Source organism: Argentina anserina, chromosome 3, assembly GCF_933775445.1.
Source record: "Argentina anserina chromosome 3, drPotAnse1.1, whole genome shotgun sequence".
Taxonomy (NCBI): domain Eukaryota; kingdom Viridiplantae; phylum Streptophyta; class Magnoliopsida; order Rosales; family Rosaceae; genus Argentina; species Argentina anserina.
The window spans coordinates 6,411,500-6,467,939 of record NC_065874.1 but is presented as its reverse complement, the minus strand read 5'-3'; the positions used below and the strand labels follow the sequence as shown (position 1 = coordinate 6,467,939).

Genomic DNA, 56,440 nt, shown 5'->3' with positions numbered 1-56,440 from the left:
AGCTATGCATGGTCCCTTGGCTCGATAATTCCAACTACAGCAATATAATATAATACTGACCTGAGATTGTGCAGAAAACCATTGTTACAAGTCACCTCTATACTACATTGTTTAGTCTGTAATTTGACTAATTAACAGATTAAAGATATGCATGCATGATTGCTTAAACGAAGTGGCCTAGGCTACATTTGCAAGAAAGCGTGAACAAGAGAAGGAAAGTTGTGCATCAGCTCTCATTGGAATATTCTTGGAGCTGATTGACTTTTCTTGGCAGTTACGATTCTGCTGTAAATGCATATCAGTAGAGATAGCAATGTGATCACTACCGGTTGATACATTAATGCTGACTTGCTGAGAAAGAAAGTTTGCCATCGATCATAAGGCAAACAGGAAAAACATAAATTGAAGAAGATGATGAAGATTGGTAGTTGACTGGCTGTGAGAGAGTGAGAAATTCATAGCTTTCTCTCTCAGTACGTAATTACGTATATATATGAGAACGAATCGTTTCTCAGCCGACGCATGTAGCTAGCTAGCTAGCATATATGTATACCACTAATTGACCTCAATCATATATCTCAGATTCTCTAGAATACTAGAAACACAAACTAAAACAAACAATGTATTATGTATATCGATCGAAGAATACTGCTTTGGTCAGGTTTAAAATGTTGGAGGTACCTAAGAAAATTCCTAATTTGTTAGTACTTCGTACATACCAGGCCATGTACCGAACGATAGACGATTACGGGAATAATGCACAAATGCGAAGAGGCAGAAAGCCAGAAATACTTGAACTGAGATGAACCTTTTCAGAGCAATTCTTATTTTCTGAAACCGAACACGAAATGTTCATTCACTGCTATAGACATCATCCTTTACGGGATTAAAGACTTGACCTCGATCAACTAATGCCAGCTGTGTTTGTTTAATGTATAGTTTTTTTTGTTCATATATGGCGGCAAAGACATGTATATGTTTAGATTATAGTCTTTGTTTAATGTTTAGTTGCGATTAAGTAAACTATACATAAAGAAAAAAGACATTGATTAAGTTATCCATACCCAATACATTAATCGATCAGTACATGTTCTTCCTTGCAAGTTGTAAATCAGATCACTAAAGAACATGTCTACTAATATTCTTTATTCACCAATTTCTTACAAACAGAATTTATTTATTTCTTCATTATCTCAAATTCTCAATAGGGGATCTGGATATTCTGGGTGATGTTTGTATAGTGTGGAAGAAACGTAGATTGGTTTGTAGTCGTCGTTTCATGGACTCATGAGAGAAATACAGTACTACACGTTGCAATTAATTTTTGGATGCATGGTGGCAAATTTTATATACAAAATGAAGGTGAAATGTTAATGGGGAAGAAATAAGTGGAATGGGAGTTTGATGGGAGATGGGGCCGTGTGTAAGAAAGGGAGTAGAGGTAGTGTTGGCTTGGCAGAAGGGCATGGGAGTGCGAAGATGGCCGGTAAGAAGTTGGTGAAAATTGAATACGAAAATGGAATAATACGAAAATGGCCGGGGAGAATGGCATACGAAATTGAATACGAGCATACTATTATTTTGTTGTGAAACAAGTCAGTGGGGCACTCTGCGACTCTGCCCTCATACTTATTCATGCAATCCGGCACCCCGCCCTAATTGCTAAACTTTTTCAAAAGAGTTTGAGACTCAATTAGGAGGTTCAGCCCCATGACCCAGTATTATCAACAGTAGAAACATGACAATACAATTAGGCGGTCAATTAGGAGTTTAGGACATCCCGTTAAAATTGGACATCCCGTATGGCCCACAAAAGAATAACACGCATAAATCTAGAAATGTATTTAATAAAAAAAATCTTCAAAATCAGTACTATAACAAGGACTCTAATAGATGACATCCTGACATCAAATTAACATGGTTCCCAGCTGCTTGCATCTAGTTTCAATCCAATTTACACTTCTTTTGCATACAAAGAAAAAAGTTCAAAAAATCAATTAATAAACAGAGCATATGAATCCCTTTCCACCATTTTATAATCACACATAGTAACATTTCATCCAGTCTGATTTGACATGAATACAGAAACCTACATCAAGGTGCTGGAGGAGTAGAAGATGTGTGAGTACTCCCTGTATAACCCACTGTGGTTAAATATGTAGCCATGTCGTCTAATCTCCGTCCCTGGTCATCTAATTTCCGGCCCTGATCGTCTAATTTCTGGAATATGGTATCTCTAAGTAGAACTAGTTGCTCTAGGATTATGTCATGACCCTGATGAAGCCGGATAGCCTCCTCAATAGTGGGGGTTGGTGCAGCATTTGCCACACGATCTTTGCCATCGTGAACCAACTGCTGAGAATTCATAAAATTGTCGAAGTTCCACTGTGATCCGCATTTGGAGGCTACACTCTTCAAGTCCTCAGCTTTGAGGATCAAGGCTTCCACTTTCGTTTGACATCTGACATCTCTAGTTGAGATGAAGGCCATATTAGAAGAAGACACGTTATTGGGTGATGCCCAGCTCAGAAGTTGGTCTCCATAATAATCGCCTCTCTCAAGAACATACTCATTAGATGGCTTGGTGATATCTGACGAATTTGTTGTTGTGGCATTGCTGTTAGTCGTGTCAGTCACTATCACTTTGCCTCCTAGGATGAAGATCATGAAACCAAGTGGTTCTTCTGCTCTAACAACATAATCATCCATTAGGTAGACCTTTGGCTCCATATGTGTGCAGATGATTTCCAAAACGTACTCGTGCAATGTTTGAAGCATGGGCACCTAAAATGCGAAGCCTACAATTAGTATGTGAAATAACATTTTGCCAACAAAAACCAAATTGAAATCAATGAACTTAATTTTGGAAGTAATATATTGGACGAGTGGAATTATATATAATTAGTTGAAGAACATACTTCCTTTAGGGCATTCATGCCCAGATGCCGCTTTATGGATGGCTTCAAATTTTCTGGAAGAATACGGAATAGAAAATCCACATCCACATCCACATCCACATCCACATCCACACCAACACCATCCACACCAACATCATCAGCATGAGCATCAACATCAACATTCATGTTTCCTAGCGGGAGCACATTTTTGATGCCAACATCAACATCAGTGTTGACACCAACACCAAGATCATCAGCATTCATGAGCAGCAAATTTTTTATGCCAACATCAACATCAGCATCACCGTTTGTGTTTCCTAGCGGTAGCAATTTCATGACGTTTGCCTTCAGATCCTCAGGGAACCCATTTCTCAACAACCAATCCTGTAGATCAAAATTAAAATATATAGAATAAATTTATTCAAGTCCCGCTCCAACTCGCATAGCGAAGTTAATTATATAGTTCATTTTTTTTCGTTTTAAATTTTCGATCATAGTAGACTATATATAACACGATTATCTATATTAATTTTCAACTTGATCGTTAAAAGTATTGAAATTAGATTAAATCAACAAACGAACAAAAGACAATAAGTTTAATATAAAACATTCGTGTAAATTAGGATTTTAAAAACTTAAACGATAGTCAAATTAGATAAAACTTTGTAAAAATGATCATGCCGTATACACCTAACTATTTAATAATGTATCATGGAAAATAATATATTGATAGAAAAATGAGTTAAATAAGGAATTTTTTTATATAGAATTAAATAAGGAACTTTCTTATGTGATTCTAAAGCGAAATTCCACTTTTGAATAATCAAACTACATGCAGTAGATGAAACAAGCGAAATGATATACATGCATTAGACTTTTTATTACCTTCATTCCACGTTCAGTCATGCTAATTTGGTGGTCAAGAGCAGAAGGCAACGGTTGTGGATTTTCAAACTCATTGAGAATGTCGATCAACTCATCAGCAGTAAATTTGAAAGCTCTTATTTTCGTTGAACATTTAACATCAACTGATGCATCAGGAAGCTTACCGCGTTTGTCTTTCGATTTCTTATAGTTTGATATTGCCCAATGTAAAACTTCTTCTCCACAACAATCACGTCGACGCTTTGTTTTGACATCCTCAATTGTGCCATCTATAATCAAATACAAAGTACTAAGTTGTTTTCCTGCATTAGTGATGTAGCTGTCCTTCTCAAGGGTGGTACAATCGAGAGGGTCGTCATGAAAATTCTTCAAGTCTTGTTCATCCACATCTCGAAGAATAGATACCTGTATATATATATACATAACCAAATATAGATAAATTACATTCATATCAATTGAAACTTAGGATATATATCTTATATATATATATATATATATATATATATACAGTCCATATCCAGAGTGAAGCTTCACTATGAAATTACAAAGTGAAGTTTCAATTTTGCCACACTTTTCGATCAAATTTTTTCACCATAAGTAATTCAATATTTAGGTATGTTATTCAAGATCATCTCTACAAAATTTCATCCAATTCGGACATTGCTAAGATATTGAAATTAGATTAAATCAATGAACGAATTAAAGCTGTTCAACGTGAATCGTTCGTGTAGATCTCGATTTTGAAAGCTCAAACCATTGTTAAATTAGATGAAATTTTGTAGAAATGATCTTGAGTAACATACCTAAATATTGAATTACTTATGGTGAAAACATTTGACCGAAAAGTATGCCAAAATTAGAACTTCACTCTGAAATTACAGAGTGAAATTCTAATTTTAACACATTTTTCGATCAAATTTTGGGCTGAGTTTTGGGGTATGGTGTCTTTGGATCTGCTTGGGATTTGGGCCTTCAAGCTTCGGTCTTGGCTGTATTTATTTTATTATATTGGGCTCTATAATCTTATTTATGTTATAGGGTTTCTCAAATAAGTGTGCATCATGTAAAATGAGTAGTCATTGTGTGCATGCTTTTCTTATTTATCTGGATATTGTAGCGGAGGGATATGTAATGACTATTCTGACTTTTGTTTATATATTTTATAAACCAAGTGATTTCCTTCAAAACAAAAAATTCATCCTTAAAAAAAAGTAATAGATCTTCAAAATAAAAAATAAAAAAAGGTTGATGAACTTACCTTCTTTAATGCATGGACGCAAATAACATTGAGTGGATCTGTTGCGGATGGATGTCGCTTAAAACAACTGCGCATGAATTCAAGATCCACATCTTTATCAATCAACTCCACCACTTTAAGTTCTTTGATGTTTTTCCAGGCATTAGGAGTCTCTAAATCATTATCAGGGTAACCATGAGTTGACAACCACTTTTCTATATCCTTATACTTCGTATATAACCTCATTCTTCGTTTATCCTTAATCATCAAAGACTTTTCGGTTTCCGATTGTATATATGTCTGTTTCAACAAATAAAAAACATAACAATTATAAACGGATGATGAAATCTACTTTTGGACAAACACGTTTTACATAAATCAATAATGTCATGAATCACAGTGAGAAAGAGGACAACAATATCAGTAGATGCGAAAATAAAAAGAAATAAACAGTTTTTCTCATTTAACTTGTAAGAATAAAATGATAATTTTTTATATATAAAAAAGCAAGGTTCTAAAAAATGCTAGGCGTTAATCAGGCGGATAGCTAAAAACCAGCGCCCAGATGATTAATCGGGGATTAATCGGCCCAAAATTGAGACGGCCAAGGGTCTCCGGGCGCCTAGGCGGGGATTTTTAGAACATTGAAAAAAAGTGAGAATAAAATGACAACTTGTTAGCATAAAATGATCAACAACCTTCCACTATAAGTAAATCGTTATTGAAATTTCCATGAAAAACTTTACGTCTCAGCCTTCGGATTTATTTAAAGTACGTTGAATTAGTTTTATCATGTGCGCACTTCTATAGTATAACTCATCAGATATGCAGATCGCCGTTCTCTACTTTGGCTTCCAATTATGTTGTTGTCACATTGTTTTTTCTTAGACGGTTTCTTTTGAACAAATGTCCCCTTTTCCCTCTTTGTACTTTTAATTTCAAAAAAAAAATTAAAAAAAAAGAGACCGCCAGTGGGCTCCCTTAGATTTTTTTTTTATGATTTAAAAAAAATATAGTTGTTGTAAAGGGTATCAAGAGAAATGAGATTGTCACATTTCTATATGTTTCTTTCCTTGGGTGAGTGTGGCTCATCCAAAACTAAGGTGAGCGAGTATGAAGCTAGCACTCCCCTAACCAGTCTAATTCAAAGAAAATGTGAGCAAGCAATCCCATACATAAGTTCAAGCATTGCCTAAGCTAAATTTGTTGAGTTTTTTTTTTTTTTTTTTGCATTTGTAGTGCAATAGATAGCAAGCTAAGTATAAATATATAAAATAAAGGATAATATTTGTGTCCATACGCACACGTCCATGTCCTTTTTATTTTTATATTTTTGGTAGTGTGATTTTAAAATTTTAAGTGTTTAAAAGTTCATCTCTGTAAAGTATAAATTGAAATAAAAATCATTTACTAAGTTGAGTACATCAAACAAATGAACAATTATGGTTGAAAGTTAATAGTCTCATAATCAGCCGTCTATTTTATTTGCTACAATTGGCTAAACAAATTATATTTGTTTTGATTTTTTTTTTTTACAAATGTGATCTTTATTGATTAATAAAACTTTTGAATGATTTCAATTTTAGATTTACACTACAAAAAGTATAGAAATAAGAAAAGTTTAGATGCACACACCTACACTAGTATGGGCACAAGTATTTTCTTAAAATAAAAGGTAATAGTCGAGCCCTAAACCCAAAACATGGTAAAATCTATATAAATAAATAATGTTTGGACTAGAAGAGAGGATATTATATTAATTCATTATTTAATCAAAGTTATTAATTTATCAAACAGTCAATTATCAAAGTTAAACTGTAAGGATATAATCATTACCAACCTGTACATTTCCGATGAGAATTATAAATAGTAGTAACCCCATAGCACAAATAATTATTGCAAAGCAGTTTTCCCACATGTCGCTACTTGTTTCGAGATTGGTGCCAAAATTACTGCAAAATTCGATCACCCTTCATATAAACTATACAGTATATATTTTTCAGAAAACTATCCAGTAACTATTGTAAAAACATCATTGAACTAGCTATGTGACATTAATCAAGCAATCCAGAATTAGTGAAGTAGCATGTCTTTGACACGTAATGTATAACTTATGCCAATTTAGCCTATATAACTGTCTTTCAATAATTTCAGAATTGTCATGGCATTGTTTATATTCATTTAAAGAACAGTCATTCAAATAATTTTGAACTTGTCATTCGTTTATATTCACTTAATTGAGAAAATCACCTGTGTCTAAGGATAAGTTGGTAAAAATAACAAACAAAATTGACATTAATCCGTATAATTAAGGACGTGGGTGAACCCAAATTGTTTTGTAGTATATATCAATGTTCTCTAATTTTAGGATGTGAGTTTTTAGAAATAAAAATATATATTAAAATCTATACATTCAAATAAGATAAAAGCAAATCGACTCATGCGTGACCGTTCGTTAAGAGGCTACTATAGATATAACTAAAATACTAGATGCATAAATAAGTTAACCATAAGCCGATATTGATTGTTATCTATCAATGAACATTTGTGATTTGTCACATGATTATATGCGTACCTTAGATTTTTTAGGCTCCACCAGAAATAGTAAAAGAATTTTGCTGAAAAATCTGTATGTCCCATGTTACCAGATTTAAGAACATCACGGTACATTCCAAAATCAAAGGTAGTTGCATTCGAAGCATCTATAGGGCATGATTCACTTAGCATATATGAGCTATTTAATGAAGTATTGTGACCGCAATTATTCACAGACTTGCATCCGGCAATAGTTTGACATGCTTCGTCCCAGCATGATAACTTTAGTTGAATAGAAAAGAAATACCAAAACGCTCCAAGAACCTACAATGATACGAAAACAAAATCATCAACTTAAAAAAAGATATTGAAATGATGGCTTGATATCCCCTTATTAAATGGGAGGTCGTGAGTTCAACTCACCCGATATAAAAATATTTAAATACTTTTAAAAAGTTTTCACTAAGCTTTTATTTATTAATTTTAAACTTTTATTTATGTATTAGTTTACCCCTCTAAATATTATATGCAAAATCAGTCCACCATCAGTTTTAATCAGATTTAAAGGGGTGGTTGCAAAATTAAAAGTTTAAAGGGGTAAAACTGAAATTAATTTTTTAGTTTTAGAGTAAAAGAAATTCAAGGAGTAACAATATATTAAGTATTGACTATGAATCTATGATTAATTCAAATAATTCAATAATGGAGGAAAAAAGTGAATCCTAATGAAATTGAATATGGAAGCGACTTACATGGCTAGCAATGAAGTACAGGAGAAAGTAGCTTGCACCTTTGAACCATTTTCCAGCTGTATGCATCTTTCTAATGGATAGAATTATTTGGCAACTCCTTAGGAAATATTGGAAAACAAGAACCTTGTTCATAATCTGTGATCTATAAAAGCTTCCCAATTTGAAAAAGCCAGCTATTACTGCCAACTGAAAAAAAAAACAATTGGTGCAAAACGGGAAGAGAGTTCGTTAAATGGCTAAAATACTGATAATGAGAGTATAGAATATATTTTTCTGACCAAAAATGATTTTCTTTGCCTGTTAGTTTTTGCATGCTACATATATAGAATTAGTAAAAAGACAAAAATGTCGTAATTAAGTGATATGTGGCAAATTGGCATGATACACCAAAAGAGGAACCGGCTGGTTTTCTCTAATTACCTGTGGGAACGGTAGAATAGCAACAAAGTTGATTATGACAGAGAAAGATAACCCCGATATCTTCTTGGTCATCGCCTCTCGGACATGCTTCAGTTTCGACGAGTCAGACAACCGTTTTGGATCCAAATTCAGACCAGAGTCAGACCAGTTGGGGCATTTGTTCATGAGATCACAAATTAGACATGTAATATGGAATATGAAAGTGAGATCTGTTACTGATCTGAGGGCGAGTGCTACATTCCTTAACGGCATGTCCGTGCCAAGGCAGTTGTGTTCCTCATCGATGATCGGAATGTAAAGGAACAAAGAATCAAACGACACTGCTAGACATGATAGTATGAATATCCCTTTCCACCTTGATGCCATGAAAGCCAATGGATATAGTAGAATAACTACTATGCCCACAACTAGCAGTAGAAAAGATCCAACTACAGCAAGAGCGTATTTCACTGATTTCCCAACAAAGTTCTGTACTTTTTCCGGCAAAAGAAAAGCATATATCCCATATAGCACGGTAGAAACTAAAGCTACTACGCCCCCAATTACTAGCATTATAGAAAGTATAACTACGCGAATAGTGGATTTCACAAACCCAGAAACTGTTTCCCATACTTTCCTATAGCTAGATGGTATTGTAGCGGCTGGTCCAATCTTATCGTCGTGAAAACTGTTACTACCCTCATCATCTTGAACACTGATAACAAGAAGGAAAAAAAGATCAAGATGAAACCAACAATATATATAGAGCAAACGATTGAGAACTTGATTTATGATTTACTATAAACCAGGAGCAAATGCTCAGAAATTCATACAAGTGTAACAAATTAACCTTATTATGCTGCTTTCTGCTGGGAGCTCTCTGTTAGCCATGCTGATTGAGCAGTTGGCAACGTTCAGATAAAGTTCTAAACACTTGCTTGTATGCAGGTGATCAGTATGTACAGTGTAGGTTCAACCCCATCATATATATGGAAGGCACAGATCGATAAGTATAGTAATCTTTTTTTCCGTCAACTTGATGAGTTAATTTTAACCAACTATAATTTGGTTGCATGTGGTATAGAAGTCTTTGTTTTTAATAAAAGACCTCCTCGGACCCCCAACCACGGAGCAATTTCGATGGAGAGAATCCTACGTGTGAAAGAGGGGTGTGTAAAAAGGACTGAGATCCTCAACTAATATTGTTTAATAAATTAATCTGGACCATCTATTATTAATTGAATGGTCAGGATTTCTTTTACATTGTTTTGGTGATATTTTTGTGGTCCTCCTTTCCTTATATTTTTGTAAATTTGAGGAATCGTCGGAGAACAACGCGAGATGATAATAACGAGGATGATGAAAATATCACAAAAACAATGTGAAAGAAATCCTAGCCATGAATTGATAATAGATGGTCCAGATTAATTCAGTAGGCAATATATTAGGAGAGAGACACGATGAGAGGATCTCAGTCCGTGTAAAAACCCATGGGATCTATGGCCAAGTAAGCTTTCCCCCCATCCACCTTATTTGTTTCTCTGTTACTCACATGACACCCTCCACACTGTCCACAGCTGACGGTCAATGTCCATACTATGAGAAAAATTCTTAGGTGCAGACTCCCCTACAACGTGGCTATGGGACAACCCAATAAAAATGCAGCAATTTATTCCCAAATTCCTATTTTACCCCATTTATTTTCAACACAATACCCAAAACAGCCCTTTGCTATGCCCTTATTAGACAGCCTCATCGCCACGTGGTGCGTTCGCCCACACAAGAATCTCTCCCAACTCTGATTGAAGTTTGTGAGGAAACTGGAAACAAGTAGTATTCGGTGTATAATCTGTAGTGTGAATAATAAAAAAGAATGACTTTTATAAATGCATGATGATGATCAAAGAATATAAATCGTTTTTTTTTAATATATATGTATATACACATACACATTTAAGATTGCATCGTGCCTCATTATTTAGCACGCGGATCCGAAATGTCCACGGAGACCTGCAAACCCGATGGCTTCTATCCGGTCTGGCTCACGAGAAAGTCCGCCAAAACTCGCTTATGTGGGTAGAGGACCAGGTTTAGTTTAGAGATGTGAAACTTTGCCCGACCCACCAAAAGCCCGCCAAGAAATAAAATATTATACATGCATATAATATATCATATATTAAACATCAATTATGTCTTTTTTGATAATAATTTTATATATAATATTATCTATGTTAATAATACTAGATTTAAAATGTTATATTTTTTATATTATAACTTTATGCTATATTTAAAATAAAATTGTAGCATTATGAAGCAATTATATGAAATATATGAAGTAAACTTCACGGGATTCATCGACACGAGTTGATGTTATCGGTACTAATATTTAGGGACCATGTTAAAACTTCATCTAATTCGGATCTCGTGACCGTCCGAATTGTTGGTAAATGGAAAACACCACTAATATGCCCTAAGAGATGACCCATTACCATGTTGCGAACGTTGAAAGCCATTTACATATATGAAAATCATCTAATTTGTATCACCAATCGTGCGCAGTCCCACCGAGGAAACTCATTTGGCAAACCCCCAATCAATAGGGTTTTATTATGTCAAAATGAATTTTTTTGTTGACCATAGGTACTGACGGTCAAACTATGTCAAAAAGGACAAAATTTTTACGGGGTCTCTAAATATATATACCGATCACATCTACTGGTGTCGATCGACCGTATTTAGAACCGGAGTTGTCAATTGCCGAAGTGTCCACTAATGTATCATAACCTCTATACTAGGTTTAAAATAAAACTTTCGCATTATAAATTGACTATATGAAGAAACTTATCGGGATTAATCGACACATGCCGATGTGATCGGTACTTATATTTAGTGACCCTGAAAAAAATTCATCCAATTTAGACCTCGTTCGACCGTCAGAATTTCCAGTAAACCGAAAACACCATTAATATGCCATAAGGGAGGACCCATTACAAAAATGCGAACGCCGAAAGCTGTTTGACAAATCCCAAAGCCCTGGTCAATGGGTTTCAATATGTCAAAATGCCTCTTTTGGTTGACCGTATGTACGAACGGTCAAATAATGTCCAAAACAGACGAAAATTTTACGAGGTCGCTAAATACATATACCGATCACATCTGCTGGTGTCGATCGACCATATTTCGAACTGGAGTTGTCGATCGCCTAAGTGTCCACTAATGTATCATAACCTTTTTATTAGGTTTAGAATAAAACTATCGCATTATGAAGTGACTATATGAAGGAAACTTCTCGGGATCAATCAACACCAGCCGATGTGATCGGTATACATATTTATTGACTATGTAAAAATTTCATCCAATTCATATCTCATTTGACCGTCGGAATTTCCGGTAAACCAAAAACACCACTAATATGCCTAAGGGATGATCCATTACAAAGATGCAAACGCTGAAAGCCGTTTACATATCTGAAATCACCTAATTTTTGTACCTATCGTGCGCGGTCACACCGAGGAGACCTATTTGGAAAAGCTCGGTCAATAGGGGTTTTAATATGTCGAAACGGCTTGTTTTTTGTTGACCGTAGGAACGAACGGTCAAATCATGTCCAAAATGGACGAATTTTTTACGGGTTCCCTAAATATATATACCGATCACATTTACTGGTGTCGATCGACCATATTTTCGAAATGGAGTTGTCGATGGCCGAAGTGTCCACTAATATATTATAACCTTTATATTAGATTTAGCTATAACCACGAGCAAAACTGCATGTAAACAGTAAGTTCGTACAAGTTTGAGAGTACGTAGCTGGTGAGAGCTGTGACAAAGTATTTACTACACCTGAGAATCAAAGGTCACTGGGTGACTTGCAGGAACCAGGCAATGACAAATTGACAATGGAGTTCTGCTAATGCTCCCATCGAAAATCATATAGTAGCTCTTAAGTCTTAAGTCACAATTATCATTAGGACGATACCAGCCATTATTAGCCAAGGCTGTCCGATCAACGAGTTGCCCCAATGAGCACTCATCTTCGTCTGCAGCCTTCTTCTTTATTCCTTCTTTTCTTTTGGCAATTTTGTCTTCCAGCTGTATCGTTTGCTTTGCATCTTGGCTTTGATCACCGTTTCCTTTCAGACTCGAAAAAGAGAAGTAAAATGCTTTGGAGAGTGAGAAAATGAAATGCCAGCAGGCAAAGGGGCTCAGCCAACATGTGATTTCCATTTTCTAAGATTCAAGATAACTTAGCAGTTTCATTGACGAAATGTATATCGAGTTGCTAATTTGGTGAGCATGATACAAGAAATAGCAAAATTACATTGGCTGCACGTATTGCTTCTTGCACCCGTATTGGGGAATTCGTCTATGGTGCAGCGCTGCATACCATACATACCAAATTCAACAGTGGATAGAGGGTGTCTTAAAATACACGTGGGGTCCGTGTGATGTATGAATGGTGGATTAGAGACTGCACCATAGAATTTCCCCCGTGTTGGGTACCTTCTCTCCAAACGCCCTCATTTTCGAGCAATCTTGTTGGTGTAGACCAGAGATCAGTGGCAAAAGGCACAACACTCAACTGAGAAGGGCAAGGAAATAGGTACATTATCACATTAATCCAAAAGACACAACTCTCCAGTCTCAATTAATTATCACTCATAAACAAAGACCGATACATTATTCCATAGGCTGTATTAGACCAAACACAAGTAAATTGCTAACACAATACTATTGCACAACAGCTTCGCCTTTCCCCCAAGAAAAAAATGGAAACAGGCGCAGTTCTAAACCAATTTACACCTGGGGCTTGTCTGCTGCCTCAGCCTCCTGAGTAATGTACGCAGCACCAGTGGAGGAGGTATCGATGTCATTCAGACCCGACTCCTCGTTCTGCTCCCATGACCTCTCGTACTCAACTGAGGATATCATGGAAATAAATATTATTGTTAAACGATGGATAAGATTAGCAGTCTAATAAGAATCCTGGCAAGGAGTGAAAGAAAAAGAGTGTAAACATCACATAACGCAATTTAACCAGTGAAAGTAGGCAGGCCAGATGAATGCAAGAGGGGACTTACACAATAGCTGGTGGTCATCTTTCATATCATCAGTCACGGGTGCAATGAAAGAGTTGGCCAATGTGTCATCAAGAATCAAAGTAAAAGGCTCTTTTAAACTCAGAAGCTGCAGTCAATGGAAAGAGGTCATGAACAAACAAACAAAAAATTCACCTAAGGAACTAATTTATTGTTCTAACTTGTAACTTGTACATTTGTGTTTTTAATCCAAAGTATCATCTACTGTGAAAATAAATAGTCCACAACTTCATCGTTTAATAAAGTAACAGGCTATCCACTACCTTATTTAGACGTGTTGTAAAGTTTAACCATTTGCTTTTCTTGTTTTGATCATGACTATGTCCAAAAGAAAATACATGAAATGAAGCATACGATAGGACATACAACACATTCAAAACTAACACATACTTTCACACATTTTCGTGATCAACCCTTCAACAGTTGTGACAAGTCCTCCAAGGCTCCCACTACCCAGCTCCAAATCAAGCTCCGGAATTTTCACACCTGCAGTATCCGACTGGTCCAACATAAAGGTTTGTCAGACGACGGTTTAGAACTTTATACAAAGAATTAAACATCTCAAAGTAGATGATATCAGCCAAATTATCTTTCGTATTTTTATAATGAAATCTCCCCGATCTAATAACTGTTTCATCCTCAGATCATAAAGAAATCAACTATGCATGTCAATTTGCAGCATTATGATGTACAAGTTGCAGCTTCAAGAGGCAACCAAGGCAGACTACTGACTACTGGATTTCTGGTTTCCAAATGCCATCCTCCACTTTGGAAGTATATCAATTCTACATATGATTTGAGAGTTTTATCATCTACAAAAGCTCAAATGACATCATCTTTATGGTTTCCAACCCCTGTACCACTTAGAATCCAAGGTCTCATCCGTAAGTCTTGAATCTAATTATTTATCACCGAAACTGACCTCCATAAAGGTAGTTATGGAGGTATTGTAACTTTTGAACATGGCTATTATCCAACATAAAGTAATCTACATCCAAAACTTATGTACTAGAGAAAGCTCAGACCATGGAATTAAAAGAATGAAGGCAGAGAAAACCTCGTCAAGTTTAATCCTGTAACAACATTTTAATTACGGGCCTCTGACAATTGAATCAGAGAAAGTTAAAATGGCCCTAGAATCTGAAGAAGCAGGCCCTAAAATTCCATTATGCCAATTCATTTTCACCCCAACCAGCGCACATCTCACTGGTATATGAAAATAAGTGCAATGTTGATGAAATACAATAACAGTTACCATCGGAGAATGGGAAAGAGAAGAGAACAAGCAGATCAATACAAACCTCAGAACTCAGAATTGCGGTAACCACAAGCCTCACAAGTGGATGCCATGACAATTACTTGTTGGAAGTATGGGATGTCTGTACATTGTTAAGAAAAGTCTTGCAAACAACATAATTTAGAAACATATACATGTCCCAGCACCCAAAATTTATGTTAAACTCATCCGAATGGAGAGACTAGATCATAAAATAACGAACCCTTTTTCCAATCTAAAGGGTAAAAAGTCAAAGGATACTGGTGACAAACATTTGAGTCTCACACTTTGCAGTACAAGTTCCACACGTTGATTAGAAAGTCATCACCTGTTGACAAACAACGGAAATGTACCTTTGAGAAACTTCCAGATGGGCACATGCATATAGAATTGTAGAAGACTAGTGCAAAATCTTATTTACTAGCTGACATACCTCCTCTGGTGCAGAGTATCGAAACAAAGCTTCAGAAATTTCCTCAGTATTACTCTGAGAAATGGCTCGATGACCAGCTACTGCACCAATTGAACCGTGCGGCTCCTGGTCAGAAGCAATTGGATTCATTGTGTCTATATCATGAGCATGTTCTGTTTGTGATGCATAATTAACGGTAAGAAGTTATTGATTGTTATTTGTCAATAAACAGTTGTCACGTGATTACATATGCATAGCTTAAATGTTTGAGGCTCCACCAGAAATAGAAAAGGAATTTTGTTGAAAAATATGTATGTCCCATGTTCCCAGATTTAAGAACATCACGGTACATTCCAAAGTCAAAGGTAGTTGCATTTGAACTTTGAAGCGTCTATAGAGCATGATTCACTTAGATACGTGCTACTTAATGAAGTAGTATGACTGCAATCATACACAGACATGCATCCGGCAATAGTTTGACATGCTTCCTCCCAACATGATAATTTTAGTTGAATAGAAAAGAAATACCAAAAGCTCCAAGAACCTATAATGACACGAAAATAAATTCATCAACTTCTAAACGTTGTTAAAATATTAAAATGGTGGCATAGTCTCCCCTATTAAGTGGGAGGTCATGAGCTCGATTAGCAACATGCTCGTTATAATATTTTAATTAAAAAATATTTAATTTTAAGAAAATTGTCACTATATATTTATTTATGAATTATTTTCAGTTTACCTCTCTAAATTTTTAGATATAAAATAAGTCCATCATTTAAACCTTATTTTAATGGTTGTACTATTAACACACCTCAATATGCTACTAACACATGCCCCATGATGAGAGTTGGCTTTCAAGTAAATTTGAGGGGTGCATTTGTAAATTAAATTAAAATTTAGTGATAGAATAATGGAAAAGGTGTGTGAATAGAAATTCATGGTGTGTTAATAGCACAACTTTATTTTTAATCAGATTGTAATTTATACTTTAGAAAGACATTAGAGATTGACAAAATTCAAAAGTTTTCTCTGATTGTAATTAAAGAGGTGGTGTATGCAAAATCAAAAGTTTTATCTGATTGTAATTAAAGGGGTAAAACTGAAATGTATTCTTTATTTAGAGTAAAAGAAATTCAAGGAGTGACAATTAAGCATTGAGTATGATTAATTCAAATAATTCAATATAATGGAAGAAAAAAGTGAATTCTAATGAAATTTAAGAAGACTTACATGGCTAGCAATGAAGTACAGGAGAAAGTAGCCAGCACCTTTGAACCATTTTACAGCTGTATGCATCTTTTTAATGGATAGAATTATTTGGCAACTCCTTAGGAAATATTGGAAAACAAGAACCTTGTTCATAATCTGTGATCTATAAAAACTTCCCATTCTGACAAAGCCAGTTATTACTGCCAACTGCAAAAAATCAATTGGTGCAAAAAGAGAATAGAGTTGGTTAAATGGCTAAAATCTCAATATCAGTAGCAACAGGAGTATAAGATCTATATTTCTGACCAAAAATGGTTTTCTTTGCCTGTTAATTTTTGCATGCTACAACAACAACTAGAATAATTGGCTTCATAAAAAAAAACTAGAATAATTGGCTGAAGTAGACAAAATGTTGTAGTTAAAATGGCATGGTATACTTAAAGATGAAGTAGCTGGTTTTCTCGAATTACCTGTGGGAACGGTAGAATAGCAACAATGTTGATTATGACGGAGAAAGATAACCACGATATCTTCTTTGTCATCGCCTCTTGGACATTCTTCAGTCTCAAAGCCGAGGTAGACAACCGTGTTGGATCCCAATTCAGACCAGAATCAGACCAGCTGGGGCATTTGTTCATGAGACCACAGATTAGACATGTAATATGGAATATGAAAGTGAGGTCTGTAACTGATCTGAGGGCCAGTGCTACATTCCTTAACGGCATGTCCGTGCCAAGGCAGTTGTGTTCCTCATCGATGATCGGAATGTAAAGGAACAAAGAATCAAACGACACGGCTAGACATGATAGTATGAATATCCCTTTCCACCTTGATGCTATGAAAGCCAATGGCCAAAGTAGAATAACTATGACGCCCACAACTAACAGTAGAAAAGATCCAACTACAGCAAGAGCGTATCCCAGTGCTTCCTCAACAAAGTCCCGTACTTTTTCCGGCAATAGAAAAAACATATATACGTTTTAGCACGCCAGAAACTATCGCTACTACGCCCCCAACTAGCACTACAGAAATTATAACTACGCCAATAATGAATGCCACAACCCCATAAAGTGTTTTCCATACTTTCCTACACAGCATTGTAGTAACAGCAGGTCCAACCTTAGCGTCGTGAACTTTGATGCTACCCTCATCTCCGTGAACACTGATAGTACATTAGTACCCTCATCGTCATGAACACTGACAACAAGAAGGGAAAAAAAGATGATGAATCCATCAAACAGATTAAAAATATACAACAGACGATTGAGAACTTGATTTATGATTTACTTCAAAACCAGGAGCAAATGCTCAAAGATTCATACAAGTGTAACAAATTAACCTTATTATGCTGCTTTCTGCTGGGAACTCTTTGTCATCCATAACTGTATGGCAAAGTGGAAGATTGATTGAGCAGTTGGCAACGGTAAAGTTCTAAACACTTGCTTGTCTGCAGGTGATCAGTAAGTACAGTACAATGTAGGTTCAACCCCATCATATATAATGGAAGCCACATATCGATAAGTGTAGTAATCTTTTAAATTTTTCCTCAACTTGTAACTTGTAAGTAAATTAATCGATTACTATAACTTGGATGGATGTGGTCGAACAGTCTTTGTTTTTGGTAGAATCCCTCCTCGGACGCCCAACCTCGGTGCAATCTCGATGAAGAGAATCCCATGTGTGAGGGGGGTGTGTAAACAAATACACGTGACACCCTCCACTTATGGACAGTCCATGTCCATACTTGCACAACTCCCATCAAAGCCTACGAGAGTACGAGGAAACAAGTTGAGAGTATCCGGTATACGGTTTGGCTTACGGCTTCTAAATACGTAGGCGCACGCCGCGTATACAATTGTTTCTAGGAAACAAGAAGGTAAATTGTTCTCGTTGTCATTTAAAGAACTAGGATAAATCCTCTGATATAATTTGATGTCTCTTAATGGACGAAATATCACATTTGTGCTTACTGATGTCGATGAAGTTAATTACAAACTAAATAGTGAAACAAACCTTATAATGCTTTGCTTATCCATAACTGTATCGTTTGTAGTTCTGTACGTAAGACGAAGTTGATGGTTCTGCCAGTTAATTGGCAACGTTCAGGGTTTAGCTCTAAACACAAGCAAAACTGCAGGTGATCAGTAAGTTCTTAGAAGTTTTAACTTTTAAGGGTACGTGGCTAGAGAGAGCTGAGACAAATTATTTACCACACCTGAGAACCAAACGTAACTGGGTAACTCCCACGACCCAGGCAATTACAATGGACTTTTATACCAACTTTTAATTATTGTTAGAATATCGGTAGTAAAAGGTAGTAAAGGGCCAGGGCATAGGTACATTATGACATTAATCAAGCATAACTCTACAGTCTCAAAATTGATTATTACTCATAAAGAACGACCGATACATTATTCCATACTCCATATGCTGTCTTAAACCAGATACAAGTAAATTGCTAACACAATACTGTTGTGCAATAGCTTCACCTTTCCCCCGAGAAAAAAAAATGGAAAGAGGCGCAGTTCTAAATAAATTACAAATGGGTCTTGTCTGCTGCCCCAGCCTCCTGAATAATGTATGCAGCATCAGCGGAGGAGGTATCGATATCATTTAGACCCAAGTCCTCGTTCTGCTCCCATGACCTCTCGTACTCCTTAACTGAGGATATAGAGGGAATAAATATTATTGTTACACGATGGATAAGATTAGCAGTCTAATAAGGATCTTGGCAAGGAGTGAATAACTAGTAGTCTAATCAATCGAATGCAAGAAAAAGAGTGTAAACATCACATAACGTAATTTAACTAGTGAAAGCAGGCAGTCCAGATGACTGCAAGAGAGGACTTACACAATAGCTGGTGATCATCTTTCATATCATCAGTCACGGGTGCAATGAAAGAGTTGGCCAATGCATCATCAAGAATTAAAGTAAAAGGCTCTTCTAAACTCAGAAGCTGCATTTAACAGAAAGAGGTCATGAACAAACAACAAAAAATTCATCACCAAAGGAACTAATTTATTGTTCTAACTTGTAACTTGTACATTAGTGTTTTTAATCCAAATTATCATCTATTGTGACAATAACTAGTCCACAACTTCATCGTTTATTCAACATTAACTAAACAGGCTATCAACTACCTTATTTAGACGTGCTGTAAAGTTTAACCATTTGCTTTTCTTGTTTTGATCATGACTATCTCCAAAAGAAAATCCATGCACTCTCTCCAGACCTGCACAGCAGGAATAATTATGTATCATGCAAACTCATGACCAATCAATATAAGTTACATATCACTATCAAGTTCCAAATTTATAACCTACTTGATATAAATTAAGAAAGTAAAAATGAAGCATACGATAGGACTGTACACAAATTCAAAACTAACACGTACTTTCACAAATTTTCGTGATCAACCCTTCAACAGTTGTGACAAGTCCTCCAAGAGTCCCACTACCCAGCTCCAAATCAAGCTCCGGAATTTTCACACCTGCAGTATCCGACTGGTCCAACATAAACGTTTGTCAGACGACGGTATAGAACTTTATACAAAGAATTAAACAGCTCAGCTCAGAGTAGATGATATCAGCCAAATTATCCTTCGTATATTTATAATGAAGTCTCCCCTATCTAATAACTGTTTCACCCTCAAATCATAAAGAAATCAATTAAGCATGTCAACTGCAGCATTATGATCTCCAAGTTGCAGCTTCAAGAGGCAACTAAGGCAGACTACTGACTACTGGATTTCTGGTTTCCAAATGCCACCCTCTGCTTTGGAAGTATATCAATTCTACATAAAATTTGAGAGATTTATCATCTGCAAAAACTCAAAAAACATCCTCTTTATGGTTTTCAACCCCACTGTACCACTTAGAATCCAAGGTATCATCCGTAACTCTTGAATCTAATCTTGAATCATCGAAACTGACCTCCATAAAGGTAAAGAATCTCTCAATAATACAGCAGCCTGAAGTTTCAAACTCACAACAGGTATTGTAACTTTTGAACATGGCTATTATCCAGCATAAAGTAATCTACATCCAGAACATATGTACTACAGAAAGCTCGGACCATGAAATTTAAAGAATGAAGGCAGAGAGAACCCCATCAAGTTTAATCCTGTAATAACATTTTAATTACGAGCCTCTGACAATTGAATCAGAGATAGTTCAAATGGGCCTACAATCTTAAGAAGAAGGCCCAAAAATTCCATTATGCCAATTCATTTTCACCCCAACCAGAGGGTTCCACCCTAGAAAGCTGCAATGTCGGACACATCTCACTGGTATATGAAATAAATGTAATGTTGATAACAAACAATAAGAACAAAGCATATACCTTTATGACATCACGACTAAGATCCTTAACATTCTTTACGCAAAGAGTAATTTTCTTTCCTTTATCGGGAATTCTTCCACCAGGCTTCACCTGCACAAGAGAGCAACAATTACCATTGGAGCATGGGAAAGAGAAGAGAACAAGCAGATCAATACAAACCTCAGAATTGCGGTAACCACAAGCGTCACATGTGGATGCCATGACAATTACTTGTTGGAAGTATGGGATGTCTGTGCATTGTTAAGAAAAGTCTTGCGAATTACACAAAATAGAAACACATACACGTCACCACCCAAATATTTTAAACTCAACCGAATGGAGAAATTAGCTCATAAAATAACAAACTCTTTTCCCAATCTAAAGGGTCAAGAAAAAGGATACTGGTGACAAACATTCGAGTCTCACACTTTGCCGCACAAGTTCCGCACGTTGATGGGAAAGTCATCACCTGTTGACATACAACAGAAATGTACCTTTAAGAAATTTACAGATGGGCACATACCAAATCTTATTTACTAATTGAACGTACCTCCTCTGGTGCAGAGTATCGAAACAAAGCTTCAGAAATTTCCTCAGTATTACTCTGAGCAATGGCTCGATGACCAGCTACTGCACCAATTGAACCATGTGGTACTCTTTGCTCCTGGTCAGAACCAATTGGATTCGTTGCTTCTATATCATGAGCATGTCCTGTTTGTGATGAGTCAACAACATACCCTAGCACTGATTGTTGCTCCGGAGATCGCTCATAAAATTTGATACTTAGTGATGGATCAAGGGATGGAGCAAACCTGATCACATAAAAATTATATCCTCAGTCACAGGAAAGAGTCTTGACAATTAATGCTCCAAATTTATCAACAAGAGATAACTAGATGGCAACAAAACAGTGCAAATAGCAATTTAACATGTTGCATGCCGAGATAAGTCTCTACACTCTCTAAGCAAGAAAAAAGAAGGGAAGATAAGCTCATGGAGATGCAATATCTCAGACAGCACTAGTCGAAAACCATAATTTTGAAAAGTGATCCTGCTTAAACACACAACTAGGCTACCCTTTAAAGAACTTATCTTACAGCGAGACCAGTTGAAGATATAAAAAAATTGTAGAGAAGTACTACTATTACCCGAAAAAATTAAAGAATCTTACAGGTTCTCAATAAAGCTGTTTCCCGAAGGGTCATCTAAAACGAAAGTGAAAGATGAATCTGCCGTTGCGCATGCTCTCAGCTTTATTAAAAATTGGTCAATAGCTTCAGCGGTATGAGGATCCACTCTCTGGAAAAGCCAACAAGATATCATGTAACTATATAGTAAAATATAACCAAGCACTGAAGAATGAATGTAAGACTTGTTGATGAACCTTGCGTTCTCCTTGAAGGGCCTGCAGCTCATCCGCTGCTCGTAATAATATCCCTTCCACCTAAATAAATAATCACAAGAATGCAAGACATATAAGTAATGAAGGTGATTGGAGGGAGGGACTTCTAGGGAGAAGAAAAATAATAATATACAAAAGCTACACATTTACAAAAGTCTTCTCCAAAAGAATTTAACCTATCCATCTATATATCATCACCCAACCAGACCTAGCCGAAAACTGACTGCTTCCCAATATCATCAGTGTCACTTTTTACAATTGACATCCATTCTAGAAAAAAACTTTTACTAAAGACCATAACAATATGATGTATCACCTGCAGCAGTATCACTAGACTGGTAATATAAGAAATCCGTAGCAACTACAGAACTTAAGATGTCTATTAGATAATAAAGCAGCAAACTATAACCTCCTGGAGAAACAGAGGAAGTAAAAGAATACCGTAGACAACGAACCACTCTGAGACTCTGGAGGAATCTCAAAATCTAATTCAGGAATCTGCATTAAGAAAAACAGAAGAAATGAAAAACTCAATTCCATTGTAGAAGCAATTATTGCAGACAAGAGAGACAACAAAAATGATCTTATGATCCGTGTACACTACAAAAATGTACATCAACATTTGTACCATGTGTAAATACACATTTGTAATGTCAATTTAACATTGAAATTTAGAAAACTATTACTTCCCAAGCGCAAGATAAAACAGAAATTATGCACGAGACCATCAAGAACTAGAGATCCATTTCAAGTACCTTGATAGTAGCAAACTCAGATTTCACCACTTGTCTATTAAGCATCTGCATAAAAACAAAAGCTCATTAAGTGAATTACTCGACAACTTTGGGTAAACAACACACATAAGACACTACACAAGGCATCAAGCTATGCGCAGATATCATCAAATTCCAACTAAAACTCTTACAAAATAACTAGTGGGTAAGTACTTTATGACTAATTACTCACTAGTTATTAGCAGTTCCATTCCTACATTTAAATTTCAGTTCCAAAAATTCTTTACGTTGCGACATAAGAGTATAATGTCGGTAAATAACACTGAAGGGACTAACCTTGGGATCCCCGGAAGGCACCTCCAAGCGGTAGGTACATCCCTTGGGTTGAAGCTCACCAGCAAACTGAACCTCATTATTCCTAAAATCAACAAAAACAAAACTTTAAACCTCCACTCCACAAAACTAAACCAATCGAAGAAACAATCAAATATGTGAAGCACATAGTTCCACCTCTCATTGCAATGGGGACACTCGAAAGCCGAAAGCAAAATCTGTACTCAAAAACAAAGATTTATAGCCACAACAATGAGCAGAAGCTGAAGAAGACTGATGAAATCAAATAAAGGAATCACCTTTCTGAAGTTTGGGATTACAGTGAACAAGAAGCTGGTTGTGCCCTGCAAGATGTAGATATTAAAAATCGAAACTTTAATCAATCAGAATCAGAGAAAGAAAGAAAAGGAGTGATTTTGAGGGAGAGGGGAGAGCATACGTTTTCGCCGCAACGCATACAGAGGCTTTCGACTTTGTAGAGAGGGGCGTCGGAGGAGTCGTCGGCGGAGACGGCTTCGACGACGGAGCGGACGTCGACGATTTGGTCTTTGTTACCTGCTGCTGCTTCCATTTTGGTTGGTGTTCGAGTTTTGCAAGGTATGTTTTTGCGGCACTTGGTTTATAATGTTGAGTTGGGAAGGGACGAGATGTTTCTCCAAACAAAGGTTTAAGCTAGAACACAAGCAAAAATCTGGTTCGTCATCTTTTCTTAACTATTAAAAATAATTTATATATATGATTTACCGTGTATTTATATATGATTTTTTATAATTCAAGATGTTCATACTATGTGAATATGGTCCCATGCATCGAAAATTATCTGAATCAGAAGCGAATTAAATTATTTGATCTTCAATTCCCTGAAGAAAAAAAATTCATGTTTCAACGCTCTTAAAACATTAGTAACTTTTTTTATCGATTATAAGTTGAATGATTTTTTTTGTGTTTCCAGTGTGCTATGATATTGATTTCATAACGAATGTATTTGACATGTTTGATTGTTTGAGAAAGTGTATTTATAATTTTATATTGAAGAACATAAAAGAGAATTGAGGTCAGATATATTGATCATTGATACAAATACAATAGTGATAAATACAATTGAATTGCATGTCAAGACATGATAATAAGATTTCTTATTGCATTTGTTTACCTGAGATGTTTAGAGTTCACATAACAACCAGTTCCATAAGTGCTAACAAGAACCAAGTATTGAGAGTGTACTTAACTAATGATGGGGCACTTAGTTAAGTACAATCTCAACCAGTTCTATAAGTGCTAACAAGAACCAAGTATTTAGAGTTTATCACCATTAGTTGAGGCAGCCTCAAGTGTTTGAATTCGAAAACATCTCCTATTTAATATGTGACAAGTGAGTACACTCCATCTATGGTTGCAGGTTTCCAAGTCTAATACGCCCCATTCAAAAATTAGTATCCTCCAATGTCTTATAATCACTCTAACAACAAGTATAGAAAGGACAATGTTGAGCAGTCATTGATTAACACCAAGATAGAGATACATTTTTATATCAAAAGGTCACAATTCACAAAGCAACTATGTTTTAGTCATTTTGTGATTGAATCATACAGGTATGGCTTCAACAAAGGTCACATGCCAATTTGTTCCTCACTTACCAAAAAGTACACTATTTGTCTGTCCCTTCACCCGGCCGGCCACACCTTCACTCCTCCTCTCCACTCCCACCGCCATGAACTCCCTCCGCCTCCGATCAACCCCCTTAACCAAACGCCTTCCACTCCCTCCCTTACTCTCCCACTTCTCCACCACCTCCTGGTCCTCCTTCACTAAACCCAAAACCCCAAACACCCACACCATCTCCACCCCACGCTTTACTCCGCCCTCCACCAAGCCCACCTTCCCTCGCCCCTCCCAAGTCCCCTTCCAGCCCAAAGTCGCCAACTCCGTCCGCCTCACCGGCCACGTCACCTCCCCGCTTACTGCCCACACTGCCCCCGACGGCGCTTTCTTTGCCTCCACCGTTCTCTCCGCGTCTTCTTCGACCAGGTCTCTCCGGTAATAACGACTTTGAGCTTTTTGAAGAGTTGGGTTTGGTTTGTTTTAGTTAGAAGGGTTTAAAGTTCGTGGCTTTTTGTTGTTGGTGGTGGTGATAGGATTCCGATTATTTTCGAGGGGGATTTGGCTCATGTTGCGAGTTTGCATGTGAAAAGTGGGGACTATGTTTTTGTTTCCGGAGGTTTGAGGTCGGATTTGAATCATATTATGGCTGGTGAGGGTGAGGCTCGTTTACAGGTGAGTTGTTGCTGGACCCTTTTATATAAATGTGCGGAATTTTAGTGTGGTCTAGTGCGTTGGTTTGAAGTTTTAGTGATGATGTTGCTTACTGATTAGCGTTGAGTGGTTATGAGGTCTAGAGATTGTGATCATTTAGTTGAGAAGGTATGATATGATGAGAAGCATGGTAATGTTGGTGTTTTTATTGATAAAAGAGAAGCAACCTCGTTAGTTTATGAGGGTCGGAGGAGTAATTTAGCTGAATTGATTCGATGAAGCCATTTTCAGCGCTTCAGTTTTGCTGCTTTTGCATTGTTGGAACTTATAGGTCAATATTAGTTACACGTCACTTTAGCAACTCTGGTAGAATTTTTCTGAGTGTCTTCTGCACTTATCGTGTATGTATTATATCTAACATTTAAGGCCCAACCTTGTTAGGTTAAGGTGGATACGCTCAACTTTGTTGAGGAGTCTTTTCCGATGAATAAAAGATCCAAAGATGGCAGTGAAGAAAGGAGCTTTGATCACACTGGTAAATCATCTCATTAGTAATTCATAGTACCTTATGTTTTGTGCAAATATAAATGCACTCAAATATGAAAGACCTGTTTTAATTGATATTAAATCTGGGTATACTTCATGCTGATAAGATTGACAAGTAAATTGATATAATTTCATTAACCCATACTCAAGTTTGGTGTTCTATATTTGTGATATGTATATTGCTTTGACATCTAGGGGAAGATGCATAAAAAAAGAAGCATATAAATAAAATTGTATGCATGTCTCAAGATTAGCCTTCCCTATGTCTTCCATAAATCTTATATATTTGTATTAAGAAGGGAAGTAGAATCAATATCAGGAAGTTGGCATTCCGATGTTTTATGATTTCTTAAATCTTGAGTGTATAGGTCACGTCTGTCAGAGTTATTATATTCTACTGGAGGTATATAGTGCTTCAGCCGTAGGAAGACAAATTAATGTATTTGCATTTTCTGAAGGCTAACTTGGTAGCCAAAAGCCTTGTAGAATTTTGGTATCATAACTTTCAGCCACAGAGCCTAGCCAAACTATTTTGCGGCTGTCTAGTGGTGTGAAGAGTTCATCTGAATAGTTGGCGGCTGGATCCTGAAATAGGAAAGAATTTAGGAAGAATTTCTGTTTGGGTTGTTAATCTTTCAGAAGATATTTACAGTATTAAAACACAAGAAACCTAGATATAGTTTTAGATGTTGCATACATTTTGCATTAGATGTTCACCTTTACTCGAATGCTAGGAGTTTGATTCAAGAACCATGAAGCTGACATGCTTATTTGGTCATGTAAAATTTAGTGTGCAGTTGAACTAATCCCCATTCTCAGACGCTTGGTTTAGCTTATTTTGGTTTGGTAACACTTTCATTTGATCTAAAATAGGGAAGATTCTCTTTACGATCTATATGTTCTCTAGATGCAAAGTAATATCCTATTAGCAATTTGGTGTCGCCCAGATTGAATTATTTAAGTATTATTGATAATTCCAATAATGATACCCGAAAAAAAAAAGGCAGACGTGCACGTCTAATGATGCCATCATTCACATAGATGCACCATTGTAGTTTACTCTTGATGATGCCATCATAGTCTAAAACTGAATTGCTACACTGCTTTTCCTTTTACAACCTCTAGCTCTTCTCATATATACTCTTTTGTAGTGGCAAGTGGAAAGAATGATATGAATGAATCATTGAAGGATCTCCGTGTGTGGAAAGACATCCTTGCCAAGCCTCATGAGTGGTGGCTTGTCAGGTCAAAAGAGGTAACAATTATATGTGGTTTATTTCAGTTGACATTTTTATTTTTTGTGCAATTGGTGTTATTATTTCATAGAATCGTTTGTAAATATTTTCTTATACACTTTATAATTTGTGCTCAGGGTTCCCTAAAGGCTGCAGCCTTTGAGTGTAAGAGTAATGGCGAGTTACGTATCATTGATGAATCAACTCCTGATTGGATCAGGCATAAGTTAGATTCATTGACATTTGATCAAAAACCGATATCACATAGTTCTGAAAGTAAGTGTTGGTATAATGAAAGATTTCGTGTTCTGTTTTCAGTTCTTGGTTGAATTTATTAAATAAACTTTGAAATGTAATTTTTCACTGAAACATAATCTTAGTACTGACAACAAAGGAGGGACTGATTGGTTTTTCAGCCAGTTTGAAGGAAGATGTGGACTCTACGTTAGATACTTGGAAAGACCTTCTTGACAATTCAAAACAATGGGAGGACTACCGTGATCTAAAGCATAATAAATTGGTAAGAAACCCGTCATGTGTATTTGTTTTCTGATTGATATACTAGTGCATTATATGACACCTCTACTGTCTTTACAGGTGAAGCAAACTTACCCTGATTTCAAGCGGAATGATGGTGGGCATGCAATCTGGCTTAACAAGGCACCACGGTGGGTTTTGTCAGAGCTTAAAGGCAAGAAGTTTGATGTTCCAGTTCTGAAGTCCAACCAATCAAATGAGGGTAGAGGTGAGCATGGAATTTAATGGCTTTAGCTTGAAAATGAAACTCATTGTTTGTGTCCTACTTGGTCAAAAGAAGTCTTGCTTGCTTCAATGCGGATGTTGAACTTGATTAAACCAATATATAAGGAAAATTAAGGATAGTGAAGAATTTGGAGGGTTATGAAGATGTCTAATCTTGTTCAATCTAATATCCGCTTTGTTACTCTGCCTCAATTTAGGTGATAAATCCTGGAAGGACTTGGTGGAAAACCCAGATAAATGGTGGGACAACAGATTGGATAAGGTAAATTGTGCAGATTCTGATCTATCTTTTTTTTTTATTGGCAAACAGATTCTGATCTATCTTGCATGGTCTCCTTTCCCTTCATTACTTGTTTGATTAATGTTTTGCTTTGCTACATTTACTTTCACAGCGGAATGCAAAAGCTCCAGACTTTAAGCACAAAGAAACTAAAGAAGCACTGTGGCTTAGCAGTTCACCGGAATGGGCGATCCCCATGCTGCCACCTTTAAAAACACTGCCAATTGCGACAAACTGATGATACGAATGTGCCTCTTCCTATAAACATGCAAGGATCCGTTAACGGTGTTTGAAATTTTTTGGCAGCTACTCTAGTGTTTATAAGCTCATTCCAACTTCTTACATCCTCCATTAGTTCGATGTTCGAGGTTAGAGAAATAGAGCATACAAAACGGATGGGGATAGGCAGAGAGAATCAAAATGGTAGAGAAGTCCTGTACTCCTATATTCTGTTGCTGCAATACTTATGAGTAATGTCTACTGCAATCTCACATTTGTGGATTTCTTGTGAAGTTTGAACAGTTTGTTAGGCTGTATATTAAACTATCAATGAAATTTCAATCAAGTTTGGCTGATAGTTTGAGTCTTTGAGATAAGGATTGAAGAACCTGTATAGGAAGATTGGAATGAGCCACAACTAGAGCGTGACAAATACAAATTGACATGAAAGGTGAAACGATAAGCACGGGTACGCAAGACTTGTGCATCATTTCACTTGTTGAGGGCGTGTGTGACATTTTAACGGTGACGTTCCGGGTGGGGCAAATTGATGCTTTACCACCTCCATTATTATTATGTATTTTATGTTACTTCTATACAACTCCGGTAGCAGACCAGTTCCTACAGAACACCTGAACCAGGCCACTCAAAGCGAGTCCGAGGAATCACACGGCTTTAGATTCACATCCATGAATTGCTTTGTCACTAACCACATGCCAAACCTAGCCTCACTTTTTTTTTATATTAGAACAAGATCTGGTTCGAATTTTTAGTCTTTGTATATTTTTTTCTTATAGAGTTGTGGTAATTATAGTATTTTATTTTTATTAACTACTGTTAGGCGTCATATTTTGTGTAATATAGAACCATGTCACTGTCGATTGAATTATGCGTTCTCAAGTTTTCTGAATGTGCCTGTCAACTTTAACCGTGCAAGATTCGTCTATATTGAATGTTAAATCTAAAACGAAAAATATTTTAAATATGAAAATGAGAATCTACCAACCTAATTCACATATTTGTACATTAATTTTATCAGGTAGATGCATTCATTCTTAAATAACATACGAGTTCATTCTTATAGTAATCAAGCGCATCTCATGTAATCTTACCCCTTGTCTTGTATCTAAAAATTCAGATACATAGGACGTAAATGATCATGAATCGAAAAGAGCTCATGAATCTCACATGAGGGCAACCTCACAGAAACTTTCCCCAAGCGCAAACATCTCTCAAAATCTAATTTAAATTCATAATCAAGCAATCAATCTCTCTCTCTCTCTCTCTCTCTCTTTCCACTTTAAAACCTCATTAAAGTGATTAAACCCACCCTATAACTTTACCTTTTCCATCATCCCTCTCTGAGAGAAACAAAAAAGGGTGCGCTTATAACACACACACAATCAAAAATACCAAAAAGCAAAAGAAAAAGCGCACTGCAAAATCTCCCTCACTGTTGTTGAGTGTCACCACTCACCAGAAGAGAAGAGAAGAGAAGAGAAGAGAAGAGAAGAGAAGAAGAAGAAGAAGAAGAAGAGAGAAGCGAAGCGGTGGGATGGCGCAGAAGTCGCTGATCTACGCGTTCGTGGCGCGAGGCACGGTGATTCTAGCCGAGTACACCGAATTCAGCGGCAATTTCAACTCCATAGCCTTCCAGTGCCTCCAGAAGCTTCCCGCCACCAACAACAAGTTCACCTACAACTGCGACGCCCACACCTTCAACTACCTCGTCGACAATGGCTTCAGTACGCCCCTCCCTCCCTCCCTCTCTTCTCCGTTGAAATTTAACTCTGATGCTTTCGTTTCTCGTGCCTAATCGCTCGCTTCTAGATCTGTTTTGAATGCCAAATCTCTAGTCTGTTTATGTGAATTTTGAGTTGTGGCGGTGATGTTTGGATTCGGAACAGCATGTGGTTTCCAGATCTTGGATCTTCTGCTTGTTTCGGATTCGGATTTCGATTTTGTACACATATTAAGTCTCTTTGTGTATAAATGATTCATATAGGTTTCATTGTAAGCATACTGTAGATTCATATATGTTTCATTGTGAGATGTTGAAGTGCTGATAGATAATGTAGCACATTATATTGGTCTATTGGATACCTAAGGATTTGTTGAGCTCTATTGCGTAGGTGTATTATCTTAGAATTCGGTGTTTTTAAGTACTTGTTGCTGTCGATTAGAAGTTTGAGACGGTTACACTGAATTGGATTTTGTGCTGTTGCAGCATACTGTGTGGTGGCGGATGAATCAGCTGGAAGACAAGTGCCTATTGCTTTTCTGGAGCGTGTGAAGGATGATTTTGTTGCGAAATACGGTGGTGGGAAGGCTGCCACAGCTGCTGCCAACAGTCTCAACAAGGAGTTTGGGTACGGGGCCTGATTACGGTTATTGATGGCGTGGTGATTACATTTTGTTTGCTTGAATTTGCTGATTTTATTTTTTTTATTATTTGCAGCTCGAAGTTGAAGGAACATATGCAATACTGTGTTGATCATCCTGAAGAGATAAGCAAGCTCGCTAAGGTTAAGGCCCAGGTCTCAGAAGTTAAAGGTGTTATGATGGAGAACATTGAAAAGGTAGTTTGCTTGGTTAAACTGTATCGCTTGTCTTCAATAGATTATTTTGCCATGGACAGGATACAGTATTATTTGCTCCAACTGCCTTACCTTGAGGCGTTTATTTATTTATTTTATTCAATTCTTTGCTGTCCAGTTGCTTTCTTTTTCGTTAGTTGTATGATATTGGATTTTAGATTTTTAAGAGAACTTACAGAAAAGTTTATGACTGACAATGTTCTTCATGCACACACAAACATGTCAAAAAATGTGCATGTGACTGAGCGCTTGTTTTGTCTGCTTAGAATCCTATTGTCCTACAACAATGAGTGCTGTGTCCCAATGGTAGCTGAAATGGGAATGTGGTACCAGGCTTTAGAATAAAGGTGTTTGTCTCCAATGTTGAGACAACGCAAACAAGCCTAAATTGAAAATCTTTTCTGGACTGCATAAAGAAATACATTTGATCATTTGTTCTGCACATTCTTAGAATAAACCGGATAGTCTTTACAGAAACTTTTAATTTAGTTAAATTAGATACAATGTTTTAGCCAGGGAATGATAAGTACAACAATGGTGGATACGCATTCACCAGAATTAGTGTTATAGTCAGTGAGAATTCCAATGGTCTTGGTTTTGAGGAAGACAGTAAATTTGCAGGAATTGTCCAAAAAAAGAAGAAGGTAAATTTGGAGGAACATGTCACTGATGGTCGAAATTTATCTTCAAAGAAACCTGCATGAATTAAGTATCTATTAGTGCTTCTTTATAAACTACATTTTAGCATTGTGATGGAGATTATACTTATAAGCAACATGTAAATCTGCTCATTATGTTGTATTGGGTCCTTACACATTGATTCTTAGATACAAAGAGAACAGAAGTCATTGGCTAGACTTGTATGTCTCCCAAGAGATTCTATAGCATAGTTCATACCATGTTCTTGACTCAGACATATTGTGGAAAAATTGTCTCATATCTTCATTTTTTGTTTCTATGCAGGTTTTGGATAGAGGAGAAAAGATAGAGCTTTTGGTTGATAAGACTGAGACCCTTCATCATCAGGTCATCATATTACTGTGAATTTGTACTTGGAACAAAATTTTGTACATATTTATTATATTATTTTACAGTTACAGAAGCGGTTTTTGGTTGAAGTCTTATTCTGAGACTCTAGTTTGTGGTAATTAAAAGCATATATATATTTTTAAGACAAAAGCATAATCATCTAAATGAAATTGAACAGTCCATGTGGTGTTAGCTGCTGCCCAAGTTTTAAGAGATTGCAAGTGCAATGTTTTTGTTTAAATATAGGGTTTATTTCCCCCTGTTCTTCATTTCTTTTTTCCCCTTGAAAATGTTCTAAATTTGGGTTAAACTCTCTGCTTACAGGCACAAGACTTCCGGAATGTTGGTACTAAAATGAGAAGGAAGATGTGGCTGCAGAACATGAAGGTGAAGCTGATTGTCTTGGGAATTCTGATTGCATTGATCCTCATCATTATCCTCTCAGTTTGCCATGGTTTCAACTGCGGAAAATGAGCCTTTGGCCAAAGCGTCTTGTCTTGTCAACCCCAACTTCTGAGATTATGTGTTATTATAAGCAACTCTGTACTCCGTGAAAACAACAGTTGATTTCCAGATATATGTGGGTAGTAGGAGAAAGCGTATTTTTTGTGTGAATGGAACTCCCTATATATTTTACTACTTTGTTCTTAGAATGCATGATGAAGTTGCTTATTCTCTCATCTCGAAATGGTTTCCCAATTCGTTAAATCCAGGTCTATTTTATGTATCCGCGTCACAAATTCATAATCTATTGTTGCAAGGTTAGGAGACTGGTAATCACAGTTTCGATTTTTACCAGTTCAAGTAGTCGATTGCATACGGCATTTTAGACCATTTGGACAAATTCTTAAAAAAGCTCCTGCTCATCTTTAAAATGTATGGAAAAAGATGAATTCACATATACAGCATTGTTGGCTTCTTTGCCAACACCGTAGATAAATAATAATAAAATAGCTTGCAGAACCAAATAGCTTCAGTAGGCCAAATGGCTCGTTGTAATAGTAGTCACCCGCGTCTTCACGTTCCTTTTGCAAGTAGGTCACCCGTTCGAGTCTTGTAGCCTTTAACAACCCAACAAATAATACGCCCAATCTTCACTCCCACGCGAACGGGGTTTCCTCCGAGTAGCCCGCGAACTTGGCGAGGTTCTTCAGCACACTCGACCGTAAAATACAGCTCCGGTGATGCTCCGACGCGCCGGGGAAGCCGCGGACAAGCGAGAGGTTGTGGATTGCGTTGGTGAAGTCGAAGAGGTTTGAGTCGGTGCGGTTGGCCTTGGCGGCGCACGAGGCTGAGGACTTGGCGATGGCGACGTGGGTCAAGGCTTCGAGGGCGGAGAGGTGCGCGGCCTTGAAGCCGATCGAGTGGGAGATCTGGGCGACGGCGGCGGAGAACTCCGACGGGGTTGGGGGGCGGATTGCTGGTTTTGGGGTTATGCCATGGTGGATTGGTGGGTTGATGAGGATTTGGGGTTTTGGTTTAGGGTTCTTGTGAAGAAAAGTGAGTGGGGGCTTGTTTATTTGGGTTAATGAGATGTGGAGGGGCTTCGAAACTTGGACGTCCTGAACTACACAGTTTACCTGGTTTACTTTACGCTATTGAGTTACTGATGTAAAATTGGAAACTCTTGCTAGGGAGAATTAGAGACTCCATTACTATTCTAACGCTAGGCTAGGCATTGGAATCTGACATCGATCTTGACTTGCCCGTCTAGAGACCGATCGAGTCAGGATATGATCTGAGAATTTGATTATGCCGAACCGAACCGAACTACTTTGCAAATCTGAGAATTTATTAGTCTCTCATTCTAAGCCTCTCATCGAAGCCTCTATTGAAGGTCTGAAACTTTTTTCTGTAGCTTCAATTTCATCAATTGTAAAACTACAATTAAGTTTTCTTTACTTAACTGGTCTCATGACTTTGTTTGGGAAAAGTGGTAACTAATGTCATTCTTTCATATATGAAAGGGCTAAGAAGATAGATCAACAAGAGAAAGTAGTCAAAGGTGCAGCATATAGCCATATACTAGTTTCTTCTACTGCTAACTCTCCATCCATCTTTGAGACAATTATTGAAAACGAGCATAAAACTAGTCTTTGTAAAACTGAGGGCCTATCTCAGTTCAAGGTTGCTAGCACTGGTTCAGGCTCGAGTGCAAGCGCCAGTGCTCCAGATTCAGGTGTCTGTCTTGGCATCTAGAAGCTCCCTTCTGATAATGACTGGCTCTCGAAGAGTTGGTTTCGGCAAAGAGGATTCGATAGGTGGAGGAGAAGCAGACGAGTCTTCCCCACGAAATAGGAACCTTCCTTCTTGTAGGCCAATTTGCGGCATCCTGTAAGCTGAGATATGATATCACTGTTTGAGTTATATTTGTCCCTTTTTATCTCGAATTAATCTGGACTGAAACGAATATGTACCAATGCTGAAAGGAATCTATTATCTCGTACCAGCCAATCCAACATCAGTATCAGTTTCGGTTATGGCCGAGCTCAAATCGTCCAATATTGATCGCATGCTTATTAAGGACATAGTTTACCACTTGAGGACTAATGCTGTAACTATTTTTTTTCATCACTGTAAAGACTAGTAGTTTCACTTTGGATAAAACTATATATGAAATATTAACGCCTTATAGAGTTGTAGAACTTTTCAATTAGAGAATGGAGTTGGCATCAAGATGAACTCATCAAACCATTGGCTAGTGCTATAACTGTGTTTTGTTCTAGTTATATGTTCTCGTTGATGGAGTTAAAATTCGCATTAGCGAGAAGGTTTTTAAGTTTTACATTTCATCATAACCATAGAATTAATTTCGAAAGATCAGTCATATGAACACACTAGAAATAACTTATTCATCTAACTGTGCCGATTACATTTGTGAATCTTGAAGACTACTTCACAAGATGCCGAACATGAGATATAAAAGCAAAGATGACCAGTATCTTCTAACGCAAGTAGGAATGCGCCTAAATAAAACCCCACAGGTGACCTGAAATCTGGGATGTACAATCAGAAGTCCTGAAGTTGTTGGGTCAAGAGTTGAAAAGCCCGAGATCAGGCTGGACTTCCTTCTTATAAGAAGAAACTGCAACAGTTAGTTGAAGCCCATATTCGTTTGGGGAAGCTTATCGGCAGAAAAGAATCAATTTAGATAGACCCTTGTGGCTCCGTTGGCGGCTAGATCAACGCATTATTACTTCAAGAGAAACTCCGATCTAAATTCACTATGAAATTTTGGGTACCTCATGAGATTTATGGGCACTATGTAATAGTAAGAAGTATAAAAAAGTTCTTTGTATATATGTTCGAACCACCGTTGGTCATATTTCTTTTATCAAGAAATCGAAGAAGCTATCCAAGGGTTTTGCCGAGCCTATTCGTATGGTACCCAATCATATCGAAACTAAGTAATTCTATGACATCCGTGGATTTTTAATTTCTCTAGCTCAGCCAGGACCACAGTTCCTGAATTTCTATGCGAATCAAGATCGAGAAAAAGAAGTTTTCCAATCACCAACTCAAACCCATTGTCGAACTCCACTCAGCAGAATAGGGAGGTACTTATGGCAGAACGGACCAATCTGGTTTTTCACAATAAAGTGATCGATGTGAACCGCTACTAAATGACTTATTAGTAGATTAATAGATCACTTCGGAATGGCATATACATCACACATCTTGGATCAAGTAAAGACTCTGGGGTTCCGACAAACCACTGCTACATCCATTTCATTAGGAATCGATGATCTTTTAACAAGCCACTGGTCTCATATAATTTTATTTTTCGATTATGTCTTATAGACTCATACAGTTTCATATTTGTCTTTTAGCTTTCATTTTCCTCAAATGGTGGCTTCAATGAGCTGCTCCTATATATGGGGCTTTTACTATGGTTGTTACACATCATTTTCAATCTAGCGCCATTGATATCTCTTATAGGACTACCTCACCATCTTTGACATGGTGCTCTGATGATTGAATTTTGTGAACAACTGTGGTTCCAACATTATTATAGTGATAGCATAGTCTACCTGCCTTATCAAAATAAATAAGTTAGGATCCCATTTAAAACTTGCACCACATCTACCTATAAATTCAGTCACATGCATACCAAGAAAATTAAATAAGAGGTAAAGTCTTAAGCATAAAAATCAAATTGATTTGGAAGATTCTTGTATATGACTTGGACCAGTGGCTTCTTGGTTCTGGACTTCTGGATTCAATCTCTGGTTTAGACCAACGTACTTCTTCTAGTGCAGTAGAATTCTGATGCCTTGGGGGCTACGACATGCAATGTTGGGGGACTTGGGATGGTCCATAATCAATGTGGATGGCATGGGTGACATTACTCTTTCAACACCCTATGTTTAATGTTCCTGGTGGTTGTGCCTAACATATAACTCACATTTTCCTTTCTCTTGAAGATTTATTATTCATACCTATTGGTGCTTGATATGGGTGGTAATCCAATATATAGTCTACGTTTGTGTCACTTTCCATGCCATCACTCTTTATCTTCAACACTGAAATTGCTTCTTAGCTTTCAAAGGGAAGACAAGTTAGAAGTTCACTTAGAATGCAAACAGTACATATATATACACGTTTTACAACCTCTCACCTTTGTTGATCACGACTTCGAAGTAACTCGATCTTAGAAATACACAACATTACTGTAAAGTGTAATTCATGAATAGTAATAAGACGACTATTATACCTAAATCATGAATTACTGTCACTGTTGCATTGTGTTCATTTATTTTATTACCGTATTAGTATTTGTAAACATAAGCAACGTACACAACGATCATATTCTTCATTGAGTGTTGCCTTGTGTTTATTTATTTTATTAACGTATTAGTATTTGTTAACAAAAGCAACGTACACAACCGATCATATTCTCCATTAAGTGTGAAGATTTCATTTCTTTTGTCAATTATTCTCTTTGCCTTTGAATTGGGAAGATTCCAAGTTGACAACTTTATGCATTCTCACGTACATATATATGTTATAGCTGTTGTGCCTAATTTTAAAAGATATTCGTAAACTCAACTTTATAAAAAAATGAAGAGTCTTTGCAAGTTATGCATTACCATCATTTCCTTAAAAGAAAAAAAGAACAACACTCTTCTCTATACCTTTCCTTGAGCCATGCTTTGAAGAATCGGTCTCTTTCCCTTTTCTCCAAGTCAAGTAATGCCACTTTAGTCTTATGCCCATAATTAGATTATATTTTGGAGCCTGTTAAGACTTATAACCTTCTTTCCCTATGTCTTCTAAGTTTAAGCTAGTAATTTGGGAGAATTTGAGAAATGTAGGTGATAGTGTTAGCTACTTGTCATTTCACCAATATCAAATTATGCAAAAGAAGTGTATCAAAAAAAAATTAATGCAAAAGAATTAAGATGTTTAGTAGGGTTTAGCAAATTGGGATTTCTTGTCGGTGGCATGATTAAGAATATGATTGTATATGTATACTATGGTAGGCATCTTTCCAAATGAATGAAAAAGAATGGATGGTAAAGGTTCCTCTTCAATGCATGCATAATGCATATATAGTAAATAGTTTTACTTTCAGAAACTTCAGCTTTGTTGGGTTTTGATTCAAACATGGAATTATTAAAATCTTCCTAAGATATTATGCCCTTTACCTTTACCTTTACCTTTACCTTTACTTCTACTCCACCATGTCCATCCCTCTCCTCTCTAATCTTTACCAAATCCATTTTCCTAAAGCAAACCAATGAAGGACCTCAAAATTCCCGCAAAGGATATATGCTATTTGGAAGGCCATCATTCCAAGCCTCCCTCTCCATCTCTCTAGAGTTTGCTGTCATATAAGTGGGGACAAAGACAATGTTGTTTTTATAAAGGAGAGGAGCCAACATCAAATTTTAAGGTGATAGACTAGTTAATTCATAGATGGCTGGATTATGCCTCCCAACCCACATTTTATAAACATATCATGCCAATGGAACCCCACATCTTTTTACATATATATATGCTGCAAGATCCATATTTCTTTTATGCCAGGCTTTGTCCACTCCATCACCATCGAAATCCCACCACTATCATCACCAGCACCATCAACTTTGTTAATGTCTATCTGCATAATTTCTCCAAAAACAAAATCTGCATAAAAGTGGGGAGAGTCCTACTAATCATACAACATCTTTATGGTACCTTTCCATTTTTCTGCATCTTTCAAATATGGGGCCAATTGCCAAGAAGCATCAAGCACTATAATCAGATGGGGTCTCTAGATAGATAGACAGATAGACTCAGAAAACTATGAGAGTAAATGAGTGGGGATTGCTAGGGTTTTAATTTTTATGGTTCGTTTCCATTGCTTGTTTGACAATACAGAAAGATTATCAGTAGGGTCAAGTGAACAGACACGTGGGTTGAACAAATAGGTTGTCCTAATAGCCGTGTTGTGTTATTGTCCACATTGTAAACAACATGATGACATTATTGTTGTCAAATTCACATAGCTGTTTATTTTCTTCTTTCTTCATGATTCTGGTGTCATCAAGAACATGATAATCTTGTTGTTGTTTGTGGGTCTGTGGAAATTTAAGTACTTCAGCAAGTATCCACCACTTTCTTCCAGTGCGACTCAACATCAATCACGATACTTATTCTCCTTCAGAATCACAATAATGTATACGTTCAATATGCTTAATTATATATAGAGACACATATATTTACGTAAGTATGTATTCATATGAACAATGTTAAGCTTCTCCTGGGTTTATTCTTCAACTTCAGTGCATCAGAAGGTACTGCAATCACAGCCAAAAAGTTGATCGAACTGGAAGCAAATTATGAAATATTAACCCTATGATATACTATTGCCGAATCTAACTAGAAGCAGATAATGCAATAGTATATGATGATAGGGGTTCTGTTTGACCAGGCTACAAAAAACTAAAGAAAATTAAAAGAGCTTTATCTTTGTTAGTTTTTAATTAGAACTAATTTGAGTTTACCTATCGCATACGTACTCGTTGGTGCAGGGCAGCACGTTACCTCCAACTGATCGATATGTTCTTTTGTGGAGAGTTAGTAGAACTCAGTTTTGGAGGACCATGTGTATGACAGTGTGATAAAGATATGGTTCCGATTTCTGTTACATGAAAACAAATTTTCGATTGTATACATATTCCTTGGTCAAGAATGGCATGAGAAGCAACAAAAGTTTGGTCTGGTTAGTTCAGTTGAGTACTTAATTTATTCGCACTACTTCATATCTCCATCCTTGATCTGTTAGTTTTATCTGTCGAAGATGACGAATAGGGCGGTTAGCTTCTCTTAATCGCTACTACATCACACCCCGGCCAGGAAAGCAAACCCGAATTGAAGAATAATACACTAATTACATAGAGGTAAGAACTCATCCTATATATGATAATCTTCATCTAATTACAATCAGAGGATTTCTGACGTATTAATTATATATAACATAATCTGTAGATATTGGACTCACATAAGGCAAAAATGGTGCACCGCGGAATAGCCATTTGTGCTTATCTTTGATGCGAGTCCAGATTTCACAACACATACAGTATACACGTTCATAACGCTGTTACGACAACTACGTACGTACAGGATGGGGGTAATGGGTTGATTCTAGCTTGTTAATGTCATCTTGTACATGAAAACAAGGTCATTGCCACGCAACAATAAAAGACAGAGATTCATTGCATTTTTATGTTCAGTGGTCTGCCTTGAAGGGCTTGAATGATCATGCATTAGAATGGACCAGCAGAAAGTGAGTTATGCATATCCAAAGAAGAGAATTTGAGTAATTAATAAAGGTAATTTGGAATTCAGCTACTGAAGATCTAGCTATATGTCGAGATCCCTTTGATTTTTCTCGTCAAAATACCCATTTACATGTCGATATCTGGGGGCTACTTGTATATGTGATATGTCTTAATGCTTAGAACATTGATACATGAAATTGGTGGTTGTTAAGATGTACGTGCTAGATTATTCAAGAGTGTGTTTTTTTTTCTAGGTTGCCTAGTTATTTATCTTCTTAAGGGAAAGCAACTAACCAATTACTTCAATCAAACTGTTTGGATATATATGTTGCTTTTTCTGGGTAAACCCAGTTGCCGATATTTATTAATTAATATATATTATAAATAATGTTCTTGTCATTTTCACTGAAAAATCAGAAGATATATACAATCTCAGTGCAATAGAAATATTTATATATACACGAATCATTTTAGTTAGTGATAACAACATCATATATGGGATCCACGTTGAGTAGTTCGTTTGCTTCTTGGTGTTGCCTTCTACAGATTATGACTTATTCATGCAGTTTTTGTTACTTCTGTAAGCCATCTTCTACCAGACAATACACGTATGGCAGAATTTGTGGTTTCTTGTAAAGTTTTATAACTGAGTGTAGTATTTCACATATTCTGGCAGAAGCGACGAATATATAAGACCAAGTTTTTTCTTCTATCATTATTCACAACAATTACGGTTTACGGCTGCAACCATTCCACATTATAAGAAAACAATTTGGACTTGAAATAATTTGCAATAAATACATGATCGAGAACCTGTAAGGGTTGTCTAGGAAACAAATTTAAGATGGTTGACCTGTAAGGATCGGTCTTACTAATCAGGTCAACCTTCGTTCTCATTGATATCAAGAAACAGTATTATTATTTTTCCCTTTGTTTAAAAACTTAGTTTTCAGATTTTCAGATTTTCATTTTCATTTTCATATGTATCATGTGAATGCATGCATATGCTTGGTGCCATTAATTGATATCTGTATAGTCGTCGATCGATCTCGGGTATATATATACGGCTTCATATATATATGTATATCAGGCTTCATCATTATTAGTGTATGATCGAGAACCATGTGTGCTTCAATGGCGTGAGAAGGCCGTTCACGATATCAACGGATTCAAACAATAAAAATCTACTCTGGATCACAAGGCTTAGTTGCTCGTGAGCTATATGATTCCTAGGAGCTAGTTTTTCATAGATAATCATCAACATGTTTTTAAATAGGATAAGGTCTGAGAAAGAATCATGCGTATTCCCAGAAAATAAAATAGGAATATATGGTAACAGAATAACAGTCACCATCCAGTTGAGGGATCAATATATATAATATATGACAATTTACATTAGAAAATGAAGCATGCTTGTTCATCAATTTGGAATTTTGAAAAAGATGGGTTGAGTATATTAATTTATATGGCATGCATGCAGAGGTTATTATTGAAATATGTTAGAATCAACTTGTATTTTGGTTTTGAAAGTCTCATGCTGGTCACAGAGGGACAAAAGATCCCAAATAAATGGGTCCAAAAACAAATTTTGAAAAAATCCCACAATGAATCTGCGTCATGAATTGTCGCTTTCAAGTAGACAATCCATTAATTAAACAAAACAATGATCGATGATTGTTTTCTCTGTGAATCTTATTCTCTTGCATCCACTTGGAGCTAAGTGCATGCCAAGTGCTACTGCTAAAACAAACCCAACTAATTATGAAAGGGAACTCTATCGTATTATATATATAATTTATATGATTCTGCAGAGATAAATATTTAGAATAGTGTGTTTATTTTTAATTATCAAAGAACCTTATTAATTGATTAACAACCACAATGCTGAAATGCCACTACTTTGTATTCGATGGCTATGATAATTGAAGTCGCACCAGTGTAGGAACTTGTTGCATGATTGCATCACACGGCACTATACTATTTAATCAGAAAAACGAATATCAGTAAATTTTCAGCACTTGCGTGAATAATTCTAGCTAATCCATGTGGGATAAACAAACCCCGGAGAAAAGATATATAGAAGAGTGCTGCACGATCGAGCACAATCAACCATGTAATTACTGGGGAGCCCATTCCAACAACTAACCCATAGTTGATAGTTTAGACTAATATGACCGATGTTAGTTTATTGACAAAATAATGATGATATCATGAATTATTTCCATTAGTGTTGTTCTACTATATCACAAGTTCATGAAACTTTATCATCATGTCCAACCAAACGATTCCCATCCAGTCAATCATCTTCAGCGATCAAGTTGTTTTCTTCGTTTAGGGCAAGTCCTAAAAATAATACACAAGCGTTCGATCCTGGCCAGCTTGAGAAGAAAATATACTAATCAACTACTCCTGGGGGTGTATCAGATCAAGGAAGAGGGACATGAAGTACAACATTCTGTGTACATATATACAGTGCTTCTCGGTTGCGGAGGTTCGGACAGGTTTTCCATCCAGATTTTCGCCGTTGCACTACGATCCGGAGACTGTCGACCCCGTTTCTTTTTACCGGAGTGACACCACACCTCTTAGATGATGTTGTGACAAAGAAGAAGGTTAAAAAGATCTCGATCTCTTTCGCCTTCTTCTTCGCAGCAATAGCGTATAAGAGGTGTGGTGTCACTCCAATTAGAAGAAACGGCGTCGCCAGCATCCAAATTGTAGAGAAACGGCGAAAATCTGGATGGAAAATCTGTCCAGACCTCCGCAATCGAGAAGCACTACATATATATATATATATAAATCAACTAAATGCAATAAGAACTATGATTCATCCTCGATCAAGTTCGAAAAGACACGTGGAATATAAGTAAACAACCTGGTTCGCTGTTAATTAGTTAAAGCGACTTGCAGTGTACGACAGTTTATTCAGGTCATACATAATAATTAGAGATTTAAGAGATTTGATTAGGACAAAGTGGCTGATGGTGCTTTGATTAGGGTTTCCCGTTGAGTACTGATCGATCTGAATATTAAATAGCCTCGAACTGACAGCTATCTATTGATGTGGCATAATGACATATCTTTCACTAAACTATAATTCACCGCTAATTAACTTTCCATATACGAATCATGTAGCCGACAAAAGCCATTGTATTCGATTGGTTATGTTGTGCAATTTATACCTCTCTATAATCGTACCACTCGATCGAATGAGATGATATCATTAAATACATTGAAGCAGCTTGTGCCCTAATTCATTCCAACTCATGGAGAATTTAATATCTGATATCTGATTTAATATTGAAGCAGCCTAGACTGTGCCCTAATATCTAATATTGAATCAGTGTTTAAAAAACACAGATTACTCTTTTTATTGACCATATCAACGGCCGGATAAAACAATTAAGATTGGGATTATGCACTTGCATGCATTTTCACTTGCATTTATATAATATCTGATTGAAATATAGTGCAGTATGACAGTGTATAGTACATTCTCAAAAAAATTAATATATATATAACAGTGTATAGTACGTAAATTAATACAGTGATTGGCTCGAAGCGTATTAGCATGTTATATAGAATTCTATGGGTTTTTTTTTCTCAAAATTCCACACGGGTCATGCATGCTAGAAGCTGGCAATGACAAGTGACAAATATAAAGAACTTTGGTGTATTTGGAAAATAGATAATGATTTCCTGAAGAGTCAAATTTCAAATATCTCTAAGTTATAAAGGGAAATGTGGCTGTCAACTATAATCCATTCATAGTTGTACCTCCAATTCAAATTAACAACAGCGTACGTCTTCTGTTTCGACCGTGAGTTATACTTTTCTTATTGCATGAAATGTATGCATTACCAATTCCTTAATTAATAAAAGGTGCATCACCAATTTTATGACTTGACATTTTAATTTTTTTTATCCAAATTATTGGACCGATCACCTTTGTCTGCTTGGTTAATCTTCAACTGATACCACGGCGCTGCTCTACTTATTATTTAAGTCTTTGAAGTAGACATATCAACTCCTATAGTTGATGGTTGAAATAATTTTTTAGGTGACTTGTCTCGTTTAATCATCGAATATTCATAGCAACCACGTCTTATCTTAAACCCTCGTGTTCAGTCGTGCCATGTCTAGCAATATATATTTCAGTACATAACTTTGTAATTTGACCGATCTCACGTACAACCTCATGCGCGCGTAAGGTAATATAGAATGCTGCCGATTCAACGTGTCCTAAAAAAACAAAGATTGGTTTAGCACATCTCTAGTCTCTTTCTCAAGCACACACTATGCATATATGTACAAATGTACGCAAGTGAGTGAGAAGAACAAATTCATCTTCGGCTTATTTTGATGTTATTGCAGATGGCAGTTGGGAGTTGAGTTATATATAATAAGTGGTAAAGGTAATGGGGACACATAATTAAGCACACTCAATTAAACAAACAAAGTTTGCTAGCTTGTGATTACACGCTAAGCCTTTCCTAGTCAAAGAAAGAGACATCTAGATTGAGCTAGCTAGGTTTATGCTTAGGAAATATACTTTACATGGAAAACTAATTACAAACAAAAGGGTTTAGCAAAATTTTCTTTTCCTTAGGCTTTGGGTTCTTCATTTGGAAAAGACAGAAGGCTACATCAATTTGAATTTGACTAGACCCAAAGATGGGGAATCACCTTATTACAGAATCATATCATTGAAAGGTTGAAGGCAAGAGATTTGGCCCGCGATTTTGAGGGGCAGACATCATTCTTTCGATAAAGAGTACGTGACAATAGTGACCACACTATAGGGGGGCTCTATAATATGCACAAATTTTCACTATCAATCTATGTTTGTCCAGCAGCCTCCAATAGAGAAATTCCAAAGAACTTGACATATGACATGTCTCGATCAGTTTGGTTTTTGGTTCCCATTTGGTCTGTATATAACTATATATATATATATATGTATATATATATATATATATTTGTGTTGTCAGAGAGATTTCGTCTTTTTCTTAATGCAGTTGTTAATCGGTTAGCTTGCCAATTTGACAAATCCAAATTAACAATAGAATTGAGTGGAAAGCCTGCAATGTCACAAAGTTGCGGCCAAGAATAACATAACAACCTATTCAAATATGGCTAAATACTTAATTGATTGATAACATGAAACGATTGAAAAATGGATTGTCAATGTATGTCTTTATCTTTATGCTTTCATATTTTTAAGGGAACAAGGATGAGTGGAATATTTCAACTATTTATGTGACAAACATCTTGAGGTGCGTCTAAAGTTGGGAAACAAATTGGTTGGACACAATGATCTTTCAACTATTCTTTTTCCCAATATTCCTAATCAATAATGCAATAAATTTAAGAAAAAACAATGCTGTTACACGATCATTCAGAATGGTTCAACTAAACTACAGTATTCGAGTGTCGATTATATATAGAGTCAAGATGATTAAGTCATTTATTGGATGTAATCAAATAGTTTTGAATTGATAATTTATTTCACGGACCCTAATCCATTTACCATATGATAGTGATGAATCATCATAAAGGTATTCAATGCACACAGATGCATTCCCATCAACACAAATTGATGGTTATTAGATTACATCAAGTGTTCGGTATACATATTGGTTATTTAGTTCACAATACATGTATATATGTTTAAGAATTGAGATTACATAATAAATTCTTGGTCGATCATTTACAATCTCAATGCATATAAATTTTTTCGCAAAATCATCGTATAATTTTACACAATACGGTAAGATCCAGTGAACTCGATCTGGACCTATTTGTTTCACATTGGCAGTATAAAATTAGCTATTCGGAAGTTGCATGTTGCATTGGCCATGCATGATTAGCTATTATAGTTTGACCTAATTAAGGAAAGCTCTTAGCTCTGTGTTAATACATTGATTAAGAATCTAGGCGGCGGCATTCATGATCCAACAAGACATGGTGGTGTCGAATCACTTGATCTCAATGTGCGACCTTATCTTTCACTAATTTGGTTTATTTCATTTTCAATTAGGCTGTTCATCACAATATACTTTAGCACAAACTCCTCAAATTACGGACTTTTGGGACTTTCGGAAGTAGGATCAAAGTGCTCGCATTGTTTACTTTACTATACATCAAGCACGATTGCTTTATCAATGACTATAATCTCACTAGCTATGATCACTGCTCTAGCCACCCACTTCAGAGAAAGCAATCAGTTTTCATCTTGTTTTTCTTGTTAAGATTAAAAGGTTTCATCTTGTTCTTAAATGATTAAATTACCGGCCAATATAAATTAATATGGAAAACATAAGGTAGTAGTAAAAGAAAATAGACATGCAAGAAGTTAGAACTTAAAATTGAAGGGAAAAGCCTGGTCGGTATTGCACCATTTGGTCTAGTACGTACCAATAGCATTAGGTAATAATCTCCTCTTTTAAGTGGAATGTCTGTAAGCTCGACTCACAGTGTACTAACTGTAGTATGGAAGTACAAACAAAAAGTAATTAATAAAAAAGAGGGAAAAAAACACGTACGCAAGGCTCTATGTTAAGATTGAAACAATAAATCTTCATTTGTAAAAAGTGCTATTCAGATAATTAAACTATTACTAAATAGCTAGTTCTAATCGACAGTCAGTCTAAAATGTAAAATATATGTGTTAATTTATTATATATTAATGTATGTTATATATTCTACATTCGACGTTTGATAACAGATATTATTTTTCTAATCTCATTTATAAATTCATATTAATCGTCGAATGTGAGATATATAATAACCCTCCGCAGATTTATAATGGGAAAAGGGTCGGCATGGCTGGCTGGCTCGTAGTGGCCATTGATGCTTGCAACCTAGGTTGCACGGACACATCATTGCAGTGTCGTATCGCGTGTCCGACACGGACACGCACACGCCCCAATACGCACAATACACGCGAGTATCCAAATTGGACACGCTGACACGCATCAACTCATAATAAAAGTGAAAGTGCTTATGGTGAGAATCGAACATTGGTCATCTAAGGCACTCAACAACTCCTCAATCATTCCAACTGATTCAGTTTTTATTATATTTATGCACACTTTAATATATATAAGGAGAGAAACTAGTGATAAAAATTAGAATGCTTGTGGTGGGATTTGAACCTTGGTTATCCAAGGTACTTATCAAGTCCTTAGCCATTCTAACAAGTTATGTTTTTATCATTTTAATGCACATTTTGACATATATATACATCTAAAATTTTAAATACCGTGTCTACATATCGAATCGTGTCCAATACGGACACTCGTGTCCGTGTCCGTGCTACTTAGCTTGCAACACTACTCCTCCGGTCATCTCTGTGAAACGAAATGAATGATCAACATCGACGAAGTTCCGTGGATACTTCTGTATAACTTTTCCTGTAGAACCGTAATTTGATCAATGGAATCAAACAGTACGTGATCTTAATTCAGAGAACAAAAAACAAACACAAAGTCGGACAATGCCACTATGCATGTTCCCCATCTTTACTTTAGAAATGATAATGCATGATATTTGGGTTGTTATATATCACTCTCTTTGATATGTTTTCATTTTGGAAAATCCCCCTTTACCCCTAGTTTCTTTTCAAGGGGGTTAATAAAACTGAAGCACGCGTTTGAGTTGAACAGTTGAACGGTGCGGGTTAGATTGGTTGCCCCAATTGGAAATGATGGAAGCAAAGCAATAATAGATCCCAAGAAAAAAAGAAAGAAAATGTAACAGAGAAAGCTGACTTAGCTATCGAGAGACGGTGGATATGAGAATCCATGATTGATCGAAATACCGATCTGTCGACATTTATATTTGCAATGTGTTTGGTGACAACTCCTTTATCTTTATCTTTATCTTTTATTTTTTTCTCTTCTAGGTTTGTGTTATTCCTTTTTAATTGTGCGTGTTTGAGAGGGAATTAAACTAGCTAGATGTTAGATAGTTTCAGACGAGGTGGGGATGCTGTTCTATCTTTTTTTTTTCTTTCTCCAACTTGGTCAATAGTTCAATACCCCCATAATATTACGGTCTCTCATATAATTCAATTTTGGAGTCTTGAAAACAAATTAGAAGCTCAAAAGTAAGTCCACTATGGCCGGTGCACTTAGAAATCCTAACATTTTGTTCAACAAAATGAAACAAATAATTTTTTAGACCACTTTTGACAGGTTAATCGATCATCTCTTAAGTACTTGTTAGACTTACTAAGAAAATGGTAAGTATTCCACATATGGAAGTGATGGAACAAGACTAGGGGTGGGTGTGGGTCGGGTCGGACCGGGTTTGGGCCTGCTTTCGACCCGTATCCTATGGTTTGGGAAATAGCCACAGACACCTGCTTCTCAAATGGACACCACCGAATATTTCGGTCGCCGAATTTTTGAGTCGGCTCGGATCGGTTTTGGGTTTACAACTGCTTTATAGGCTGGTGCAGGCAACGATGACATTATTGAAGGTTCCAATTTGTACATATGCAGATCTTGCTTGTGCCATGAATGGAGGAAACACTTAGTTTAGAGGCTCTGGCCTCTGGGTAGGATTTGGAGGTCAAGTTGAAAATTAGAGTTTTGGATACGATTGATGAAGATAATGATAGAAATCTGGGTTTTATTTGGGCGTTGTGGTTGAATTCAACAAGGGTTTGATGATTGGAGCGGCGGGATGAATGGGAAGTGCATGTGGGTTGACGGATGTGAATGAGAGAGGATTGAGAGTAGTAAAGGAGAGATAATCTGGTGTGGTGAGGTTCAATTGAACATACAAACAACAACCAATTAAATACAAGCAGCATATAACTTATTAAAATAATTTTAAAAATCTATACAGTGCGGTGCGGGTTTCTTCGGTCAAGTTGAGAGTTGAACCCGTTTTCCGAATTAAAGCGGTTGCGGTGCAGTTATTCCGGCGTCTACCACTATATAGCTTCGGTTCGGTGACCGCACCATTTTTTCCGGAGCGGTCCGGCCGCCTTTCATCATTGTGCGGTTATCTCTCACCCCTAGAACAAGTTATGTTTTACAACTAGAGAGACTATACTACTCTCTTACAAAATTTGTTATGACAAGTCTATTGTTCGCATATATATTATCATTTTTTCGGTTTGGAACAAATCAATATATAATCTGAAGAGTAACTAAATGATAGAAAAATTATTATATATACCCGGTATATAATCTACGTGATGTACCATTTTATTGTTATTTGTGTTTATTTCTGATTGGTTACTCATATTTAATTAATTTTTTCTTCTTTTACCACGTTTATGTTTAACACACCACGAAGTAATATAATGGACTGGGTACACCACATAGAACATGGAAGTACTACGTGGTGTTCCGGGTAAACATAAAAATTACTCCAAAATGATATTCAAGAATACAAAATGGAAAATTTACAAAAGATATTCACCCTTCACGTACCCAAATACATACCATGGAGGCATTGATCTTAATTAAGCATCCTTAATTAAAATTATGACGGTTTTATATTTTTCGAGTTTTAGAATATTTATTGAGCTTAATTGGCTGATATCTCAAAATGGAAACTGAATTTGGCAAATTAAAATTGGAAAAAAAAAGATCTTAGCCAAATGAAATGCACATGGTCCTTCACTATTAAGCAAAGCAAATAATTAATTGGGTAATATTCTCCCCAATTTTTATTATTTAATTTAATTTATGTCTTGATAAAACAAATTCATTTATGTCAATTCAAGTTTTGTTATTTGAGTCCTAATTATAGACTAAATTTATAGTGCACCATTTTGACTAAATAACTCCAAATCCCACGCTTCACGAAAACCTTGAAAAAGCCGTTTAGTTTGACTGTAGGCCCCCACTCCAGACTCCGCCACCGCACCGTAACCTCCCCTACCCGTGCCGCATCCAATCACCCACTCCGGAACCCTTCATCTGTCCGTACACGGAGAACCACCAGTTCCAAAAGGACACAAAAAGGAATGACGCGGGCCCCACAGACCAATGCAAAAACACAAGAGTGGTCCCACGGAGACGTGAAAACTGGGGCCGACCGCTTACTGTTCTGGGAACTCCCTACACGAACCTCGCACGTGCGACAGTGGCGCTGATGCCTCCGGGGGGCCCACACCAGAACCCTTCTATAATGGGAGGTCTACTGTGCTGGAGGGGGTTGTGTACGTGGCGGATATTTTGGGGAGAAGAAACAAAGTCATTAACTGCAGGGAATCAAAGCCCCTTCCTTCTTGTTCTTCTTCGTTCGAAATTTACATTCCTGTCCTTGGAGAACTAGAGATTGGTCTAATTACGGTAAAGTAAATCCCAGGGCAAATCCAAGAGAAAAATGGCGAGGTTATTCTCTGGATTTACGGGAATTGATTTAAATAAACACCGAATCTGACAAAATCTGGTCACCACCCATGTTTTCATATTTAGCATTTTATTTTCTTTTTCTACGTGTTTTTTAAAAGAAGGTAATTAATTAATGGATTTGGAAGACCTTCACTTTTTTCACACTTAAAAAGAAGGAAAAGGCTCAGCATAAGTTTCGTTCAGTCTCTCTGCATTTCGTGCTCTCTCCTCAAACCCTTCTCTCCCCCTCATCCCAACTCTTCTCTTCTCATACTATTTCACTCTACAAGACTACAACTAACAAGAAAATCACAGCAGCACCAAACTCATACATGGCGGTTGAAGCTCAGCATCACCACCTCTCTGTTTTCATTCCTTCGCAGTCGATACCGAATAGGTACTTGCAACAAATACAAATACAAGCCCTGCAAATCGTCTTATGTTTGAAGCAGTTTTAATTTGGTTGCGCTTCGTAATTCTTACGTGGTTTGGTTTATTATCTTTACAGAATGAAGAGTACTCAAGTAAACGGCAATATGTACAATAGCCAGATGGATTCCGGACTGCTTCTGGCTTCAACAATGCCGGAAAATTATCTTATGCCGTTGTATCAGTCTTCTATGTGTGATCAGGCTAAGACATCGATGAATCAGGCGGAAAGTGGTCTCACGTACAACAACTTCATATCTGCTCCGAGAAAACGGTCGAGAGATTCGTTAATGAATGAGTTTAACAATTTCACGGTTCCTCAGCAGAAGAAACTCTCGTCCGGTCTTTCATCATCGTTTCTCGACCAAGACATTGCCTTTCAGATCCAACAACAGCAATCAGAGATCGATCGATTCATTACCCAACATGTAAGTTTTAAGTTTACCATTTCTTATATGTTATTCCTCTGTTTAAGGCAGGCTAGCTGTTTTTTTTTCTTTTACGTTCTAAACAAAAATAGTGTGGCAAAAATTTCCAAATATGTTTGCAGTATGAGAATAAATTCCTAGTCTTTTCTTTTCTGATCATAAATTTTATTTGGTATTTGACAGACGGAAAAAGTGAGGCTAGAACTTGAAGAACAAAGACGACATGAATCACAAATGTTAGTGTCGGCAATTCAAGAGAGAATTGTCAAGAAATTACAAGAAAAAGATGACGAGATACAAAGGATGGGAAAGCTTAATTGGGTTCTTCAAGAAAGGGTAAAAAGTCTGTTCGTGGAAAATCAAATATGGAGGGACTTGGCACAATCAAACGAAGCGGCGGCCAATTCTCTGCGCTCCGATTTAGAACAAGTGCTGGCGCACGTCAGCGAAGAAGGGAACCAAACGGGAAATTTAGCCACTGCAGCTGCGCCCGAAGATGATGCAGAGTCATGCTGCGGTAGCAACGATTACGGACATGACACTGAAGTTGAGGGGCGGTTAGTTGGTTGCGCTGACACGGTGGTTGGCGGTGGCGATAGGATGTGCAAGAGGTGTGGCGTGAGAGAGTCAAAGGTGTTGTTGCTGCCATGCAGGCATCTTTGCCTTTGTACAATGTGCGGGTCTACCCTTCAAAATTGTCCAGTTTGTGATTCTGTCATGAATGCCAGCGTGCATGTTAATTTCTCTTAGAATTTAAATTTAGTTTGAACAGAGATATAATTTTTTAGTTTGAAAAAAAAAACAGAAGGAATTAGTGTAACGATTTGTTTATTATTTATCTTTTGCCTCGAGTAAATATTAGCGAATCAGATTATCTGCATCTTCAGTTTTCTTGGATGGATTTAACGTTTTATAATCTTATATGATTCTGAAAATTTTATGCCGGAATATGGAATAAACCGAGCGGGATGTTGCAATGTGAATCACATATCCATATTTAAAGTAAGGCAAATTGAATTGTCAAACAAGGATTGTGCTATACCGACCCAAGTTTTAACTTTGGCCACCCTTTTCCTTTAAACGAATTCAACTTTTCCTATTTGGAACGGTAAAGAATCAATGGCTTTCCAAACTTTTCTTAGGAGGTGTAGTATGAACGTGAAAGGACAGGATGCATTATTTATGGGGCATCTCTATCTTTCGGTTCATGCATAGACAACAAGTGCCAAAGTTGAGAAAGAGCTGAAAACTCGATAAGGCCAGGGTGAAAAACAGTGAGCAAATCATGAACTGTCAAGTTTTAGCAAACAATCATGATGGCTCATCTACCACAAAGTGGGGGGGGGGGGGGACCTGGATTCATTGGTTTTTTTTATCTTCTTCCCAATTTCATCGCTCAATTCTTTTCTTGATCGATGAATTGGTTGCTTTAGTATTTCTATCTTAAACATACATATCTTAAAATTTGATGTTACTTTGCTTGCATGAACCTTCGAAGAAGCCTCACGAACTCACTGTTACATGAACAGACAAGAGAAGATTAGTTGTAGAATTCAAATAGCGCGCAAATAGTGGTTTAAAGTTAACTTTGAGTACGCGTTTTATCAATTATGGTGATCACAATCAATTCGAGTTTTCAATTTTACCAAGTTATAATCAAACTTGACTTTGATTGCTTATGACATGTTTACCAATGTGGAATGAAATTGAAAATAAAGGAATTGATTACGGGATAAGAGAATTTCATCGTTTATTAATACATAAGAAAATTTTAATAAATGTGTGTCTCATCTCCTCATGAGGATCGATTCCTCCCAAAACCCTTAACTTGATACCCAAAATTGGAGGTGGGTATGAGAATCAATTCCTCCATCAGTTCGGGTATCAATTTTTGTTTTCTAAACTACCCTAATTTATTTGAGAATACTTTCAAATTGTCCAACCCAAAATAAGTATTTATATATATATATATATAATATTGTTAAAACCCACAAATAAACAACAACATATATTCTATGGGACTACTTAAGGTCAATTCGTCTATTTTTCTAATTATATTCTCTAATATTTTTCTTTTATTTACATAATGTATAATTAAGTGAAATTTAATGGAATTAGATTTATCTTATTGGGTGCTAAAGGAAAAGAAAATTGGTGTAACACAGTAATATTATTGATTGATAGAAGAAATAAGAGACTTCATAGTTATATATGGGTATTTCAGTAATTCAATTAATTTAAATTCTGATTTCAATGGTAAGTAAACAACATCAATCGTAATTAGAAATTTATATTCTAATTCCAGGTTGAAAAAGTAAACAGTTCAATAGAATTGAAATCTCCACGTCCAAATACATTTCTTCTCTCGTTACTATTGAATTTAATTCATGATGAGTTTTATTTCAAATAGTAAACGTGTAGAAGAGAATTAGACTCAATATTCATCTAAGAGGACTACTATATGTCCAATCATTCAATCCACGAAAACTTTAGCTTTCATAGACTTATTTATCCATGATGGCTTATAGTGATCGTTCCAATAAAAAATCCAGAGCTCAGTCACTTATTGAAGTGATTGTATTGCGAAGGCACCAAACACATTAAGAGCTGCTTTCTTTTATTTTTGGTAAAAATTAAAGTAATTTGACAATCATTCCAGAAAAAAGATGGAAAAGCTTGATCTTGTTGTACTTCTTAATCGACACGGAACGTTTATCTTCAACTACCCCCCTCATCTTCGACCTTTTCCAGGTTAGCTTTCGATTCTTTTTATGTGATCTCTTTCCATCAATTTTTCTCATTTCCTGCAAAGCAAATCTGAAAGCACATTTACTTGAAACACGAACCCTATCTAGCTAACTTTGGCAACCTCTCCTTCTCTCTAGTTTTCTCGATCTCCAATCCATCCTTAAATCAATCTGTTGTAGTAGTTTCGTTTTCCCTATTTTTACCCTATCATCATTTCGTGAGGTGAAAACTGTTGTTAAAGATACCCTGATGAACATGTATAATATTAGGGTTTACTGTACTCACAAAGTTCCAAATAAGCAGAGGTGGGTGGGAGAGATTTGTTTGAGCTGCAGTGACGTACGAAAGTGCAATTGCTGCCCTGACGCGTCATGAGTGACAATATAATACAGGGGGACCTTGACTGGACCCAAACCGCATATGGCTACTGGGTTATATTATTGAGTTATAACTTGATGGGTTTCAGTGATCTATAAGTATCATCATCATGATCAGCAGGTTATTGAGACAATGCTGCAGCCTGCCGAATAGTGCAGAGATTGATACCTAAACAAGTTTTTTGACCATAGTAGATCGAGGGTCGAGAAGACGACTGTGTATATTTAATTGAATTGAAGGAACTTGAGCCGCTGATTCCCACGCTGTGTGTACGTGTTGCAGTAAATATCAAAAACAATTTTAAGATAGATACAGAGAACATAAATTTCTTATGTCTGGTAGCTCTAGTAGCAGCATAGTACTATGTAGGAACCTGTACACCAAGCCATGCCATCATCGCGTAACCATGCTGTCCGTGCATGACCAATAGTGCGAGAAATAGATCACATTCACATCGCTGAATTAGGGTGAAGTTAACGAGGAAAATAAAACCTTATGGTTCTATTAAATGTATCTCAAGATGATTTAGCTTGTGTTATATATAAACTATTTGATACGAGAACAAAATTACAGCTACTTACGTACATACTGAAAACCGATCAAAAATTATATAAACGAATACAAACTCAAATAGCCCAACAAGCTTTAACCATGACGTAGATATACCATAAACATGATGATACAAAGACGTCTTCCGATATAGCTAACATAGAGACGTAACCCGATTCGCTAGAGAAAACATGAATAATATTTTGAACACCTATCCTTAACGGAGTTTTCATTGCTCCTCAACTATAACTAATTAAGTACCAACGAATAAATAAATAAATAAATAAATAAATAAATAAATATATATATATATATATATATATATATATATATATACGTACATGATTGGAGTCCAAAGTCCTGGTAGCCAACTTTGTCAAATTGGGGGTCACTGCTTTGTGGATTTTGGTTTGCTTTTAAGACGGTGCAAGGAACAATTTCACGATGTACATGGAGAGGACTCATTCGACTAAAGATGTGCCAAATATGCCGGTGGCCTGCCAAGCATCTGTCGGACACTAGCTCGCAATTGAATATGATTGCATTTTAGAGACCTTGAATGTATATACTCGATCGAGTTTTAGATTAATATTGTTTTAGGAAATATGGAATTTGATCTAATCATCTTATGGATCATGATTACAATAAAAGTTACAATAGAAATAAATGGTAATTATAATTGTAATTAATGATATTTAATGATGATTGATCAGTTATATCCGTTGACCATAAACATCATTAACTTATTATGTTATTTACTTTAACAAATACACACTAATGATGTTTTTTTTTCAACATTTGACATTTCCGTTTGTGTCAAGTTCAAATATATAATGGTACATATGATGTTACCTCATTTAAAACCTTGCTAAGTAACAAACCCAGTGCGAGAAAATAAAACTTTGGTCGAATGGGAAAAGAACACAACACACCTATTACATTTAAGATTAGCATATATGTGCTAGACTCATCCTCATGTCTGCACCTCCCCTTAATATTTACATTAATCATGAGAGCTTTGATAACTTTTGCATATTTAATTATGCGTTTTATTTGGTACGTATTTCTTTACGCAAAATATGCAACGACATGAATAGTATCTATTCTCATCATGTCGTTTTCTCTTTTCTTTATTACTTTATAAGGACTATAAACCTAAACCTTAGGTATTGTTGTTGCGTGGGCGCTAAGCTATACAACGAATAAGAGGTCGAGGCAAGTATATTGTGTTCAGTGCAATAATGCGTCTTTGCACTTGTATAGAAAATCTCATTTCCTCACACTTATTCGTCATCTTTCATTTAGACGAAAATAGATCTATCTTTAAAGACTCTGACTAATCTTGGGATTTTATAGAAGCCTCATTTTTAAC

At 36.4% G+C, this 56,440-nt stretch overlaps 5 protein-coding genes and 1 long non-coding RNA gene across 8 annotated transcripts; 3 read left to right on the top strand and 3 right to left on the bottom strand.

Moving 5' to 3' along the window:
- Positions 1-1,907: 1,907 nt before the first annotated feature.
- LOC126787938 (uncharacterized) lies at positions 1,908-9,669 on the bottom strand. The gene is made up of 9 exons (XM_050513863.1): positions 9,556-9,669; positions 8,727-9,420; positions 8,307-8,492; positions 7,595-7,878; positions 6,860-6,971; positions 5,041-5,319; positions 3,783-4,187; positions 2,919-3,281; positions 1,908-2,784 (listed from the first exon to the last, which is right to left on the bottom strand). Exons 1-9 carry the CDS (start codon positions 9,594-9,596, stop codon positions 2,095-2,097), a joined length of 3,054 nt encoding a protein of 1,017 aa, XP_050369820.1. The 5' UTR covers positions 9,597-9,669; the 3' UTR covers positions 1,908-2,094.
- Positions 9,670-15,112: 5,443 nt separating this feature from the next.
- Positions 15,113-15,671, bottom strand: LOC126787951 (uncharacterized). The gene is made up of 3 exons (XR_007671310.1): positions 15,514-15,671; positions 15,342-15,408; positions 15,113-15,183 (listed from the first exon to the last, which is right to left on the bottom strand). It is a non-coding gene; the product is annotated as an uncharacterized LOC126787951 (long non-coding RNA).
- Positions 15,672-19,067: 3,396 nt separating this feature from the next.
- Positions 19,068-24,163, bottom strand: LOC126787941 (uncharacterized). Of its 2 annotated transcripts, XM_050513866.1 has the most exons (16): positions 23,931-24,161; positions 23,791-23,835; positions 23,669-23,709; positions 23,495-23,576; positions 23,180-23,224; positions 22,866-22,922; positions 22,407-22,466; positions 22,194-22,321; positions 21,573-21,834; positions 21,425-21,491; positions 21,203-21,273; positions 21,044-21,133; positions 20,097-20,205; positions 19,843-19,934; positions 19,553-19,658; positions 19,068-19,362 (listed from the first exon to the last, which is right to left on the bottom strand). In XM_050513866.1, the coding sequence occupies exons 1-16, from the start codon at positions 24,060-24,062 to the stop codon at positions 19,238-19,240; spliced, it is 1,512 nt and encodes a 503-aa protein (XP_050369823.1). In that variant the 5' UTR covers positions 24,063-24,161; the 3' UTR covers positions 19,068-19,237. The 2 variants fall into 2 exon arrangements, with proteins under 2 accessions (XP_050369823.1, XP_050369824.1); XM_050513867.1 differs by lacking the exon at positions 21,044-21,133 and having other exon boundaries at positions 23,931-24,163.
- A 999-nt stretch (positions 24,164-25,162) lies between these two features.
- Positions 25,163-29,140, top strand: LOC126787919 (protein OSB4, chloroplastic-like). Its single transcript, XM_050513840.1, is given in 10 exon segments — positions 25,163-25,528; positions 25,627-25,765; positions 26,186-26,279; positions 27,442-27,545; positions 27,663-27,801; positions 27,942-28,045; positions 28,123-28,270; positions 28,485-28,549; positions 28,680-28,787; positions 28,789-29,140. Coding segments are annotated over 10 exon segments (1,299 nt in total). The 5' UTR covers positions 25,163-25,202; the 3' UTR covers positions 28,861-29,140.
- A 1,126-nt stretch (positions 29,141-30,266) lies between these two features.
- On the top strand, positions 30,267-33,092 carry LOC126789599 (vesicle-associated membrane protein 721-like). 2 transcript variants are annotated; one of them, XM_050515801.1, is made up of 6 exons: positions 30,267-30,285; positions 30,321-30,531; positions 31,014-31,155; positions 31,245-31,365; positions 32,347-32,409; positions 32,737-33,092. In XM_050515801.1, the coding sequence occupies exons 2-6, from the start codon at positions 30,342-30,344 to the stop codon at positions 32,884-32,886; spliced, it is 666 nt and encodes a 221-aa protein (XP_050371758.1). In that variant the 5' UTR covers positions 30,267-30,285; positions 30,321-30,341; the 3' UTR covers positions 32,887-33,092. The 2 variants fall into 2 exon arrangements, with proteins under 2 accessions (XP_050371758.1, XP_050371757.1); XM_050515800.1 differs by lacking the exon at positions 30,267-30,285 and having other exon boundaries at positions 30,292-30,531.
- A 17,678-nt stretch (positions 33,093-50,770) lies between these two features.
- Positions 50,771-52,273, top strand: LOC126788105 (BOI-related E3 ubiquitin-protein ligase 1-like). Its single transcript, XM_050514068.1, has 3 exons — positions 50,771-50,933; positions 51,045-51,393; positions 51,577-52,273. The coding sequence occupies exons 1-3, from the start codon at positions 50,869-50,871 to the stop codon at positions 52,141-52,143; spliced, it is 981 nt and encodes a 326-aa protein (XP_050370025.1). The 5' UTR covers positions 50,771-50,868; the 3' UTR covers positions 52,144-52,273.
- The last annotated feature ends 4,167 nt before the right edge of the window (positions 52,274-56,440 follow it).

Bases quoted from the DNA above. Each gene is read 5' to 3' on its own strand.
- LOC126789599 (XM_050515801.1), top strand. From the start codon at position 30,342: ATGGCGCAGAAGTCGCTGATCTACGCGTTCGTGGCGCGAGGCACGGTG. The intron at 31,156-31,244 runs GTACGGGGCCTG...TATTATTTGCAG, and splicing joins AGTCTCAACAAGGAGTTTGG to CTCGAAGTTGAAGGAACATA. The intron at 31,366-32,346 runs GTAGTTTGCTTG...GTTTCTATGCAG, and splicing joins TGATGGAGAACATTGAAAAG to GTTTTGGATAGAGGAGAAAA.
- LOC126787938 (XM_050513863.1), bottom strand. From the start codon at position 9,596: ATGGCTAACAGAGAGCTCCCAGCAGAAAGCAGCATAATAAG. The intron at 9,421-9,555 runs GTTAATTTGTTA...TCTTGTTATCAG, and splicing joins GCAGAAAGCAGCATAATAAG to TGTTCAAGATGATGAGGGTA. The intron at 8,493-8,726 runs GTAATTAGAGAA...TTTTTTTTTCAG, and splicing joins CTATTCTACCGTTCCCACAG to TTGGCAGTAATAGCTGGCTT.
- LOC126788105 (XM_050514068.1), top strand. From the start codon at position 50,869: ATGGCGGTTGAAGCTCAGCATCACCACCTCTCTGTTTTCATTCCTTCG. The intron at 50,934-51,044 runs GTACTTGCAACA...TTATCTTTACAG, and splicing joins TCGCAGTCGATACCGAATAG to AATGAAGAGTACTCAAGTAA. The intron at 51,394-51,576 runs GTAAGTTTTAAG...GGTATTTGACAG, and splicing joins ATCGATTCATTACCCAACAT to ACGGAAAAAGTGAGGCTAGA.
- LOC126787941 (XM_050513866.1), bottom strand. From the start codon at position 24,062: ATGGAAGCAGCAGCAGGTAACAAAGACCAAATCGTCGACGTCCGCTCC. The intron at 21,835-22,193 runs GTAAGATTCTTT...TTATGTGATCAG, and splicing joins AACAGCTTTATTGAGAACCT to GTTTGCTCCATCCCTTGATC. The intron at 19,363-19,552 runs GTAAGTCCTCTC...CTATATCCTCAG, and splicing joins AGATGATCACCAGCTATTGT to TTAAGGAGTACGAGAGGTCA.